The following is a 72,089-nucleotide window of genomic DNA, read 5'->3' as shown; positions in this document are numbered from 1 at the left end:
GTGCACGTGTGTATTGAGAGTGAGTGAGAGAGAGAGAGAGAGAGAGAGAGAGAGAGAGAGAGAGAGAGAGAGAGAGGAAAATTCTACAAAAATGAAGGCGAGGAGAGAGATGAAGCGGTTGAAATTAAATAAAGGATTGTTGGATGATTTTCACCTCACAACACAGTGTCATACATCCAGTAAGTGCATGTATGTAGCTAGGTGATTTTTAATTCGCAAGGCAAATTTGCTGCATTTTCCAATAAAAAAAGTTGCGAGGTGTTTTTCACCCCACAACGTCATTTTCAAAAAATTCAAATCTCCCCCCAAATACTTGAGAGGCAAAATTGTGTTTTTTTAATAGCTACGATGTGAAATTTTCCATGCAAATATCTTTTTTTGCGAGGTGAAATTCTCCTGTCTAGTGACCATCATTGTTATCTCTTCTTCATCATGTTTTGCAAACTTTGCATCACTTTCTTAAGTCTTTTATGTTTTTGGACAATCACTAGAATAGTGATTATACTTTTGACAATTGAAACACTGGATGTGACTTTTGTCAGGTTTTCTATCACCACATCTTCCTCTACCTGCAGCACCACCTCTTTGGTTGCTTTGGTGTGAGGGCTTTCTCTGATTCGACCAACTCCCTTCTTGTTGATTTTAACCAAACAAATTGTTATAGGCTCCTTTACCTTTGTTGCCATTCAAACTTTATTTGACTTTCTTTTCTTTTGCTGACTGAGCCAGCAAATACGCATCGCTCTTCGACTTGCCTACAACTCTTTCAACCATTATTTGTTCATGAGATTCAAGCGTCCTTTGAAACTCTTCCTTTGTCAATGTTGATAAAGCTTTCGATTCTTCTATGGAAAGTACCACGTGGTGGAACTTTAGAGCCAATGACCTTCAGATCTTTGCAACAACTAATCTTGATTTCAATATTTCTCCATATACCTTGATTTGATTCACCAATTTCATAACTCTAATGAAAAAATCAGCTATGCTTTCTTCCATCTGAAAAAATTCATACGTTTTTTATGAGTTTGTAACCTAACCTATTTCACCTTTTCAGCTCCTCCTAACTATTTCTCCATAATTTCGCGTGCTCGTATTTCTAATTCAATGTCACTCAGCTTTTCAAAATTATCTGGATCAACACATTGGTGAACTATAAAGAGAGCTTTATAATCTTTCTTCTTCAATTATTTGTGTGCAGCCTTTTTTTCATTTATATCGTATTCTTCAATGGTGATACCTCTTACTTCACAAAATCCCAAAGATCTTGATAACATAAAACCACATTCATCTACTTACACTAATTTTCATAGTTCTGAATCTTCATAATCAGAAGACTCATTGGAAAATGTTCATTCACATGATTCATTGCCATCGTGTTTTGCTTCCTACAAATAGCTCAACCACTACTCTAGATACCAGATATTGGAATTAACCTAAAATCTATGGAGAATTCCAAATTAATCTCGATGAACAAGATTCAATCACACCTAACAAATTTCCTCTATCTTGTTCTTCACTCTTCACTCGAGTGAATCAACCAGCCTGATTGTAAGATGATTCATGTTGCGTAATGATAATGGAGAAGAAAAGAAAAAGATGAATTAAGGAATAAAGGGAATTAGGGCTTGAACAAAAGGAAGAAGAAAAGTTGTGAATTCTGCAGAGTTAACCCCCTGCCCTTTACTATGCCAACTGCAATATTATTCACATATACAATAGTAAGGGTTACTTTTTATTTATTGATTTGAGTTTGCATGCTCCATAAACAAAGCCCAAAATACATAATTCATCTAACACTACAAAACTATGTCTAAGTCGAAATTCTATGTCGACACTAACTTCTTTTACACAAACAACTAAACAATTTGACACAACCTTGTTTCACTTGAACAACATACTTCGACACCATAAATTACAATCTCAACAGTTAATATATATATATATAGGAATTACCTTATATTTTAAATACATATTACATAAATATCTTGTTCACTTAAATATTAATTAATTATTTTCAAATATGAGATAAATCTGAGCTATTAATTCAAATCCAAGGGTTATTATTAAAAGTTATTAGTTCTCATATAGAGGACGTATCAAATGAGAACTTTAGCTATAATGAGAACTGAGAACTTTTAATAATAACCATACGATTTAAAATCAATGCTAAGATATGCATTTATGTGATATGTATTTAAACCAAAATCTATCTATTTATTATTGTCTCTTAAAATATGAGTGAAATCGGAGACATTGATTTTAAATCGTATGATTATTATTAAAAGTTCTCAGTTCTCATATATATATATATATATATATATATATATATATATATATATATATATATATATATATATATATATATATATATATATATATATATATATATATATATATATATATATATATATATATATATATATATATATATATATATATATATATATATATATATATGAGGAGGGATATATTTACCCCAAGAGTAAATTATTATAACTTACTCCATATCTTGACCATTTATTATTTTCAATCTAATGGTTAAAAATAATAAGTAATTAAATATGGAGAGAGAAAATTATTCCTTATTATTTTTAACCATTAGATTGATAAGAATTAATGGTCAAGATGTAGAGTAAGTTATAATAATTTACTCTTGGAGTAAATATATCCTCTTTTATTTATATATATATATATATATATATATATATATATATATATATATATATATATATATATATATATATATATATATATTCACTCCAAGAGTAAGTGTAGAAGACTTACTCCAAATCTTAACCATTGATTTTCATTAATCTAACGGTTTTAATTGATCATTTAATATAATTATTTTTGAAAATATTTTTCTACATAAGAAATTAATTAAAACCGTTAAATTAATGAAAATCAATGGTTAAGATTTGGAGTAAGTTTTCAACACTTACTCCTCGTATATATATATATATATATATATATATATATATATATATATATATATATATATATATATATATATATATATATATATATATATATATATATATATATATATATATATATATATATATATATATATATATATATATATAGGACGACTCAAGTGAGAACATTTGGTTATTATGAGAAATGAGAACAATGAATCACGACCATTAGATTTTAATTTCTTGATTTTAATGGATTAGATTGATTTCTCTTTCTCATAATAACCAAGTGTTCTCACTTGAGTTGTCCACACACACACACACACACACAGATATATATATATATATATATATATATATATATATATATATATATATATATATATATATATATATATATATATATATATATATATATATATATAAAATGTGTTTGATTTATTTTCATTCTGAAAAACTACAAAATGATTTGTCTCCAATTGTAATTTTCAGGATATTGGGCAAATAAGTACCACAAAATGAGAGGTAAGATTCTCTTTATTAATTTGTTATTTTAAAACTATTTTTTTGATAATTATGAAAATATAAATGTATATACTTTGAATGTTAAAATTAAATGTGTTGATTTTTTTTTTTTTGAGTGGTAAGTTCTATTTTTTTTGGGTTGTCAATCATGTTGGAATTAAACTCCAATCTTGGAGCTAATTCAAATCAATCTTGATGAACAATAATTGTTTTTTTGATTGATTTCACCTCTTGTTTTTTACTTTTCACTCGAATAAATCAATAACACCTTGATTGTAAGATGAATCACGAAGCACATAAATTTTGAGAAGAAAGAATGATGAATTGGGGAAGAAAAGAGAAATTAAGATTTGAGAGAAAAACAAAAGAATAAGATAGATCCTGCATAGTTTCTTTCTACTTTCTAACTGAAATTTTATTCAACTTTACTTCACACTTTACAATGATAGGATATATCCTTATTTACAGTTGAGTTTCTTGTTCACCAAGCAAACTCTGACTAACTAACTCATCTAAAACATACAAAAATGCTAAATTTAATTATGTCGAGGCTAGCTCCTTCGACAACTTTACATTTCCACTACTGCATTCATTTCGATTACTACTTACGGTATTCAATTCTCCATCGATTACAACCAATAAAGACTCTATCAAATTTCTACTATGACACAAAGAATAATAATTTTAACATACCGCCTAATTCATTGTGTCTACGCTATCTACACTCATCATAGTTCTCAATTTCTTGAACAGTTCGATCTGCACAACCTTTGTCATGATGTCTGCAATCTAATTCTCAATTATGCAGTGTTCTAAGTTCAGCTTCTCATTTGCTACTTGCTATTAAAGATAATGGAACCTCATTTTGAGGTGTTTGCTTCTTCCATGTGCTATCGAATTCTTCGCCAAATTGATAGCTGACATGTTGTCTATCTTCATGGTAACAGCTCCATGATTCTTCCCTATAATTTCTTCAATCAAATTCACCATCCATGTTGCTTGATATGAATAGAGAGAAGAAGCTATGTACTCTACTTCACATGACGACAATGCTACTACTAGTTCTTTTCTTGAGCTCCAAGCAACTAGTTCACCACCTTCCATAAACACATAAAATGTTTTGGAGTTTCTAACCTCGGCGCCAATACACCAACTCGAGTCAGTGTAATCCACTAGCTTGCATTATTTTCCTTCATCAGCTTTATGAAACAAATTTCCATAGTTGAGAGTTTCTTTGAGATACCTAGTATCCTCTTCGTAGCTGTAAGATGAGATAGCTCCGGCCTATACATAAAATTTCCTCACCATACCTACACTATATTCTAGATCAGGCCCAGTGTAACAAAGTTATCTTAATGATCCAATAAGTCTTGTGTATTGTGTTGGGTCGACATCATCTTCATATGAGTCTTTTGATAATTGTAGTCTTGGTTCAACAGGTGTCGAAGTTGCATTGTAGTCTTCCGTCTAAAATAGTTTGAGTATTTCACTTGTATATCTTCTTTGATGCATCATCACGCCCCTACTACTCTTATAAAATTCAATACCGAGGAAGTATGAAATGTTTCCCAAATATGAATTTTTGAACTCCTTGCTAAGATCGTCTTTGAAGTCTCTGATCTCCTTTGTACAACTACCTGTTACTAACAAGTCATCAACATAGAGACACAATATAAACAGTTCACCCATGCTTCTTCCAACGTATACTCCATGCTCAGTTGTGCATTTCTCTAATTCCTTCTCTCTTAGGAAACTATCTATCTTCTTCTTCCAATCTTAGTTCACCAAATCTAACATTTATGTCCATAAAGAGCTTTATGCAGCCTGTATACCTTGCTTTATTGGCCTTGTTTCACAAACCTAACTGGTTATGCAACATAAACTTCTTCATCTAAAGGGTCATTTATAAATGCACATTTCACATCCATCTGACACATATACTAGTTGTTCATGTTTTCTATACCAACAATCAACTTTATTGTTTCAATCCTAGCAACTAGAGCAAAAACTTCGTTGAAGTCGATTAGTTATTGATGAAAAAAATCCTTTCGCCACAAGTCTTACCTTGTGTCGAGTTACTTCTCCTTTGGGATTCAACTTCACCTTGCATACTCACTTCACATCAATTATCTTCTTGTATGATGGTAATTTGACTAATGACTAGGTATTATTAAATTTGATGATTTAGTTCTTCGTTCATTGCTTTCATCGACTTCGAGTCCTTCAATGCCTCAGTTACATTTATCGTCTCATGCATAGAAATCCACGTTTACCATCTCACCTTAATTATCGCCTGCATCATCTAATGTTATCACACATTCGTGTAACCTTGCAGGCATGTTTCTTGCTCTTTGAGGTTGCTTGTGCATGATTGACCTCTGACTTCTTATCGAACGTCTCTTTCGACTTCACTAGGCGGTTCTTAACATAAGATTTTTACGGAATCCTTCTTGACACTTCCAATCCAGTCCCATTCCTTAAGATCATCTATGATCACGTCCCTACTGATCAAAACTTGCTTGTTTAATGGGTCGAACAATTTGTATCCACCAGTCAAAAGATATCCTATTAGGATCATTTGATTCGACTTGTCATCTAGCTTTCTTATCAACTGATCAAGAACATGTTTATGTGCTATATATCCAAATATCTTTAGATGACTTAAGCTAGGCTTGACATCAGACCTTCATTATTCTAGTGTGATTTCTTCTAGCTTTTTCGTTTGACATTTGTTTAAGATGTATGTTGCAGTCGACACAGCTTCACCCCATAATTAATAAGGTAAATGCTTGCCTTTTAACATAATTCTCACCATGTCCATGATGGTTCTATTCTTTCTTTCTACAGATCCATTTTGTTATAGAGTGTAGGTTAGCATCGCCTCATGTACGATCCCTTCTTTTTTCACACAATGCATCGAAATATATAGACACATATTTTTCACAAATGTATAATATACATGCTCATTGCAATTCAATTATGGCTTCGCTTCTCCATCCATGCCTTCGGAATTCTCGTAGATTGGACAACTCATATCTAATGACTACTCGCTCATGGATGCACACGGAAGAACCTTTTATATTCAAGTATCGCAACCTAAGTAATTTACAATAACCTAAGTTATATTTCTAATTCATTCACCTAGTCATTAACCTAGGTTCACCTCACTTTTCACCATATTTAATTCAATTATTAAACATTCAAGGCAAATAACAATTCTTAATATAGTTCACAATATAAACATAATAATTCATAATTACTCATTAAACATTATTTAACATACATGCATGATTTTAATTCATTAAAGGATAGAGTGTTGAATTATCTTTCCAACGCATCCAACCACATCTCATTTCGAGTTACAAAACTCAAGATACATTATTTTCAATATTTATAGAATTCCTCATTCCAACGGATCTCGCCAAGTGAAAAATGCAGTCGCTGGGCGAGCCTGACAGGGCAAAATCTCCAAAATCTCACTTCTAAACCCTTATTCTCCAACCTCTAACCATCTGAACCATACCGCCATCATCTTATAACATATTCAAGCATTTCATATCATGAAATTAACATTATACACTCACACATATGCAACCACACACCATTGTCATCAATCCATCAATATATGGAATTCAATTATGGTTTCTCCTTACCAATTGGTATAGTATTTGGCTAACTTCTAATGTATACAACTTTATGTTAATTGAAGCTACAATTCTCGTTTTAAGGTGGAAACAGGGAAACAAAATAACTTTATCAAACATAGTATTCTCGCTTAGTGAGACCCGGCGAGCCTCTCAACAAGCTCTCTCGCCTAGCGATCCTTAAGTGAGCTCCCAACGAGACTGGTCAAAATTTAATCTTTGTCCCTATTTTAGTTGTCTCACCTAGCAAGATCCTTACTCGCCTAGCGAGGCTAGTAGAACAAGTATGCATATGGAATCTGGGGTGCTCGCCTCACAAGCTATTCCTCTTGCCAGCGAGATTAACATGATTCAGACAGTGAGAAAACATAACATGGAAAATGATAAGCCTTCTATTTAAAAATTATGTAGAAATATGTTTTGTGGTGTATGCAGAAATATGTTTTCGTGAAATTTGTGTCATGATCGCAACACATACTTAATAACAATTAGTAGACAACACTAAGGCTAATATTCATCACTATAATATGTCTCAATAGAAACAATGTGATTCTACTATTATCCAATATCAAGTTCTTTGACATATAACATAATCACAAAAAATTAAAAACTGACAGAATCACAAGAAAAAACGTATCTGAGCATAAGATGTCACATATGGGAATCAATCTAGCCCCAACCCTGAGCCTTGTCGAGATCAAGCCACCAACAAATGACTTTATAACACGACCTTCACTAACCCGCGTTGCCGATATATCCCACTTGATGTTGACAACTTGGTGTTGTAGACCTCGTAAGCATGGTTCGATGGTCTACGTCAGCCGTGGTATCGTTAATGTTGTCGTCGATGTCAATTTTGAAAAGAATGTATTTGATATCCTCAAATGAGTATTGCCACAATCTCTCCCAAATGAATTTTGAAGCTGGATCTCGGCTTCTTCTTGGCACTCGTCGTGTCATAACTCGCTGATTCTTCTCAAAAACCTGCTTATATCTCGATTCATCCGCCGAGGTGGTGTGTGTATTGATCTAGTAGTTTTGTGTGTGCGCGCGCGTGTGTGTATTGAGAGAGAGAGAAAGAGAAAGAAAGAGAGAGAGAGAGAGAGAGAGAGAGAGAGAGAGAGAGAGAGAGAGAGAGAGAGAGAGAGAGAGAGAGAGAGAGAGAGAGAGAGAGAGAGAGAGAGAATGTACATAATCCCTCAAACATGATGCTTAATTCATACTTCTCTTTCAAAACCATCTCACTCGTTTGAACCTCATGCTTAAGAAATTGTATATATTCGACTGGTCTTTCTTCCTAAAGCACCCCGCCCTTTAGACCATTTTGTTTTTTCATAATTAAAACACAACCTCCTTCACTTTTTTTTTTTAGTATTTAGACTAAATTACAATGTTCTCGCACACACAACTACAAGTGAGAAATTAAAAATTCTTGATCCAATGTCAATTAAGATAGGCCTTATAAAACAAAAGATAAGTCCTCTCATGTATATAAATGATCTTATTTCATAAAATTTATGAAAATATTCCTTATTAACAAGTACATATTTGTATGCATTTATAAAAATTGTACTTATTATTATATGTAATTTGTATTTTATTTCAAGAATTTTACATATTCTTATTATAAAAAAATTAAAATGAATTTTTGAAAATATATATATATATATATATATATATATATATATATATATATATATATATATATATAAGGGATATTTTTACTCCAAGAGTAAGTTATCAAGACTTACTCCCCATGACCATTCATTCTTCTCAATCCAATGGTTAAAGTTAATGTGTATTATTTTTCTCTCTCCATATTTAATTACTTATTAATTTTAGGGTCATGCTAACATGTGCCCTAAGGGCACATGTTAAGGATATTATAATTAGAAAAAGTTAAATATAATGAAATGCAATAAAGTCATATTTAAAGTTTCAATACATTGAATGCACGCGTTTCAAGAAAATATTTCTATAAATATTTCTTTATCTTGTGCCCTTGGGGCACATGTTAGCTTTTCCCTTAATTTTAACCATTAGATTGAAAAGAATCAATGATCATGATGAAGAATAAGTCTTGATAACTTCCATTCGAATCGATTTTCAAAATTGAATTCGATTGATATTTATCAAATCCAATATGAATTAATTCTTTTTTCGCTATACCCGTAAATCCAATTTTTTGTTCGTTGTTCGTTAATGAGTTACAATGTAGAAAAAATAGATCTATGCACATATATCAAGTACGTATAGAAATAAGATTTATATAGATTTCGTATAGAAATAAGATTTATATAGATTTCGTATAGATAAAATAAGTATATGCAGTAACAAATAGATGTACTAAAATTATATTGATATTGTCTTATCCCGTATTCAGTAATATATATCTATGACTTATTAAACAAGGACTATTTCTATTACCAAGATAACTTATCCACTATAATTTTTTTTTTTTTTGCAGATTATTTCTATGGCATTTACAAAGGTATGATTTCCATTTCATCCATTCATTGAATATATAATACTACAAGTTGCATTATGATTACTTCTTTTTTCCTTCTTGCAATCCACATTAGCCATCAATTTAATTCCAATGCAATAAAAAAATTAATATAATCTCTATTTTTTTAAAATGACAAATATTTGTTGTCATTTTATTAGTAGATGAATTGAATTTAGGACCACTTTATCACTCAAACTCCTATATTCTGCCACCAAGCAAAAAGTGTACAAATTTGTAACACTTCTTTTAACAAAAATGAGAGTTAAGGGGTAAAAAAAGATTGCCAAGACTACATTTACTACATTTTAAAGTAAAAATATATCCTTTAATTGGATTGAAAAAAACTAAATCCGATTAGACATTAGTAAATGAGATTGTAGATCAAAACAAGAGAAATTAAAGAGTGTGTTATGTTGAAATTAGATTTTGAAAAAGCTTACAAATGTGTCAGTTAGAACTTTATGTGTATAGAGTGGGGTTTCGAAGACTATGGATGAGTTGGGTGAAGGCTTGCACATTTAATAGTCACGTGTCAATTTTGGTAAATGGTAGTCCAACTCTAAATTTCAAGGTGGGCAAAGGATTAACACAGGGAGATCCCCTCTCTCGCTTCTTTTTATGATAATAGTTGAAGGTTTATAAGGTCTTGTTAGGAATACTTCAGAAAGGGGAGATTTCAAAGGTTTTAGTGAGAAATAGGGGGTTTTGGTTGACATAATTCAATTTGTGGACGATACTCTTCTTATTGGAGGTGGAGGTAGGAAGAATGTATGGGACATTAAAGCAATCTTGAGAGGGTTTGAACTTGTTTCAGGTTCGGTTGATATAATTTGTACTTGATTTGAAGAGATATTTGATTTCTCTTGGTGAATTCGACAAGAAAGGATATGTTTTCAAGGAGAGAAAAGTATCCTAAGAGTTATGAAGGGTCGAAGGAAGTCTTGAGAGGCGTGAAGAAACAAGGCTTGTATACCCTTGAGGCGGAAGTTGTAAATGGTTCTGCAGATTTTGCTTCCACAAAATCTTTGTTGAAGATAGAAATTTGGCACATGAGATTAGGTCATGTCACTAAAAGGGGTATGGTCGAATTAAGGAAACAAAATCTGTTTGGTGGAGACAAATTCGAAAAGCTGAAGTTTTGTGAACCCTGTGTACTTGGAAAAACTTGCAGAGTGAAGTTCAACAAAGGCCAACAAAGAACTCATGGATCCCTTGATTACATCCATGTTTATATTTGGGGGCCTGCAAGGTGTCCATCATATTCAGGAGCAAGGTATTTTCTATCCATAGTTGATGATTATTCCAGAAAGCTATGGGTATTCATCCAGAAGATTAAGAATGGAATTTTTGCAAAAGGTTGAGAACTGACAATGGCCTTGAATTTTGCAATGAGGTGTTCAAAAAATTTTGTGCAACCTCTGGTATTGCAAAGCACATAACTACTGCAGGTAATCCCTAACAAAAGGTGTTAGATGCATGTTGGCTAGTGTTGGGTTAAAAAATGTGTTTTGGGCAGAGACTGTTGCGACAATTATATATCTGATAAAGAGATGTCCTTCGACTATGTTAGATATAAAGATACCTGAAGAAGTTTGGTCAGGACCTCCACCATATCTCGACAAACTTAGAGTATTTGGTTGTGTAGTGTGTGTTCACACTAGGCAAGACAAGGTCGATTCTAGAGCTCTGAGATGTATGTTCATGGGATAAACTGAAGGAGTCAAAGCTTATAGGCTATGGTTCCTAGATCCAGGTCATAGGAGGTGTATCACATGTCGAGATGTAGTTTTCAAAGAAGCTGAAATGGCTTTCAAGAAAACTGATGACGTTGGTCGAAGCACAACAATTTCTGAAGAGATGTAATTGGGAGGGATTCCTGTTGAGTTGGAGCATGTCAATGTTGAAGTGCGTATCCTAGATGAAGTCGAAGAAGAAGCACAAAATGCTGAAGATACTGAAGAAGTGGAGGAAATTTTCGATGACTACATGTTGGCAAGAGAAAGATCAAGAAGAGTTATCAAGCCACCTTAGAGACTTAGGTATGCAGATCTTATATCTTATGCCTTAATATATACAAATGATGTTCTAGATGAAGAGCTAGATGAAGAAATTTATGAGGAGTCGAAATAAGACTAAATGGTTGAAAGCCATGAATGATGAGATGATATATCTTCATTATAATAATACTTGGGAGCTGATCGAGAAATCTAAAAGGGCCAAGTTAGTTAGTTGTAAGTGCATTTTCAAGGTTAAAGAAAGAATCAAATGAGTGATGTCAAAAAGATACAAGGCAAGATTGGCCCCAAGGACGTTCACTCATAAAGAAGGTGTCGACTTTAATGATGTGTTATCACCTGTTGTAAAACATATATCCATCAGAATGTTGGTAGCTATGGTGGCGAAGTTTGACCTAAAACTTGAACAGATGGATGTGAAGACTGCTTTCTTGTATGGTGATCTAGATGAAACAATCCTGATGAGGTAACTTGAAGGGTATACATAAAAGGGAAAGGAATATTTTGTGTGCAATATGAATAGATCTTTATATGAATTGAAACAATCTCCTCGACAATGGAATATGAGATTCGACAAGTTAATGGCACGCATATATGGTTCATTAGGAGTCAGTTCGACCACTGTGTGTTACTTCAGATTTTGACCAGGAAATTCATTTGTTATTTTGTTTCTTTATGGGGATGATATTCTCATAGGAAGAAACAATGTTGAGGATGCATTTAAGGTGAAGGCTAAACTCAATAAGGAGTTTGACATGAAGGATATGGCAGTTGCATCCAAGATTCTTGGGATTGACATCCAAAGAGATAGAAAGTAGTCCAGATTATGCTTATCTCAAGAGAAATACCTGAAGAAGATTCTCGACAAATTTGGTATGTCGAAACCAAAGCCTAATGTGACACCAACAAATCCTCAATTCAAGCTAAGTATAAATTAATTTCCCAGTACTGAGGTCGAAAGAGCTTATATGAATAACATCCCATATGCTAACATAATAGGTCCTTTGATGTATTATATGGTTTGTACTAGACCCGATATAGCATATGCAGTAACTCTTGTGAGCATGTACATGGCGAATCCTAGAAAGACTCAATGGTAAGCATTGAAGTGGATTCTAAGGTACATAAATGGGTCTCTGAACAGAGTCCTAATTTATGGTGGATCCTGTGGAGAAGATAATAAAGCAGTAATCGAAGGGTATGTCGACTCTAATTATGCAGTTTATATGGATTCCAGAAAATCTATTTCTAGTATGTGTTCACTATGTTTGGCACAATAATCAGTTGGAAAACAACACTTTGGAAGGTTGTTTCCTTATCAACCATTAAAGTAGAATATACTGCCCTAACTGAAGCTGAGAAAGAAGCATTGTGGCTTGAAGGTTTTGCTAAGGAGCTAAAACTTCAAGGTCGAGTTATCACTGTTAAAGAATTCAACTTATCATGAGCGAACCAAGAACATCAATGTGAGGCTGCATTTCATCAGAGGGGTAATCGAGTATGGAGAAGTTCAAGTGCTGAAAGTTTCGACAGATCACAATGTTGCTGATATGATCACCAAGACCGTGCCAAGTTGCAAGTTTTTCCACTGTATACAGTTGATAAAGCTGCAGAAAAAAAAGCTTGTTTGTTCCTTTAATGTTATAGAGTTTGTTCCAAGGTTGATATTTGTGAGATATTGGATCGAACTCTAGTATGGTCAAAGTCTATTCACATGTTTTAGTCGAAGCTCTACAATAATGTAGTTGAAGTATGCTTAAGTATGCAGTAGTCAAAATGTTAGGATTGTTAGCATATCGAATTGAGCCTGTTTGTTAAGCCCAATTGTTCAAGATAGTTTGTTCCCTAAGTTAGTTTGTGTAATGGATCTGTGTGTAAAAGCACATTAGTTTAGCGTGTTTGTTTTCTTATAAATAGCATGATAGTCTCTCATCATTGCATATGAAAATCTTAATTAGGGTGAGAGAGCCTATTTTTTATTCTGTAACACTTGTAAGCTTATTTCAAAGAGAAAGTAAAGAATATTTTATAACCAATTTCATTCTCTTCTTTCCCTCTGCAAAGTTTCTTAGTATTCAAGAATATGTTTATACTTTGCTTTAGGCATCATTTTTCACAACACTGTTATTATTAATAATAATATCTCATTTTTAGAATTTTAAAATTAATATTTTCTAAAGATAATATCTTATTATGTATTGCAGGACTACGAGAGTTAACCGGCTTTGAAAATATAGGTTTATACGATTCAAGTATTCACTCGTACCAAACGGGAATATTTACTGGAAAGTATGTTGTTCCAGGCATTGTAGCTAGATTTATGTTCGGCTTGATATGTTTCTTAGTGTTATTGATTTATACGTATAGAAGAAGACATTCATCACTATATGAAAATATTGAAGATTTTCTACAAGGTAATACTCTCATGCCAATAAGGTATTCATATAAAGAGATAAAGCAGATGACAAAAGGTTTCAAGGTAAAATTGGGTGAAGGAGGCTATGGAGATGTGTATAGGGGTAAGCTAAGAAGTGGACCATTTGTAGCTATAAAGATGTTGAAGATAAAATCAAAAACTAATGGACAAGAATTCATAAGTGAAGTTGCAACAATAGGAAGAATATACCATTCAAATGTGGTAAGACTCATTGGATTTTGTGTTGAAGGATTAAAACGTGCTCTTGTCTATGAGTACATGCCCAATGGCTCTCTTGATAAATATATTTTCAACAAAGAGGATGTTATATCTTTAACTTACAATCAAATACATGAGATATCTCTTGGAATAGCTCGTGGAATTTCATATTTACATCAAGGTTGTGATATGCAAATTTTGCATTTTGATATTAAGCCTCATAACATTCTTCTCGATGAAAATTTTATCCCTAAAGTTTCAGACTTTGGTCTTGCAAAGCTTTACCCTATTGACAATAGTATTGTCACTTTGACGGCTGCAAGAGGAACAATTGGATACATGGCCCCTGAATTATTCTACCAAAATATTGGAAGAATATCTTATAAAGCTGGTGTGTATAGCTTTGGAATGCTTTTGATTGAAATGTCTAGTAGGAGAAGAAATTTGAATTCACATGCAGAGCATTCAAGTCAACTCTACTTCCCCTTTTGGATTTATGAACAATTGGTTAAAAATAGAGAGAAAGAAATAGAAGATTCTATCATGGAAGAATTGAATGATGTTTTGAAGAAAATGTTCATGGTTGCTCTTTGGTGTATACAATTAAAACCTATTGATCGTCCTTCAATGAACAAAGTAGTGGAGATGCTTGAAGGAGATATTTCAAATATTGAAATGCCTCCTGTACTATATCCGCATGAAACAATTCAAGAGAATCTTGATACGGGGTCAAATGACACTGATACAGATATTGGTTCTACCAGTTATGTGGAGGAAATTGAAAGCAATTCTTTATTAAAGTATTCTGCTTGATAATTACAAGTAATTAGTTTTGTTTTGATGTCTTATAGCCTAATAAATAAATGTATTGTTTTTGTTTTTATTTGTCTATAAAATATGAAATAAGAATTTGTGACTTGCATTACTAATATGTAAAAATCATACATATTTTTCCCATATTAAATCCAATCATCATGTATAATATTTATACTTGTCATTTAGATACATTTTCTAGTCAGACCTTTTAGAATTGGGTGCTTTTAATGAAAACAAAGAGAAGATAACTAGAATTGTTTCATCTTAGAAATATTGTTGGTGGTTGTTAAATGTAACATGGAAAATAAAAGTTGAACCTGTAATGCCCCATTTTTCTTGCACTACGTGCTAAGGTTGAAGCGTAACTAGGAGTCTAGGACTTGTGTTATAGTTGTGTATGACTTGGGCCACTTGGCAGAATTTTGTATTAGTTAGAAAGAAATTCTTACCTTGAAAGTTACGTGTTTCCATTGATTTCATCAAGTAAATTTAGAGAAATAAATGAATCATAGGAATCGAGCATATGTCATCCACACTTTTCAAGTGCTGCACTTTAAGGCGCGCATGTCAGGTGTTGAAGATCCATGATTTGTGATCGATGTAAACAATAGAAATCCTTCCGGTAATAACAAAGATTGTTAGGTGAGCGTAGTTTTTCTAAGTGAAATTGGCTCCACCATCATCTATAAATATATGGTCATTTCACAACTTAGAGAAGCAATTTCACAATGTTCTCTCAGCCAAATTTTGTCAATTTTTTTATCACTACTACTCCTAAGTCATATTGATCATCCTTAAAACTTCTTTTTCTACCCCATTACTAATTACACTTATCTCTTTGACAGAGTTGACAAGTATACTTAACAACACAATAAAAATGTTGGCCTAAAATAAAGAAAGTTCGACATGATTTTCAAAAGTCATGGACAATTGGATCATACAACAAATGATATTTTGACAAAGTAAATTTTGAATAACATTATTTGAGTTTGGCATTTTCAGGAGGAACCAAATTCATTTCTAAAAGTCAAAGTTTAAAATCAAAGTCAACCTGATTTAAGATGCATGTTCGTCGTTCGATTTGGTTTTCTTTGGTTACTTAGCCATATTGATTTTTTTTATTGAATTTCAATGTTCAATTTAAGTTAAATTGGCAAAATGTTGTATAAGCCATGTGCCAAAGTTTTTCAAGCCACATTTGATATTTTTCAAGCCAAAATTCAATTGCAATTGTTAGGCCATTTTGAGCCATATTTTTAGCCAAATTCAAGTTAAATAGTCATAGGCCATTTTCAACCAAATGTCAAAATGAAATCAAGTAAGCTTTCAAGCCAAATTTCAATCCAAGCCAACCATTTCAGATTGCATTTGATAGTAGTAAAACAATGCTAAATTCAAATTAACAAACTCAATTTGGATTTCATGAGAATTTGAATTTATATTACAACAAGCACACATTTTAAATTACACAATCTGAGTTACATTTGATGAATTACAATCCAATGACTCAAACAAAAATCTTCACAAGGATTGCCACACTGTCACACGATTCACTCCTAATTTCCCCCCAATCCTAATAGATTTTTCCATTCTAATTATTCCTAAAACTCCCTCTCAATCTCACTCATATTTTACTGAGAGTGTTAATTAGCCCTCCATCAATTTCGTGAAACCACTGTTAGTTGCCATTTAATTTTGCTTTGTTGTGTTAGGGTTCGTACAATCAATTCGAAAATAAATGATGATTTTGTGAATTTGGGATTTGGATTTGGAATTAGGACAGGAGAAAGAAAACGGTAGTATTGTTTTTTGATTTTCGAGAACCCTCGCCGGAATATGGAGATTCACGGCGGAGGTGGTGGTGTATGGTGGAGAAAAGAAAACAAAGGAGAAAGAAGAGAGACATAACGAAAGAGAGATGAGAGAGTCGGATGGGAATGATGGAAGAGAAATACTTGCATGAATACCAACTTAAATCCATATTTTTAGGAACAACCAATGAGAAGAGGGAGGTTTTAAATTTATTTAAACTTTAATTTCGTTTTTAATTAACATCATGGGGTGGTTGAGATAATAGAGGAGAGAGTCAATTTTATTTTTATTTTTTAATTAATAAAAAAATTATGATTGGTTGTGTGTAAGTACAGGTGTTATGGAAATATGCGTATGACTCATTGTTGAAAATTTTACCCTTACAATTATACTCATACCCTTACACGAAATTTTTTTAGACCAAAATACCCTTCTATAAATTATTTATATTTTGAAATTATTTATTTTTTTCTCTCATTTCAAAAAACCTCTCGAAACACTCAAAAAATATATAAATCAAAACACATTTTCAAAGGAATCCGGTTTATAACAATAAGGAACACTTTTTGAAAGTGTTACGGTAAAGAAATTCGTACCGGAAAAATTTTAAAAAGTGATCCGGTTTTCAAAACCGTGGCAAAAAGTAAAAAGACAACACTTTAAAACCGTTGCAGTAAACCATTTAGCTAGTTCTTTAACCAGAACACTTTCATAAATTGTTCCGGTATGTTAATAATACACTCTACCGAAACACTTTTCAAAAGTGTTTCGATAATGATAATTTTTTCTAAATTAATTAGACAATACTTTTAAACCGTTACAGAAACTCATTTAGCAATTTTTTTAACTTGAACACTTTCAAAAAGTGTTTCGATTTCTTAATAATACACTATATCGGAACACTTTTTAAAAGTGTTCCGGTATGATAATTGTTTTTAAAGGAATACTTTAGGCAATGATTTTGAATTGTTGCTGAAACTCATTTAACAATTTTTTGGTGTAGTTAAAATTGAAATGGTAAATTGATTAAAAACATTGAAGGATAAAATTGACCCTTTTGAAAAATTGTAGGGGTACAAGTCTAATTGTAGGGGCACGATTAGGATTTGGTTGATTTTTGGTTAAGGCCTTTGGGCCCAACCTGTTTTTTAGCATACCACCTCCGTTTTTTTTACTCTGCACCTCCAAATTTTTATTTTTTCATGTTGTGTTTTGTCTTTATTTTGCCCTATTTTTGTTTTTATCTCCCTTTTTTTTCTTTTGTTGATCTAATTTTGGTCTTGGTTTATTATTATCTTGACTTTATTTGGTCTTTTTTTTTCATTATGATTATTTTTAATTAGAAATTTGTGATTAACATAATATTTAGATTAAAGTTTAAAATTAAAATCAACATTTAAAAAAAGAATAACAAACTCTTGATCTCATTCCAAGTTATTTTTTCGAATAAATTTAATTGACCATGATTCAATTACTTGGTCAACACCAAGTATCATTTCTCCCGAATCTAAATCACAAGTGCTCATTTTTTTAATAATAAACCAGATGAAAAAGGAAGATATGGACGTATGTACTACCTTTTCCACAAATATTTGAATGCAGGTTGTATAGCTTGTGGCTTAGTTGTTCATCTCCGCTCAAAATGCAAAATATTTTCATAATCAAATTGGATTAAAAAGAATGAGATGGATATATATTGAAACACCCTTCTAACCCCACATAGAATTTTACAAATAAGTTGATTTAAAATCACCGCACAAGGGTGTCACGCATTATAAAAACAACGTCAATCAATCCTGCTCCATAACACGAGTTACAACAATAATAATAACTCTTCATAACATTCACATTCATAGTATTTAGACAACTTCAAAACTTATTTAAAATATTGTTTTTCTTATCATTCCCTCAAAGGTTGAGATCAACATGCTAATCTTAGTCTTGCTCCTTTGACTCCTCAATGAACGTGGCCTCTTTGGACGGGTCTTACCCCTCGCTAGGATTTAGAATCTCTTTTTCCTTTTGAGGATTTCACTAATGTTTCATCAATCCCCTCCATGAGCTGCTTTGGCGCAAAAACTAAGCCATTCTAGACCAAGAGGCTATAAAAAAAGGGCTATGAGAATTTGGTGTACCAGCTACACAAAACATTATATGAATTAAAACAAGCTCCAAGAGCCTGGTTTAGTCACATCAAAGTTCATTTTATCAAAGAAGGTTTCCAAGGCTGTGACTAAGAACAACTCTCTTCACAAAGAGAAACAAAGAAGGTAAAATCATTATTGTTAGTGTCTATGTTGATGACTTAATATTCACCGGTGATGAAGAGAATCTAATGTTGGAATTTAAGGCTTCCATGATGAGGGAGTTTGATATGTCAGAATTGGGATGTATGAGCTTCTTCTTAGGAATTGAAGTTTTGCAAAGGAAAGAAGGAATTTTCATATGTTAGAGATGTTATGCAGAAGAGGTTTTAAGAAGATTTGGGATGCTAGAGACCAATTCTGTCAACAATCATATTGTACCAGGCATGAAAATTGATAGTGATGCAGAGGGTGTGCTAGTAGATGAAACTTACTACAAGCAAATTGTAGGAAGTCTCATGTACCTTACATCCACCAGGTCTGATCTAATGTATGCTACTAGTTTGTTGAGCAGATATATGACAAGGCCTACAAAACTTCACTTACAAGTTGCCAAAAGAGTTATAAGATATTTGAAAGGAACTATGAATCTGGGAATATTTTACAAAATGAACAATCAAGAGAAGGACTTGAAGCCCTACACGGACAATGATTCTGCTAGTGATGCAGAAGACAGAAAGCGTACAAGTGGATACACTTTTCTACTCAGTTCAAGAGTTGTTGCATGGAGCTCAAAAAAACAGCCTATAATCACACTCTCTATTACAGAAGCATAATTTGTGGCAGCAGTTGTGTGTGCTTGTCAAGCTGTTTGGATGAAGAAGGTACTTAAGGTTCTCGGTTATGAAGAAAGGGAATGCACAAGCATAAATTGTGATAATAGTTCCACCACCAAGTTGTCCAAAAACCTAGTTATGCATGGACGCAGAAAACATATTGATGTTCGGTTTCACTTCTTAAGAAACTTGTCAGAAGACGAAGTCATCTCTTTAGTCCATTGTGCAAGTGCCGATCAAGTTGCAGATATTATGACTAAACCATTAAAAGCAGATGCATTTCAAAAGCTTAGAATTCACTGGGAATGTGTGACGTTGCAGTAGGAAGCTAAAGTATTTCATAATATTAGCTTAAGGGAGAATATGAAAAGATTTGTTTGTTTGTTTTGCTTATTTAGGGCTAGCTATGCTACGTTGGAATAAGATCCTAATTTATAGGTTAGGTAGCTTATTTTGAATAAGTTTTTTGTTTATGTTAGTAGTGGCTATTTTTTTAGCTTTGATTGTTTTCTGTAAGAGACTTTGGCTATATAACAGCCTAGTATTTATTGAATAAGAAGTAAGCTTTTTTTATACCTAACAAAATTGAAGTGCTACAATCCAGAACTTAACAATGCGGCTTCTCAAGATTTATACCAAATTCTTTTGATATCTTTTATGCAAAACTTTAGATTATCCACAAAGATGTCTCGCTAGACAAAGATATGAGCATTATTGACTCGAGAGACTACATGCACTTATCCATCACCATCAATTTCATTGAGAATGCATCATACCTCTTTAAAAAAGTATCATAACTCTGCAATGTTAATACAAAGTATTAAAGACATCTTCAAATCTACACCTACTGAAAAAAAAACATCAAATCTACTTAAAAATGGTTAATAACTTTTAAAATTGTATTTAACTGTGATGAAATACGATACTTTTTTATTTATTAATCTCTTACACAAAATTGAAATAAATACAAATTTAAGCTACATTAACAATCTAATTTGTTGTCAAAATTGGACCAAAAACTTGTCGGTAAAATGTGCCCTTTCTATTTCATATACCCATACTTTTCTATTTTTGACTTGTTATTAATATTTTTATACTTTTTCTGTGAAGTTAAAACACCATAAACATAAACAAGAAGAGAGTTTTTCTGATTTGGGACATTCTCCAACCTATGTTGTTTGGCCTAGTCAACAAACTATGAGCTGAATAAGCATTTTACAGTCCTGACTATTTTTTCTGTTTGGTATTCTAACATGAGTATTTCATATAAATAAATTTACAAACCATAATTAAGTACTCTGCTAAAAAGTGAAAAACCAATTAACAATATAAATTTATTCATACAATCAAAACATTTCTTCAATCACTTCAAGATCCAAATTCCTATATCCTGCTGCAACATTATTTGTAGTTATATCTGCTGAACTTGTAGGTCCAAAAGGGTTGGATGGAACTTTCAACTTGTCTCCATCTCCTTGCAGCATTTGCATCACAGTTTTCATACTCGGACGGTGCATAGGTTGCCACTGAATGCACCAAAGTCCAACAATTGCCAATTTTTTCGCAATTCCAAAATCTCCTTCTTCATCTATAGGGATTTGTATATCTCCGCCTTCAAGCAAACCGTGGATCCAATCGGGATATAGAACTTGAAAATCGTCTTCATTTGTAGTTGTTTTTATATTCTTTCTTCCTCCAACTATCTCTAACAACAACATACCATAGCTATATATATCAGACTTATAAGATACATTTCCGAAATTTCTAGAAAAAACTTCAGGTGCCATGTATCCTAATGTTCCTCTAGCGGCCGTCATAGATACAACACTTTGATTTTTCGAGTACATCTTAGCCAAACCAAAGTCTGTAATTTTTGGGTTGAAATTGTCATCAATTAGTACATTATGTGGATTAATGTCAAAGTGAAGAATTCTTTGATCACAACCCTGATGAAGATATTCAATCCCGTTCGCTATACCTAAAGCAATTTGTTGTAACTTATTCCATCCAAGGAAACTGTCTTTGTTGTTAGGGGGAGAAATGAATTTCTGCAATGATCCATTTGGAAAAAAGTCATATACTAGAGCGCGATGAAATCCATCTGCACAAAAGCCAAGCAAACGAACGACATTGAGATGGTGGATTTTTCCCATGGTTCCGACTTCATTTATGAACTCGCTTCCATCTCCCTCGGCGTTATTGAGCATCTTAACCGCAACCAAAATTTGGTTTGATAATTTACCTTTGTAAACAGCCCCATGAGCTCCTTCGCCTAATTTCTCCTTAAACTTATCCGTGATTCTCTTTATGTCAGCATAGGAGAATCTTGTTGGATTTAATGCCTTGTAATCCTTCAAAAACTTTTCGATTCTTGTATGATCTTCGCCTTTCATCTTGAAATGGCGATGAATTCGAACAATAGCAGCGAGTACAAGGACTAGCAAAGTGGAGCCGATTATTACACCTACAAATTTAACATTCAATATTCTTAAAAATCGCGCTGCTAATAATAAAAGGAAATTAAATGACACCAACAAAGATTGACTGACTGACTGACTCTTACCTATAGAGATTAAAACAATGAATATTAACTTCTTGTTTGATTTATGTTGACATTTCAAGCATCCTATGTCAAAATTTGTTCCAGACCATGTCCATGAGAGCATGTTGGATCCAATACTATATGCATCATATAAAAAAACACGATCAAACATTTTGGTGCAGTATACTAAGTCAGATTGAACTATACCATCGAAATTTGAATCAGCTACATAAATTGGACAAGATTTCAAATCTAGTGGCCTACGGTTCATTAGATATAGATAGTCTTGTCTGAGTTGTAATACTGAAGAACAATTAAAGAAACTAATGTTGTAAGGTTCAGGTAATTCGGGGAAATGAGAGATATTAAAAGGGAAAACTGATGAAAAATTGTGGTCAAGTAAGAGTTGTGATAGACAGTTTCCAGGATCAGATAGATATGCCTGTCGGAATCTATAATTAATGTCAGTGATGATGAGTTTCAAAGGGGTTGGATGAGTAGGAAATTCAAGAATCTTCCTGTTATGTGTACAGTTGAGCTTGAAGGGACATTGATTTGGTGCATCAGCCAAGCTTATTCCAAGTCGCATTAGCAACAACAACAGTAGTGCGAGAATTGTCATAAGTGACATGTTAAAAGGAAATCACACTTAGAAATGTTGCATAATTTTTTATATAGCAATATAAGATATCAAAACTTCTGAGAGAAAAAATGTAGGCAGAAAATAATGCGGGAATAATTCAAAGTCCAAGACTATACAAAACTACGTCACAACGTCATTTAAGGGGAAAGAAATATAGTTTTGTCATTAAAAATTGTATTAATTGATGTATTTCAAGTCAAGAAGGATGGCTCAAAGGCTTTGACACAGAGAGTGACAGTTTTGTCTTTACAACTAGTGCGAAGACAAATCTTTCTCCGGGACATTCATTCATTCATGACTTTGACGAATAGAATCACTGTTTTGTCCTTCTAGTTAGTCTTTGATAATGGTGTACATTTTCCATTCCAGCATCCGTTATGAATGGAATCATTCTTAAGCTTCCTCTAAAGGACTTGTATAATTTTGTTGGGCCTATAAAGGGTCGCGAACGGCCCGGAAAGAAGGAGCCTAAGGCATGAAAAGAGTTGGGCGGGTGTTAATTCGGGTCGCTCAATTATAATTTAACCCATCTTACTCATGCATGATAAACGAGATGCTAAGAAAAACATGGATTTATTTTCTTGAACACCTATTGACGTGTTAGGAATAGATGCCAAGTGGTGTGCCACCACCTTGTCATTGATTCTATAGTGAAACCAATGGTGCAAAGGAAGCACAAAGTTGACAAGGAGAAATGAGCGACCATCAATAAGGAAATGTGAAAGTTAAAGGAAACAACCTTCATAGTTGAAGTTAAATATCCAACCTGATTAACAAAAGTAGTTCTAGTATGAAAGTTATCAAATAAGTCGTGAATATGAATAAATTTTATCGATCTGAACTTTTTGTTCCCTAAATATCTTCACCCATTTTGAAAAATTAATAGGTTGATCAATGAGTCTCGAGGTATAGAACTATGAGTTTCATGTACGCTAACTTTAGCCATAACCTAAGTATGGATCCATTGGACGCGGCCAAGACGACGTTCATGTCCAATCATTATAAATACTATGTCATTTTACGTCGTTTGGACATTGTGTTCCCGTATCAAATAGGGCATAATATGGATGTTTAAATCGAGGACATGGTCATAAAGAGCCATGAATAAGGAAGCCATTGTAGTGACTTAAAAGATATGCTAGAGTCAGGTAGAAGATACAAAATGCGCTTGAACACCATCAAATGTTCCTTTGGGGCTCAAGACGGGAAATTCTTGGGATTTATGTTGACTAAAAGAGAGATTAAGGCGAATCTTGATAAATGGCAAGCTATCATCGACATGAGATGCCCCACCACCATCAAGGAAGTTCAATAACTAATAAGGCGTTTGATCGCCCTATCCTCATTTATTTCTTATGCAAGTGACAGGGAGTTTCACTTCTTCGCCACTCTAGAAAAGAAGGAGAAGTTCGAGTGGAAAAATGAATGTGAAAAGGCATTCGCGACATTGAAGACTTTTCTAGCGACATTTCCTATTTTAACACAACCAGATAAAGGCATGCCTTGTATCTATACTTATTAGTTACATATAGGACATGAGTTATGTGCTTATTCAAGAGAAAAACTAAATCAAAAATTTGATTTACTTTGTAAATAAGGTATTCAAGGTCACCGAGATGAGATATCAGAAAATAGCTAGATTGGTGCTGGTAGTCGTAATTATTGCTAGGAAGTTAAGACCATACTTCCATGGGAATTGCGTTATGATAAAGATAAACTATTCAATTTCTAAATCTTAAAGAAGCCGCTTTGGAAGATAAAATGGTATCTTGGCTGAAACAGTTATCTTAGTACAACATCCATCTTGCGAGTTTCTTTTCCACTTTACCAGTGGGCAAGGAAATTTTCCACATCGGGACATTATCAGCGGATGGCGACTCGAAAATAAAAGGAAGTGACGACAATACATCATCATTGAGTTTTAACACTAATTTTAGTGATTTTAGTAGTATTTAGAGGAGAATGCCACGGTTTAAAGATGGTTTTCCCCAATATTTGAGAACAAGGAGAAAGCTTCGAAATTTCAAAATATTTTACTTCTTGACATTTGTGCAATATTTTGATCATATCTAGATATTTGTGATTTGGATTAAGGTCGGACTGGAGGCAAATGAAGGCTAACATCCAATGAAGGTTAACACCCAAATTCTATCCGAAAGTATCATGCGAGAAATCAGAGTATTTTAAAAACTATCAACAAGCATTTGGGATATCACATTTACTTCATATAAACAACTCATAAACAGATACATAGCACTTTAATCTCAGAGAAGCACACAACAACTTATAACAGCTCTTAGACAAACCAACTTCTATTTAATATGCATCAGAATCATAACATTCAGCTTTATAAACAAATCATCTTGTTTAATCGGAAACAACTTCAAACATCATAGTACTTCTCATTATCTAATTTGGAACTCAACAACTAAAACATGAACAACATAGAAACAACAATATAGACAACCCCAAGTGCTACGTATCAAAGCGACACAATCGGACATGATGAAGCTACAAACTTCTACGACTATACTTGAGTACCTGTCCATTTCCCATGGTAGGGGAAACATCAGCAGAAGGGGTGAGATATCAAACATTATAAAGGAAAGTGTGATAATACATATAGCAAAGGTAAGATCATACACAATTCACCACCTCTCAATATAAGCAATTTGCATCACAACAATAATGCTAACTATCAACTATTACAATGTATTCAAGTTTACAAGTATGTTATTCAAACACATATATACATATATCATTAATACATATATATTTTCATTCTCATCATATATGTTTCATTTACATATATCACATTTACACACATCAACAATTCACATCAAATAAATTCAACTTCACAAACTATGCATTCACATATCATAGCATTCACTTCATAAACACAACAATTCAAAATGCGACTCAATATGCGACTCAAACTATGCATATGCATGTGGTACCATTGGAGTTAAACTCCCAACGCTATCAATTGCCAGTAATTCCAAGGAATAAGGCAAAGCCTTCAACACGAACACATATCAACATCACATCGTTCAACTTTATGTTATGCTATGAGGCAACATACAACAACCCCGACTCGACAATGAAGCAACGACATAACAACAACAACAGCAATAACGGTCACATACCAACATCACACCGTTCAACTTTATCCATAGGCTCAAAACACAACTTAACAACAATACAACAACGGTCACATATCAACATCACACAGTTCAACTTTAACCAAAGGCTCACAACACAACTTATCAATTCATAGCAATATATACACAATATAAAAATTTGTTAAAATTCACACCATAAGGCTATTCACATAACAATGCACAATAATAATCATATTGGCAATCACAATATTAATCGCAACAAAAGCATCCAAACCTAAACTACCATTTTCGGTCAATTCACAAAATAATCACAATATGTTAAGATATCAAGTAAACCAATTCAAATTCCAATTATTCTTTAACTAAATTAGATATCATGTTAATTATCAAAACGACATCCTTGCCATAGCGATATATTATTCTCAACATAAATATTCAACCAAAACACAATTACGGTCAAGTTCTCAAGATACCGTAATTTACCAATAAATCGAATAATTTATCCAAGTCTAAGTATTTTCCAATCAAATAGACTTATTGAAATTAATTCAACTATTAATTAAATCAACCAATTAATAATCATATTATATTAATTCAATTCACTTCTATTTCCATTCCTTTTCTAATTCTACAACAAAACTCATTATTTAACTATCAATGGTTTATCCACAACAAACACAACAATCTAATACATGAAGATCAACAATTGCACACAGCTTATCACATTTATATCATCACATTCCAACAAACCACCAAATACCCAAAATTGCAACATAGAAGAACATGGATATCAAGTATAAAATCTACCCACCATAACTCACTATCATACACCCCTTTATCATGAAAGAACCTCACCCTTACCTTGGTAAATATGGACTCTTTCACCATAGCCCTAAGCTTTTCTCTAAAAGAAATCCTTTCTAACATCATTTGGAGACACACCTAAAAACCAGTTCGGGAATAAGCTTATCAGACAAACTTAAAACCCTCAAAATCAAAATCGCTCCGGTCAGAACTTACCTCTATCAGTCAGGAACGTTGTGACCAAGTACCGCAATGATCCAATGGTTGGATTGAGAGATACGCCAATTTTGCCAAGGTGACTCTATGCTGAAACTTGTTGCGAAAGTTGAGGCTTCCTACATAATTTTTCTTCTTTTCTCAAGTGCTCATCCCTTCTTTCTCCCCCAAAATGAGTTATGAGATTCAAATTCTAAAACCCTAACTTTCTACTCTTACTATCTCTTTTATGTCAATTGGGCTTAATCCATCAATCCATCCATTATGTTTCTATCAATTAGGGCCATTTAGTTATATCTCTCTAATAACTCAATTAAGTCAAACAACACAAACACTCACATAATTAAATACTTAAATAATTATATATCACATAATAACTAAATAAATAAGTAATTATTAAAAACACCAAATAGTATAATTACTAATATAATTAATAAAAATATTAATAAAAATCGGGATGTTACAAAAAGTGATACTTTTTAATTTGTAAATGAAAGTATTCGTCGCCTAGTTAATAACAAATGTTTATCTCTAAAGAAAATCCTAACACATCATAAACTTATTCTTAGTGACCACTACCCCTAAATAGAAAACTCTTAACACTAGTGCAGAAACTACTTTTTACATCGGGCAAAAACTACTTTTTACATCGGGTCTGGACCCGATGTAAAGCTAGGCAATGTAATAAGTCTGAGACATTTTACATCGGGTCAAGGTCCGATGTAAAAAGTAGCATACCACATCGGTTGAATTCAGATGTCTGATGTGAAAGATAATGCCATTTTTTTATAAAAAAAATATGCGCAATATTTTACATCGGATATTCATTTTGCCCGATGTAATAGACGACCTTTTACATCGGTTGTTAGAAAGGCCCGATGTGACAAATCATGCCTTTTTTTGCGCCATATTTTACATCTGGGTATGCATTTTACCCGATGTAATAGACTACATTTTACATCGGTTTTTAATACGGCCCGATGTAATATCTTTTCTGGTTTTTAACATAAATTGACTGTTATTCCAATTTTCCCTATTTTAACCTGTAATTTTTTGTACCTAATTTTCAATATAATATACAAATATCACACAGACCAATATAAGGTCGCTACTTTGCACATTTTTCCCACAACACACATACCACATTTAACTGCACCAAATAGCTAAGATGCATATATATTCGTCAAAATATACAAAAGTATTAATTTAGGATACACAAGTGTACAAAATGATAAGAAAGGTTTACACACATTTTTCTACTACAAAATAACAACACTAAACATAAAGTTATTCTTTATATAACTCAAAGAAACATTTTGCCCAACGGAGTCGCAAATCATACAAATCTTCTTCTGTTAATTCTGTAGGATCATCAAATACCTACAATACGTAAATGCAAAAATATAGTTATTCTTTGAAAATTCTCATTAAGTTGCAATACGCAAAGTAAATAACAAATTAAATTTATTTTATTACCTGCATCCAAGATCCAATTATATTTGCAGAGACAATGTCCAACATATTTTTCATCACATAGTATACCCAATCATTAGAGTTATGTTGTTTCCTTGTCTACAAATGAAAAACATAATTATTGAATAATTATCATAAAATTAAATATAGAATTATAATTTACATCACACTTACATTGGGCCTATGCCATGTAGCCTTTTTTCTATTGCCATAACTTGCAAATTGATGAACCTCAAAAGCACTAATTAAAAAAAAACCATTTAAAGCCATATAAAATATGAAATTACTTATCAATATCAATATAAAAGATAAAGTTTCTTTGAAAGATAAACTTACGTCGAAACAATTTTCTTCGTGGCTTTATCAATACCCATATGAAGTGAACAAAAGACGACCACAATATTGTCTCTTGGACACATGACTATTAATTGCCAATGTTTTTTGTACATGTGTATGGAAATACAAAAGTCACATAAAATATCTATATTATATATCAAAATTAAAAAATAGGAAACGAAATTTCACAAAAACTTACCCATGAATAAGTGGTAGGAGGTGGAAAAATCTATCTTCCTTCATTAACTTATCTTGTATGTAATTTCTAACCTTTGTTGCAGAACTCGGCACATCATCATAATGTATACACATAGCAGGGTCCATAAATCCATACACTTCTGATAATGAATTATCAATACATAATCGATGAATATACCTAAATAATTTTAAAATAAACATTAGATTCGTAGTGATGAGATATATATCCTATTAATAAATATTGAAAGTAATAAAAAAAGAAAATGTACTTACGTGCACCAAACTTGCAGAATAGACACGTCAAGCCAATGAAAACCCACCAACAACTCTTTGATACACTTAGCTGATATATAAAAATTAATGGCAGATTTACAATGACTTAATTCGATTTCCAAGTGTCTGTCAGCCATTTTCACAACCATGAGTAGCAATCTCTGAACATCGTCAACTTCCACACCTTTTGTGCTTCCTTTTGCAGCTGAACAACTTCCTTTTCCGATTCCTTCGACAACTTCCATTTTTTTCAATGCATTTATAATCATATGTGCTTTGCGATAAACCCATAGACTTAAGTGTCTCCATTAAAGATTGTTGCATTGCAATACGCTCTTCAGCCAACTTTTGATCAAAATCAGCTCTAAGTTGTTCAATTTGTTGAGTTGCATCTATATGTTGTCCTTGACGTGAAGAAGACCTTCCAAAGTAAGTGCTTTTTTTATGGTGCTTTCCAACACCACGAACACGATCGCCTTTCTCAGATGTTCCAATGGCCGCTGTTAAGATATCGATACGTCCATGTGGAACAAAGACACCTTTTTCAGCTTCTTCAACTAGAGAGTTCTACAAAATTCAAAAACCACAACTAATTTCAATAGTTTTTACTAATCACAAATATAATGATACTTGAAATAATTTTCAAGTTTTACTTACAATTTTCTCTACAACAGATTGTGTACACATTGATGTGTATTCTCCCCCTTTTTTTGTCGTGCTCTCTTCCATAACTCATGGCGTGACGGTGGAGATGGACTACCATTATCATCTAATGTAGAATCATCTCTCGATGATTTATTTTCATTTTTAATTGTCTCCTCAAGCATGCGATACCCTCCACGAGATAATACATGTGGGTATACATTCTTAGCCACATTTTCCCTACCCTTTCGACTTTTTTCCTATTAATTATAAAATCATAAAGTTATCACTAAACATAATAAAAATGTTTAAAAAAAAAAACAAATATAACTCCTACTAATCTTAAATTTGGGGGTATCTCGAGACTTCATAAACTCTTCCCATACTTCTTTTTTAATATAAGGATACCTGACATGTGCAGGAGCGAGATCTTCTTTGGGATTATTAACATATTCGTCTGTGAGTTGTGTCTTAAAACCTCTCCATCTCTCTCCCGCATATTTAATCCATTCCTTCTTCAACAGATCCTTCATTTTACCATCCTTGTCTTTAACACACCAATCTGGAATAGCGAAATGAGCCTCCACATGCAATATATGGCATATGTTGTTAGTATATATGTGATTATAAAATATAATAAAGTGTTGAATTTAAAATACCTGAACATCAACCCATATAGCGTCTTTTATCCCATTATCTATGTCTTTCCACTCATCTTTCAAAATACAACATCTCTGCCGAGCAAGAGATGCTATATAACTCTTAAAATTTGCAGCATTTTTACCAACACCAGTACATTCATAGGTTCTTTGATCAAACTCGACCTTTATCTTTTCACCCGTTTGATGAACTTTGTCAATTTTTTTCATCAAAGTTGGACCTCTAACACTTTTTTAATTAGGATTACCAGATGAAGAGGACTTGTCGGTTGAATCATCCATGTATCTGTTTAAACAAAATAAAAATGATTAGAAATCAAATTAAACACAAGATAAAAAAAATCGACATAAAATTAAGCAACAGGTAAAAACGATTACACATAAAATTAGGCATAAAATAACTTATAAAAACACCTTACTAGTTCTCCCATATTCCTTCTTCATGATCTATGCGAATAGCATGCACATCATCCTCTACATTTTCTTCAATGAAGGTAGGGACATTTGTTGAGAAAGGAGGAGTTTCTGAAATATCAAGATTCGCATCTTGATTTTCATCACTATCATGCACCTTTCCTTGTAGAACAACTGACCACCTTTTATTAGAAGGATCTGTGACATAAAAAACTTGTTTTGCTTGAGATGCCATGATGAAAGGTTCGTCCGCATAAGCTAACTTGCTAAGATCAACTAGTGTAACTCCAAATTCATCAATTCTTACACCACTATTGATATCAACCCATTTGTGTTTAAATACAGGAACTTTAAACACAACATAATTAACTTCCCAAATCTCTTCAATCACCCCAAAGTAGGGTGTAGATGCCATAACCGGGTTTTTATCTTTAGCACTAGAGAAGTGCATGGACTCGGCCACAATCATAACCCCACTATTTTGCGTGGTACTACGGTCATCCTTTGACTTTGTATAAAAGGAAGTTTTATTAATATCATATCCACTCCAAGTTATTATGTTACATTTAGGCTCATAGGACAACCACTTGATTGTTTTTGAAGCACTATCATCACCAGCAATTTTTTCTTTAAACCACTCAGAGAAACTCTTATTGTGCTCTTTTAACAACCCTCTTTCATTCATCTCGGGGTACTTCTTCTTTATGATGCTTTTATGAGCAGATAAGTAAGGTTGAACTTCATCTGAGTTATTCAATATATACAAATGCACTTGAACAACCACATCAATACTTAAGCTCTTGATCTTTAAACCTTGTGTACCCAAACGTGCAATCCACCAAGTTTCCCTTACTGTTCATCACCACTAACCTCCGCACCTGTGGATTTTCATTCGTCTTCCCTTATGCATTTACCTGCGGAATTAAAACGTTTTCGAAGGAAAAAATTACACATACGTAATTCGCGAAATCGGTCCAGATAAGTAACACTAAGGGCCCAGATCTATGTAAGAGCATGCTCTGAGTTTGAATATGCCATTATATTTGCCTGAATCCTCCTGCATCTATGAAAACGAAACTGAACATACTCTTTTCCCTAATAATGGTGCCCTTCGTTTTAGGTACCAAAGCTTGCGAACGATGGTTCTATTCTCCTCTAAAACCTTCTACAAACTCAAACAAATCAATAAATTACATGAAATTGCAATGGTTTATGAGATACGAATTATTCAAAAGATACATGAATATGGAAGTTATGAAACCTGAATCTCAAGTGCTACCACCTACTATCAGTTATATGGACTTACTCTATAATATCTTCTGAGTGTAATGGAATGCTTGCTTAACTTTGAGAGTGCTTGGAATCGTGGATACGAAAAGTTCACCAATCCTTGGATTTTTCACTCCTTAAAACCCTAGCTCTTGGGTGCAAAAACCAACCCCCCTCGTGGCTGATCGCGACTTTACGTGTCTATAAATCTGATAACTGCAAGTGCACAGTCGTGTCGTGTAGTTTTAAAAGATATCGAATCCACAGGGACTATGAATCGATCTACCGTTATCTAAGGTTACTATGTAAAGCTAGGAGTACTAAAATTTCGATTGTTCCTAAGGGAAAGTGATTGTGAGAGAATAAAGAATAATAATAAAAGACAGGTATCAGTATGTATTTCGTTTAACTAAAGGTAATCCGAAGGTCCATTGGCTTTTGCATAATTAAATTAAAAATCTTTACTAATTGCAATTGGTTAAAAATCCTCGTCTCAAACTTTCGCTCTGTTGAGTCAGACTACTATCCTAATCCTAATGTACGCTTTCGCCATCCCATTAGATTTTAGAAGAGCTTTTTGGAAACAATGTAATTAATAAAATGCCTATTTTACGAGGTCGTTATCTATTTAAATCTCCTAATCTCAAACTTTCGCTCTGTTGACTCGGAACATGCTAATATCCCTAACGTACGCTTTCGCCATCCCGCTCGAGTGTAAAAACAATTTTTGAAAATAAATAAGTTCCAATTAGTTTTAATACGCTTTCGCCATCCTTAAAACTAATGTCCTATGTCTACTATCCAGTTAAAGATCTCAAACTTTCGCTCTATTGATTTTAACCTTTGACCGTCCTAATCCCTCAAACTTTCGCTCTATTGGGTTTAAGACTTACTAATCAAACTAGACATATAAACCAAAAATAAGTGATAATTAATAAAACATAATTTAAGCCAATTTACTTCGGATCCCTACGGTTAACTTACTTTACATACCGACACCTTTAGTATTTTAGCCAGACATATTAATACGATTAAACATGCATAAATCGGTTCGGTTCATAATAATAAGCATATTAAATGGCATATAATATATCATGCAAATAAATAATATAAATAAGGCGGTAAATAAAAAACCTGAATTAAAATAAATCTGGATTGAATTGAATCTTGAAGTACTCGAACTTCCACCACAGGTTGGCTGGATCGTTCTTCGGAATTTAAATGGCAGAAAATAAAAACAAGGAAAATAAAGCGATAAACCTAACGTAAGGCTAGATCTATGAAAAGTTCACAACAATTTCCAGTGTAGAAATCGTTGTGAGAAAATAGACGGTTAAATGAAAGCAGAATAAGGAAAAGCAGTTCGCGGTACAATTTCGGCAGCACTTCGTTGGCAGGAAATCGGACCCTTTGGAAGTGGGATAGCAGGTCCTATTTATAGGAGGAGGTTTGCAGTTGGAATCCGTGAATGGAGGAACTTTCTGCAGACTGGGCGTGGAGACGTGGGTCTCCGTTTCTTCAGGAAGACTTGAGACGTGCGTCTCAAGTGGAGAAAATCTTGGGCAGTTGGAGACGGGCGTCTCCTCTTGGTGACGTGGCTGAAGAGAACGTGGAGACGTGCGTCTCCACTTGCTTGCAGGTCTGGGCCACGCGCCTTTTGATTCATGGTGGGCTGAATATCTCTTTTGGGCCTTTTGGGTCCTAATTGCACCCTTCTTTCACTTCAGCACTCCCTTTTCATCTTTTAGGCATAAATATTGGTCATTTAAGCTCAATTTTCTTTCCTTTTCGCAAATAGTCGTAATTGAAGTGTAAAACCTGAAATAAAGCAAATACACGCGTAATATCATAATAAATTAACATAATAAACGGAAAATGCTATAAATATCTATGGATTTTAGGCTAAATATACGATATAAAATCGTGTTATCAAATTCCCCCAGACTTGAACCTTTGCTTGTCCTCAAGCAAAATAAGAAGATAAAGATAAATGAAACACACTTCCACCACGTCGTTCAGTCATACTTAGCTACATAGTGTTCTTATTCGGAAATAACGAATCTTAGCAATAAACCTATAGTAACAACACTAAACAACTCCCAGTATGCATACCAATCCGAATCATGCCATTATAGCTCGACCTATTTGACTTGTCATCATGTTTCACCCTTTTCATTCGCGCGCAATCACATTAAGCCCATTATCTTGACACGCACATAGCAGAGTAGTCGGTTAGTGACTATGATCCTTCTCATGGAGTTCTGGCACAATATGTGGTATACTCCTTAGCATTCACTTATAGATTGTGGGGAATCGGACAATAGTCCTTCCTACCAAGTTCATTACCAGATGACTTCTGAACCAATCGACAGTGAGTTTTTAGATTCTTTGTATATGAGATTTGCGACCGTTAGGTTAAATGATCTTGTGAGGATCACCTTACTTAGTAGGCACATTTCTTCTTATAGCTGAACACATAATTATTATGAGGATCATACACTTATATTCATCGACTCTCTGCGTAGTTTGTATCTAAGACGGTGCCGACTGCTAGAATAAACTACTAAGGGTTATTTCAAAACTTAAAGTCGATGGTTTTGGTATAACGGGTATTCAAATCGGTTATGTATACTCGGGGGTTTTAGAGTGTTGCGATAATAAGGATATTGACTAATTCAGTTTCGGTTCGTTGAGTGATTGAGTAGCTTCGTATTTCTTGAACGTGTGGGGTTTGCGTTTTATCGTTTAGGAGCAAAAATTTTTGTTATGGCTCAAGAAAATGGAAGAAATTGAAATAACTACGGAATTATACATATAAGACTTAAATTCCATAAATATTCTTTATTGAATTAGAAAAACATTACAAGGAAGGGAAATAAACTGAAGGGAAATAAAACTAAAGGAAATATAAATAATACGACTCCCCCAGACTTAGATGATGCAATGTCCTCAGTGCATAAGAACTACTCCTCATTGTTGCGGTTTCGAGAACTGCTCGCGCCTCTTGTACGAACACGGCGACGTCTATCAGGAGAGTCATTAACACGAATGTCAAGATCATGCAAATATGTGGCAATTTCAGCGTATTGACTTTCGTTCCTAATAGCATAGTCACGGTGCTCCTGTTGCATCTCTCGGATGAGCCTAATTGTTTCAGTTTGGTTTGTCTGCATAGCTTGAACGAGTCGATCTTGGCGTTGAATAGCAGCATACATGGCTTCAAGAGTGATAGGCGGAGGGTTGTTTGGAGGAGGTTGGTTGACATCAGCTTGTCTTTGGTTGAGCTCTTCTTCATTTGCATCCATAGGTTCATTAGGATGATCAGGTTGGTTATCTTGAGGATTGTCTTCAATAAGCCTCCAACGCTGAACATAACGGATGTTGATTCTTTCAGGACATGGAAGGATGACATAAGGAATCAGAACTTTGTTGACGACCAAGGTGTATCGGCCATCATGGCGTGGCGAAACCAAGTGGGAGTCACGGCAATAGGTGAGGTCAAGTGATTGAGCAGGCATCATGAGATGAGAGAGTGAAAGGAGCTCGTCACCAAGACCTAAAGCACAGGCCAAGGAAGTAATAATTCCGCCAAACAAAAAGGGATTTGTAGCGGGGGCGTTGACACAGCCTTGGATGTGTTGGAGCATAAACGGTGCGGCATTAAAACGGATGTTGTTTAGCGCACAGTAAAGGAAGAATAGTTCATGTTGATTTACCTTGTGGTTGTTGGATCGCGCAAAAATAGTATGCCCCAAAACACGTTGAAAATAACGTATAGCGGGGTTTTGAATGTGAGAAGCATGTAGGGCCCTCCAACCAGTTTGAACTTCGCCAGTGAGGTGAAACCATAGGTCGAAGGCATGTTGTTCCCATGAACGACCATTGAGTTCTTGAAAGATATTGCGGAGAGCATTCGGTGATGTATTGAAATTCAAGTACGTAGCCACAACTTCTTGATCCAGTGTATATTCACGGTTGAACATCCTAAATTGGATGCTACCGGTTGAGAGTGGTTGATCAGAAGGAGTGTCGTAACTGAAAGAACTCAAGAATTCTAAGACGAGCGGCTCATAAGTGGGTACGAGTTCGGTACAGAGATGGTGTAGGCTAGATTTAGTGAGTAAACGGGTAACACCATCAATGAGGCCTAGAGTTTCTAGACATTCGGTGTTCACAAATTTTATGGGAACAACCGAACGTTCGTAGAAAGCGAGGTATTTGGTTCTTTGAGCATCATTGTCGTCTTCGCGGAATATAATATTGTTAAGGTTAGGGGGTGGTCTCTCAGGACGCACACTACGGATGATTGAACGTGGAGGCATGATGAGTTTGAAGATGAAAAATAAAGATGGTATTAGAATGGTAGAAAAGAAATGGTATGAAGGTTGTGAAGAATAAGAGTGGTGGTGGTGTGGTTTTATAGTGAGGTTTGAAAATGGTGTGGTAAATGGAGAATTAAATATGGATTAATGGTGGTGTTTGAATTTTGAATAGAATAGAGAAATGGGAAATGAATGGAGTTTAAGAGGTGAATGATGGAGGATGAATGAGGTTAATGGAGTTTAAATGGAATAAATAGGGGAAGAATGAGGAGAATGAATTTTGAAATTCAAATTCAAAATTCAAGAGGGAGAGAGGAATGGTCTGCGTGGTCAAATGCAGACTGCTAGCCTTGGGAGACGTGCGTCTCAGGCAGTCAGTCTGCTGAGGCAGAGCATGGAGACGTGCGTCTCCTGTCCTTGCATGCTGAGGTCTGGTCCCACAGAGGTGGAGACGGGCGTCTCCTGTGACATGCAAGTGGGTCACGCATGCAGGTGACCAGACAGTGCTGACTGATACCATTAATAGCAAAAAGGTGTCCATCAGTTCAGAACAGTGTCGAATTTCAATACCATTAACAGCAAAAAGTGATAGCCAGGCAAATATATATAGCAGTTAATAGCAGTGTGATATAACACAACAGCAGTAGTGAATAAAATATTGCATTTTAAAATTAAATCAGTACTGAGTGTTAACAATAGCAGAATGGAAAAGTGCAGAAAAAATGAAAATCTAAACTAGAAATAGAAATTACTAAAACTAGAAATAAAAATCTAATAATCTAATACGGTAACATCTAGCCACGTCTATTGTTGTTCTGATTAGACTGAATGTGTTTGAAAACTTCGTCGAACTGAGCATTGACGGTGTCGATGAAATCGAAGAAATGCATTTGCAAAGTGTGAAGCTCGTTGCGCACATGTTGTACATCTTGTTGTAGCGCATTGATTGCTTGTTCGTGCGTATTCAGATTAGGCATTCTTTGATTCACCGATGCGGTGGATGTAGCGGGTTGTTGTTGCTCGACCTCGACATCAGTCATATCAACAGTGTGATCTTCAACGGAATCTTCAGAACGAGTTTCAGGCTCATACTCAGATACAGGCTCGTCAATAGGAAGAGGTTCATAATCAGGAATGGGTTCATCAACAGGAAGAGGTTCATAATAACCAGGAGGTGTTTCAGGTTCAGATTCAGATGCAGGCATTTCCTCATCAAAATGTTCATAAGCTTGAGGAGTCTCAGGTGATGGCTCTCTCTCAGGAATCTGACCATAGTAAAGCCAGTTGGTAGGGTTGTGCACACTTGTCCTAGGATTCGGTAAGGTGAACTGATACCAAACTTTGTTATCAATGAGCAATTCAAAACGATCAGGTCCAAGATTACCGATGATACCTCGATTAAAGCAGAAATTGATGTCCATAGAGGTATGGGTACCAAAAGGTGTCAATCTAAGCAAAGGCACTCTCATTCCTATGGCATTAGCGATCATAGTGACAAATCCGCCAATCCTAATGGGTGAAACTTCGTCTTGCGTGATGCGCTCGAAGTTTGTTAGCATGAATGCGATGGCATTGACCGGACGATTCTGAGATGTACAAAACATGATGAACAACTCTTCTCTAGTTACTTCAGTGACATTATCTGGTTTGCCAAAAATATAGTGAGCAAGGATCTTGTGAAAGTAGCGGAAAGCAGGATTGTGGATATTCTCAGATTGAAATTCATTCTCTTCAGGGTTGTCGTTTCCAGTGATCTTGCCCCAGTATTTTTCCAACTCCCAGTATGGAAGATTTTCTTCAGCTACTTGGGCGTATGCATCAGGTCCATGAGGTAGTTCTAACATTTCAGCAAAATCTCGGATGCAGAAATTAAACTCCATACCAAAGAGTCTAAAGAGAATAACTCCTTTTTTCAGCCCTTGTCCACAGTTTGGAAGATAGGTCAGGGAGCTCAGGAATTCCAGAGTGAGCTTCCGATAAGTGCTAAACTTGCGGAACAAGTGAGAACCAGTCCAACCGATTTGGTTAAGCAGGTGTAGGATGCTTTCTTCGATACCAAGCTTCACCATAGTTGGTTGGTGAGGATAGCAAGTCAATTCCATGTGTCTTTCAGCCAGCTTGTTAAATCTTGCTTCTTGTCCTCTACCACGGAACACAACTTCCATATTGTCAACTTCTTGCATCGTAGTTAGTAATTAAATGAAAAACCTAGAAGTTGAAAATATTGAGATTAAGTTAGAACTAGGCTAGTGTTAATTTAAAATAAAAAAAAAAAATTAAAATTAAGCTTAGGTAACAAGTTATAATAATAGATATAATTATAACGGAAATATTTTCTCAAATCAAGATAGTAGTTATAATTATAATAATTATTATAAGATGTATGAAAAATCAAAAATGATTAAAATTAAGATTAAAAATAGAATAAAGTTTTAAAAATGAAAAATAAAAATAAAATAAAAAATATAGAAAAATTAAAGTTCTAATAAAATAAAATAGAAGAATAAATAAATGTGGGTTGTCTCCCACCAAGCGCTTTGTTTAATGTCGTAAGCTCGACGATTTAAAAATAGAAAACTATTTTTTCGAAAAAACGGGCAGTTCGTCAAGTTTAAAAACTTCGATGTTTTCATCGTATTCGAGATGATGGTAATACTTAAGACGTTGCCCATTTACGACAAAAGGTTTGACGGTTTCGCCTTTGATTTCTATCGCTCCACTCGGAAATATGTTAGTTACTTCGAAAGGGCCAGACCATCTAGATCGTAACTTACCAGAAAATAATTTTAGCCTAGAATTAAATAAGAGCACTTTATCGCCTATGCTAAAATTTTTCCTAGATATACGCTTGTCGTGCCATTTTTTCGTTCGCTCTTTATAGATTTTGGCGTTTTCGTAAGCGTCTTGTCTAAGTTCTTCTAATTCGTTTATGTCTAGAAGTCGTTTCTCACCAGCGGCAGTGTAGTTTAGGTTTAAGTTCTTAATGGCCCAATAGGCTTTATGTTCTAGCTCTACTGGTAGGTGGCATGATTTTCCATAAACGAGTTTGAATGGGGTAGTTCCTATTGGAGTTTTGAAAGCTGTTCTATAAGCCCATAAAGCTTCATTTAGCTTGGTTGACCAATCTTTCCTCGATATAGCAACAGTTTTCTCTAATATTTGTTTTATTTCACGGTTAGATACTTCTACTTGACCGCTTGTTTGTGGATGATATGGTGTGGCTATTCGATGATTTACTCCATATTTTCGAAGGAGTTTCTCAAGTATTCTTGAAATGAAATGGGAACCACCATCGCTAATTACCAATCTTGGCACACCGAACCTAGGAAAGATGACGTTTTTGAAAAGTTTAATAACTACTCGTGTATCGTTTGTAGGAGAGGCGATAGCTTCTATCCATTTTGAAACATAGTCGACGGCTACGAGTATATATTGATTTCCAAACGATGACGGAAACGGTCCCATGAAGTCTATTCCCCAGACGTCAAATATTTCTACTTCTAGAATGCCTTTTTGAGGCATTTCATCGCGTCTTGAAATGTTTCCAGTTCGTTGGCATCTATCACAGCTTAGTACAGCAAAATAGACGTCTTTCCACAGGTTGGGCCAGAAAAGTCCAGATTGAAGGATTTTGGCGCAGGTTCTAGATGTGCTATGGTGTCCTCCACACGGTGCAGAATGACAGTGTGTTATTATGCTTCTTATCTCTTCCTCGGGTACACAACGTCTAAAGATTCCATCGGGGCCTCTTTTGAAAAGGAGTGGGTCGTCCCAATAGTAATGTTTTAGGTCATGGAAGAATTTCTTTTTCTGTTGGTAGCTTAGATCAGGAGGAAGCACACCAGCAGCTAGGTAATTTACGAAATCTGCATACCAAGGTGCGTCAGATCGGGCTAAAGCTATTTCAGCTAATTTCTCGGTTTCAGAGTTTGGATGGTATGGTTCGAATTCATCTGCTTCTAATTGGGCGATGAGTCTTTCATAAGGGAAATCATCGTCAATTGGTACTTGTTCGGGTTTCAGATTTTCCAATCGAGAGAGGTGATCTGCTACGACATTTTCAGTGCCTTTCTTATCTTTAATTTCCAGGTCGAATTCTTGTAGTAACAAGATCCATCTCAAAAGTCTTGGTTTAGCGTCCTTTTTGGTTAGGAGGTACCTAATGGCGGCGTGGTCAGTGTATATGATTATTTTGGCTCCTACCAGGTAAGAACGGAATTTGTCTAATGCGAATACGACAGCTAATAGTTCTTTTTCTGTCGTGGCATAATTCATCTGAGCTTCGTCTAGGGTTCTACTCGCATAATATATGACATGTAGTTTCTTATCCTTTCTTTGTCCTAGAACGGCTCCTACAGCATAATCACTTGCGTCACACATTATTTCGAAAGGCTCATTCCAGTCGGGAGGTTGCATAATTGGCGCAGAGATCAATGCTTGTTTAAGCGTTTGAAATGCTTCAGTGCATTTATCGGTGAAAACAAATTCGGCGTCTTTCATGAGTAGTTCAGTTAAGGGTTTGGTTATTTTAGAGAAATCCTTAATGAAGCGTCGGTAAAAACCAGCATGTCCCAGAAAACTTCTTATTTCTCTAACGGTTTTGGGAGGTTGAAGGTTTTCGATAATTTCGATTTTTGCTTTATCAACTTCGATTCCTCTATCGGATACGATGTGTCCGAGTACAATTCCTTGTCGAACCATGAAATGGCATTTTTCCCAATTAAGGACTAGGTTTACGCTTACGCATCGTTTAAGCACCATTTCAAGGTTTTCTAAACATGTTTCAAAACTTCCTCCACAGACAGAGAAGTCGTCCATAAAGACCTCCATTATTCCATCTAGGAAGTCGGCAAATATTGCCATCATGCATCTTTGGAAGGTCGCGGGTGCATTGCAGAGTCCAAAAGGCATTCGTCTATAGGCGAATGTACCATAAGGACAGGTGAATGTGGTCTTCTCTTGGTCGTCAGGGTGGATAGGAATTTGGAAAAATCCGGAGTATCCATCCAGATAACAAAAATGTGAGTGTTTAGCTAGGCGTTCGAGCATTTGATCTATGAAAGGTAAAGGGAAATGGTCTTTTCGGGTAGCTTTATTTAGCTTCCTATAGTCAATGCACATCCTCCATCCAGTTTGGGTACGTTGTGCTACAGATTCTCCTTTTGCGTTAGTGATTACAGTGACTCCTCCTTTCTTTGGTACGACGTGAACAGGGCTAACCCATTTACTATCAGATATAGGATATATTATTCCAGCTTCTAGCAGTTTTTGGATTTCCTTTTTAACCACATCGCTCATAATAGGATTTATTCGCCTTTGATGTTCCCTAGAGGTTTTACTATCGTCTTCGAGCATAATGCGGTGCATACACAGAGAAGGGCTTATACCTTTCAGATCTGATATGTTGTATCCTAAAGCGGTAGGGTATTTTCTTAGGACATTAAGTAATTTTTCAGTCTCGGTTCGTCCCAAGTTGGCGTTCACTATAACTGGTCGGTTTAGTTCTTCGTCTAGAAATTCGTATCTAAGATCGGTAGGAAGTGTCTTCAGCTCTATAGCAGGTTTCTTTGGTCCAGGTATAGGATCAGGGGTTAAAGCTAAGCATTCACTCAGGTGGTTATCTTGATATTCCTCACGCCAGTTGTCATCTTCAAAAATTGGCGGCATAGGAATTCTTAGGGTTTCGGTTTCCTTATTTGGTTCGGATTTTATTTCCTTGACACACTCGTCGATTATGTCAGCAGAACAGCATGTGTCAATTATAGAAGGTGCTTTTAGGAATTGGGAAAGGATAAATTCTATTTTCTCTTCTCCTACTTCGAAAGTAAGCTTTCCTCGCTTTACATCTATAATTGCACCAGCGGTCGCTAAAAATGGTCTTCCTAAAATGATCGGGATGTTAGAATCTTCTTGGATATCCATAATGATGAAGTCAGTCGGGATGTAGAATTGACCTACACGAACAGGGATATTCTCTAACATTCCTACAGGATATTTGACTGAACGGTCTGCTAGTTGAAGAGACATTCTTGTTGCTTTAAGCTCACCTAGATTGAGTTTCTTACAGGTCGAAAGAGGCATCAAACTAACACTAGCTCCTAAATCGCACAAGGCTTTCTCTATGATGGTTTTTCCAATTACGCAGGGTATAGAGAAACTACCAGGGTCTTTCAGTTTTGGAGGCATGTTGTTTTCGATGATAGCGCTACATTCAGCGGTAAGCGTTATAGTTTCGTTATCCTCGAGTTTCTTTTTGTTTGATAAGATTTCTTTTAAGAACTTAGCGTACGAAGGCATCTCAGTTATGGCTTCTGTGAATGGTATGGTTATGTTTAATTGCTTCAGAAGTTCTACAAATCTTTTAAATTGCGCTTCGGTTTTTGATTTGGCTAATCTTTGAGGGTAAGGAATTGGTGGCTTGTAAGGTGGTGGTGGAACATAAGGTTTCTCTTTTTCGGGTTCCACTTCGTTATTGTTCTCGTCAGTCTTAGCAGTTTGTTCGTCGGTTGTTTTCTTTTGGGTTTCCTTTGGCTCTTGTTGTGACATGGGTACGTTTTGGGTTCTAGGATCTATGGGTCCATCGTAATTAGTTCCACTTCGTAGTGTTATCGCGTTCGCATGTCCTTTAGGATTAGGTTGTGGTTGAGCAGGAAACGTGCCAGCAGGGGCAGCAGTAGGTGCTTGTTGTTGAGCTACTTGTGAGATTTGAGTTTCTAACATTTTGTTATGCGTAGCTAAAGCATCTACTTTGTTCGATAGTTGTTTTAGTTGCTCGCTATTGTGGATGTTTTGATTCAGGAAGTCTTTATTGGTTTGTTGTTGGGAAGCTATGAAGTTCTCCATCATGATTTCTAGGTTTGACTTCCTAGGGGTGTTTTGAGCAGCTACAGGCGCTTTTTGGTAGCCAGGTGGTACAGCAGGTGCTTGTCCAGGCGCGTACAACGCATTGTTGTTCTTATAAGAAAAGTTCGGGTGGTTTTTCCATCCAGGGTTGTACGTGTTAGAATAAGGGTTTCCTTGAGCGTAATTTACTTGATCAGATGGGACTCCAGTCAAGAGTTGGCATTCAGCAACTACATGCCCAGTCAATCCACAAATCTCGCAGTTAGGTGCTACAGCGGCAGCGGTGGCTGAAGGAGTGATGGTCAAATTCTCGATCTTTTGAGTTAAAGCGTCTACTTTAGCGTTAACGCGGTCTATACCACTAATTTCGTACATTCCTCCTTTGGTTTGGGCTTTCTCTAGAGCGGCGCGTTCTCCTCCCCATTGGTAATGGTTTTGTGCCATGTTCTCTATGAGTTTGTATGCTTCATCATGGGGTTTGTCCATTAATGCTCCGCCAGCAGCGGCATCTATAGTCATTTTAGTGTTATATAAGAGACCACCATAAAAGGTATGGATGATCAGCCATGGTTCGAGTCCATGATGAGGGCATATTCTAAGCATGTCCTTGTAACGTTCCCAAGCTTCGAAAAGCGATTCGTTATCTTTCTGGGTAAATCCGTTGATTTGACCTCTAAGCATAGCAGTTTTGCTAGGCGGAAAGTATCTTGCTAAGAATACTCTCTTCAATTCGTCCCACGTAGTTATGGAATTGGAAGGCAGGGATTGAAGCCACGCTCTCGCTCTATCTCTCAAGGAGAAAGGGAAAAGGCGTAATCGAATAGCTTCGGAACTAACGTTGTTGGCTTTGATAGTGTCGGCGTATTGCACGAACACAGATAAATGGAGATTGGGGTCGTCTACAGGGCTTCCAGAGAATTGATTCTGTTGAACAGCTTGGACCAGTGAAGGTTTCAGCTCGAAATTGTTCGCTTCAATCGCAGGTGGTGCGATACTTGAATGCGGTTCAGCGCGCGAAGGAGCGGCATAGTCTCTAAGAGGACGAATAGCAACCATCTCTAACTTCGGGGTGATTTGATTGATTTGATCAGTAAAAATCAATTCCTGATTAATCGGAATTTCTGCTACTTCGGGAAGGTTGCGAGCTCGACGTTTAACGTTAATGAAACGTTCGATCTCGTTAATTCGTTGTATTAAGTCTCCTCCTTGTGAACGAGTATTTGGCATACAATCGTTCAAAAAGAAAGGGAAGAATTTTCCTAGTCTCTACGGTGTAACAGTGAGTTACGATATCGACTTAAATAGTTCCCCGGCAACGGCGCCAAAAACTTGATCGCGACTTTACGTGTCTATAAATCTGATAACTGCAAGTGCACAGTCGTGTCGTGTAGTTTTAAAAGATATCGAATCCACAGGGACTATGAATCGATCTACCGTTATCTAAGGTTACTATGTAAAGCTAGGAGTACTAAAATTTCGATTGTTCCTAAGGGAAAGTGATTGTGAGAGAATAAAGAATAATAATAAAAGACAGGTATCAGTATGTATTTCGTTTAACTAAAGGTAATCCGAAGGTCCATTGGCTTTTGCATAATTAAATTAAAAATCTTTACTAATTGCAATTGGTTAAAAATCCTCGTCTCAAACTTTCGCTCTGTTGAGTCAGACTACTATCCTAATCCTAATGTACGCTTTCGCCATCCCATTAGATTTTAGAAGAGCTTTTTGGAAACAATGTAATTAATAAAATGCCTATTTTACGAGGTCGTTATCTATTTAAATCTCCTAATCTCAAACTTTCGCTCTGTTGACTCGGAACATGCTAATATCCCTAACGTACGCTTTCGCCATCCCGCTCGAGTGTAAAAACAATTTTTGAAAATAAATAAGTTCCAATTAGTTTTAATACGCTTTCGCCATCCTTAAAACTAATGTCCTATGTCTACTATCCAGTTAAAGATCTCAAACTTTCGCTCTATTGATTTTAACCTTTGACCGTCCTAATCCCTCAAACTTTCGCTCTATTGGGTTTAAGACTTACTAATCAAACTAGACATATAAACCAAAAATAAGTGATAATTAATAAAACATAATTTAAGCCAATTTACTTCGGATCCCTACGGTTAACTTACTTTACATACCGACACCTTTAGTATTTTAGCCAGACATATTAATACGATTAAACATGCATAAATCGGTTCGGTTCATAATAATAAGCATATTAAATGGCATATAATATATCATGCAAATAAATAATATAAATAAGGCGGTAAATAAAAAACCTGAATTAAAATAAATCTGGATTGAATTGAATCTTGAAGTACTCGAACTTCCACCACAGGTTGGCTGGATCGTTCTTCGGAATTTAAATGGCAGAAAATAAAAACAAGGAAAATAAAGCGATAAACCTAACGTAAGGCTAGATCTATGAAAAGTTCACAACAATTTCCAGTGTAGAAATCGTTGTGAGAAAATAGACGGTTAAATGAAAGCAGAATAAGGAAAAGCAGTTCGCGGTACAATTTCGGCAGCACTTCGTTGGCAGGAAATCGGACCCTTTGGAAGTGGGATAGCAGGTCCTATTTATAGGAGGAGGTTTGCAGTTGGAATCCGTGAATGGAGGAACTTTCTGCAGACTGGGCGTGGAGACGTGGGTCTCCGTTTCTTCAGGAAGACTTGAGACGTGCGTCTCAAGTGGAGAAAATCTTGGGCAGTTGGAGACGGGCGTCTCCTCTTGGTGACGTGGCTGAAGAGAACGTGGAGACGTGCGTCTCCACTTGCTTGCAGGTCTGGGCCACGCGCCTTTTGATTCATGGTGGGCTGAATATCTCTTTTGGGCCTTTTGGGTCCTAATTGCACCCTTCTTTCACTTCAGCACTCCCTTTTCATCTTTTAGGCATAAATATTGGTCATTTAAGCTCAATTTTCTTTCCTTTTCGCAAATAGTCGTAATTGAAGTGTAAAACCTGAAATAAAGCAAATACACGCGTAATATCATAATAAATTAACATAATAAACGGAAAATGCTATAAATATCTATGGATTTTAGGCTAAATATACGATATAAAATCGTGTTATCAGTGGCTGCATCTCTTCACTATATATATGAGGTAATTTAGGTCTAATAACATGGGAAAGAATCAAATGATTTGATTATAAAATTTGATTTGAAAATTTGCTTCAAAACTTTCTATTTTTGAACTTGATCTATTTCATGCACTTTTCAATTCTTTTTTGCCCCTTAGATCAAGCTAGGATCTAATTAGATCAAAGGAAAAATTAGAACATCAATCATATAATTATTCCATGATTTTATTTGATTTTTATTTGAAATTAAATGATTAAAATCTCATATAAATAAAATGAAGAGGGAATCATTGAAGATGAAATGAAGAGGGAAAATTTGGGGGTATGACAATATGTAGTCCTTGAGACATTGAATCATTATCAATCAATGAAATCAAAAGTTATGTTTTATCTTTATTTTCTTAGCTTAGTTTTATTTATCTTTTGGTGTATGGAGATGATGTTTTTATTGATAATATGATCAAAGAAGCGTTTTAACCTAAAACAATATTTATTCATCCATTTTCGTACCGAATATTTATGTCAAGTGAATTATTTTATTGGGATTGTTGTAGATACTCACATGCAAATATTTATATCTGTTAGCAATAATATTCATTACTAGAAGTACACAGTTTACTTGTGGAATTTTTCATGGAAGTTAATCCGCTGGTACATTTAAAATTTTCCTGCGACTTCATTAAATAAAATAAATTTTCCTACAGTATAAACTTTTGCAAAAAATTCCGCACCAAGACCAGCAGATTTTGCTGCAGAAAATATATTTTGAATAAAATACCAAATTATATTACAATAACCACAATATCCAAAAGATTATATAGTTACAGTGATTCAAGTAACTTATTTGAGTCACAAGTAAACAATTAACTAATAAACTTTAATTGCAGAAGTAATCTTTATTAGCAAAGGAAATATTACAGAGTTTCAATACAGATTTGATTTGAGTGAAGCAATATTTGTGTGACCTAGCCTACTGTGCCAAAGATAGAACTTATTGGAGATATTACTTGGATTTTCAGTAGTTTGAGCTTTGGAAGACACATTGCCAGTGTTTGCAGCAGGATGAAATGTGGACTCCATTGGCAGAGTTGAAAAACAATACAGCCCACTAGTATCCAGGAATCCTTCTAAAAGAACCTCCTTAGATACCTGAGATTTGACAAAACACTTGTTAGAGTGAAATTCAAAAAAGACATTGTTATCTTTGGCAAACTTAGACACAGACATGAGATTTCTAGTAACTCTAGGTACATGAAGAAGATGGTTCAAGGACAAAGTAGTTTTAGGTGATATAGAGGATTTAATATTAGCTGAACCTATTGACTGAATTCTAAGACCTTGGCCATTGCCTATAAGAATTGTATTGGAACCTGTGTAGTTTTGTGTATGTTGAACATAAGATTTATTATGAGTAAGGTGATGAGATGCACCTGAATCAATAAAACATGCTTGGGATTCTAGGTTTGAAGGAATTTGAAGATCTTCCTGATGAGCCAAGAGAGCTGAGGCTTGTGTAGAGTTGAAGTCTTGTTTCTTCTGCTCTTCTTTAGGTTGAGTAGCTTATTTGGTCATTTGATTCTTTGATGAGGTTGGTTCAAAGTTCTCATCAAATCGATGCCAACACTCCATGACTGAGTGGCCATATTTGCCACAGAGTTGGCAAGTTGGTCTATTCCCTATGGTGTAGTTTCCTTGTGTTCTACCTCTGCCACAACCTCTTCCCCTGAAGTTTCTTCTTCCTCTCTGAGGTTGATAGCCACCTCTGGTGGTTTTGCCATTGTTGCAATCTTCAAACTAGGCCAGATTCGCTGTGGCATTGACTAAAGATAGCTCTTGAAGATATTTGTCAAGTTGAGCTTCTTGAACATACAATAAGGCTTCAATTTCATACAGAGTGGGAGGTTCGATTTTACCATAGACCATCATAATGAATGGGTTGTATTCCTCTGGAAGTCCTTGCAAGATGGCATCAATTTGATCTCTTTCAGAGATTGGTTCTCCCACTGCAAGAAGAGCATCTGCAATTGCACGGATTCGAAGCACAAATTCAGATATTGAGCGATTCACTTTCTTTGTTACCTTTAACTCAGCTCTGAGTTGATGAACCCTAGCACGCATCACCGCTGTGAAGTATTTGTGAATTTGATCCCAGATTTGGTAAGAATGCTTGCAAGAAAGGACTCTGGGAAGCACTGATTCAGAGATGGTGGAAAGAAGCCACGAGAACAATGCTTGAACTTAGACAATCCAAGATTCGTATTCCTCTGACCGAACATTGGCTAAGCGATCTTCTTCAGTCTTGAACATAGGAGGAATTTGCGGATTCACAACGAATCGATGGAGCTGGTGTGCAATGATGATACCTTTTACTTGTTGGTTCCATAGGAGAAAGTTCTTCTCATGTAGCTTGATTGATAGCTTGGGTCCAAACACTGTGTGATTGAAAGCATTTGCAAACATTGACGTTTGCGAACCCGTGAAGTGGCGCGATGATTCTGAATTTTCTGGTGACGCAGCCATTGAAGGTGCTTTTTTGAAGCAGGTGCAGGGTTTATGAAACAGAAAACGGAACAACAGAGATGAGCCACAGAACAAAGCGTAGAGTGGCGAAAGGATGATATGCAAAAGGTGGATTGGATCTTTAGGCGATTGATACCATACTAGATGTAAACCAGTGCTCTGCACTTTTCATTATCCATTCATAAAGATGAGAATCGTTTTTTTGTTACAAGAAAACTAACAACATAACACTAGATAACACTATATATACTCTACTTGCTATCCACACCATACAGTAATGAAACACAACAATGTAAAGCTATAGCTAAGGCCCATAGTATTTTGTAAGCCCAACATGATATAGCCCAGTATACACTAATAGTTTTAAACTCTCATTTAAAATCTACTTAATATAAATCCAAGGTTGTCATGATGACAACCTTGGACACAACCCTAAACCTAAATCATACGTGGCACCATATTAGAAACTTCAATCCAATGTGGCATCATATTAAAAATCTATTAAAATTTTGAATTTTATCTTTTTTTTTTCACACCAAATCATTACATTTATCCAATCTAATATCCTAATTTGATTATAATAATAAAATAATAATTAATTCTTCAAAATAAAGGATATTAATTTCCACATATTATTTTAATTTAATTATATATTATAACTTAATAACATATTAGTTTAATTTAATTATATATTATAACTTAATAAAAAGAATTGATTTGTTTATTACGTTTTTTAAAATAACTTTTATAATATTATATATTTTATGGTTAAATTTTTTTATTTTTAAAATTCACAATATATTATTTCCACGTATCATTTTAATTTAATTATATAACATATAAATATATTAAATTATTATAATAAAATAGTGAAAAATTAAAACTATTCAAAAATGTAAATACAATTAATTCTTCAAAGTAAAGGATATTAATTTCCATATATCATTTTAATTTAATTATAAAATATTAATATATTATAATTAATATATTTTTCCTAAATATTTTATGGCTAGATTTATGATTTGTTTGTTACGTTTTTTAAAATAACTTTTATAATGTTATATATTTTATTGATAAATTATTTTATTTTTAAAATTAAAAGTAGAGTCAATGTTTATATTTTATTATTAATTATAAACGATTATATTTTATTAATAACTATTTCTATGGTTAAATTTATGATTTGTTTGTTATGTTTTTTAAAATGACTTTTATAATGTTATATATTTTACGTTAAATTTTTTTATTTTTAAAATTAAAAATAAATTCAATGATTATATTTTCTTAATACCTATTTATTAATACATTATTATTTATTATAAATTAAAAAATTTCATAAATAATAATTACACTTTAATAAATAGTTATATTATAGAAAGTTATATATTATAATAATTATTATTCTGATTACAGTTACTAAATATTAAATATTAAATTAGTAATAATTATTATTATTATTATATTTCATAATGATTATTTTATTTCCATATATCATTTTAATTTAATTATAAAATATTAATATATTATAATTAATATATTTTTCCTAAATATTTTATGGTTAGATTTATGATTTGTTTGTTACGTTTTTTAAAATGACTTTTATAATGTTATATATTTTATTGATAAATTTTTTTATTTTTAAAATTAAGAGTAGAGTCAATGTTTATATTTTATTATTAATTATAAACAATTATATTTTATTAATAACTATTTCTATGGTTAAATTTATGATTTGTTTGTTATTTTTAACATTAAAAATAGATTCAATGATTATATTTTCTTAATACCTATTTCTTAATACATTATAATTTATTATAAATTAAAAAATTTCATAAATAATAATTGCACTTTAATAAATAGTTATATTATAGAAAATTATATATTATAATAATTATTATTCTGATTGCAGTTACTAAATATTAAATTAATAATAATTATTATTATATTTCATAATGAATATTTTATATTAAATATAATTATTAATTATTAATATATTTTGGTTACTATTATAATAATAATTACTCTTATTGTAGTTATTGAACATTAAATTAGTACAAATTACTAACTAAAAAATAAACGGTAGAGTTTAATATCTTAGTCTATTAGTAAATTTCGGTTACCATAATAAGCATAATTACTATTATTATAATTAATATTATTATTTTTTATAGGAATTATTATTATTATTATTATTATTATTATTATTATTATTATTGTTATTATTATTATTATTATATAAATATAACATTAACTATACTATTATTTTTTAATTATCAGTATTTAAAACTGATGTTAATAATCATTAATATCCTTTATTACACAGTTTATTTTTTTAATATTCCTTAACTATTTATCATTCAATATAAATAATACAAATTAATAACCGTTTATAATCATCAAAATTATGAGTTACAATTTTTAATATGAGTTATTGTCTTATTAATAATTATGATCATATATAAATATATACTTTGGGTGTACAGATTTTATACTTTGGATGTACAGATTTTACGTAGAAGTAATATACAAGGTGGTTATAGATCTCCATCTATGGCTTGACTCCTAACACCTCTTATATGATAGTATATACTTTTTTTATTTTATATACCTCTTATATGATAGTATATACTTTTTTATTTTATATTAACTGTTGTATGATACATACTTTTGATTTTGTATTGTAATTTTAATTTTATCGTATATATTTGAAATGATATTTGACATATATCATTGTATCCACTAAGGTGATTAATGTATTGTAATTTTTATTTTATCACCTATATTTGAAATGATATTTGACATATATCACTGTATCCTCTAAGGTGATTAAATCCAGCCATCAAAGATTAGGTGTGGGTTAGGTCTTCTTCAACCATCAAAGATTTGATTAATAAGAATTGGAAAGTCTGAATTGAGTTTGAGTCACGGTCGGGGATTGAATAATTATGAAGAGTGTCCAACTGATCTTTCGTTATGTCCCTTTCAAAAAAATATATATAATTGATATTGATTTTTATATTGTAACTTCTTTAAATTTGTAAAATTCTACAGAAAAAATTATAATTTTAGTTTTTTTTTTAATTGCAATACATATAACTAAGTCCTTTACGCAACACCTTATAATGTCATTATATTTTTATTTAATTTTATATATATATATATATATATATATATATATATATATATATATATATATAATTTCAAAATTCATTTCTATTTTTTTGGAATTATTATTTTATTATCATACTAAAAATTGTCTTTTTGGTAGAAAAAAATATAATACATATATCAATTGTATCTATTAAACATTACCACTCAATATATTTTTTGCCCTGAATAAATTTATAATATTTATTATCATCAATATTATTATTATTTTATGATATATATATATATATATATATATATATATATATATATATATAATAATAATAAAACAACTTTTACGATTGCAATTATGTTTGTTTTAATGCAATAAAAAATACTATAAATATTTGTTTATTCTCATTGTTTTAATTATTATGTATGACAATATCAATTTACAATTAATGATTAAATATCTCATAGTAAAATATGACACTCTTTTATTGACTATTGATTTTATTATAATCTTTAAAAAAAATTCATAGTCTTTTAATACCTAAAATATATTATTAGAGATTTTCATATTTTTAAAATTATTTATATTTTATATAATTTTAAAGCACGTTTAAGCCTATGTTATAATTTATATGTATAAATTATTAAAATAAAAAATCTAATTAAACCCGTGCAACGCACGGGCCATAGATCTAGTTATTAAAATACCAAGGATACTTAGAGATATACAAAGAAAAATTCTGCTAACAGAAAAGACCAATTTTAACTGAAATAAGGTGGACTCACACTCAAATTTATAATCCTTTTATCAATAACTGATTAAAAAACAGTAATGCATGTTGTGTTGAATTTGAAAAAAATTGTGATGTTGTAATTAACATATCATTTATACTCCGATCCCTTTTTATGACTTCATCTCTATGATTGCTCGTCACTTACTCATACTTTCTCTACTCTCTATTTTTATGAGGTAAGAAGTTTTCTAACTCTACTATTAAAACGCACTTTTACGGGTTCAACCTCATGTTATAGTTTCTCATTTTCTATAAACCTTATTGAAAGTGGACATCTCCCAATCATATTCGTCATTTTAGATGAGTTGAAACTCCAAACAGGTTTCAAAGTCAGCCATTTTTATTTTGGCAACAAAAAATTTGAATCTTCCTTTGCATTTTCCTATGTTTTCCAACTTATTACTTACGTTCAAATTTGTTTCCTACTTATTGTTTTTCAAAGATGCCCACTAAATAAGCTCGACATGCATTGAAATTGGTTTCAATTATGACTACAACATCATATATGCAATGGGTCCACATTTTACATCAAATAAAAAAAACCAATGTAAAAAGTCAACTTTGAATGACCTTAAAAGTGAAATGTCTATTTTTTGCGACAGAATTCAAGAATTTAATTAATATGTAAAATTTAATATCCTAATTAAGAACACAGTTATGCTAACCAATACATAGATGAATAAAATTGATATGCATAACAACACTGATAGCCACATAAGTTTTTACTTTAGAAGATATTATTATGAAACATGCAACCGAAGAGGGAAACATAAATATAACATTGAAAGCAAACTTCTAACAGTTGTCGAGTAGAGTACATTATATAAAGGCTATATGCTTGTTCCATATAGAAACTAACAAAGTCAGTAACAACACCTGACTCAATCAGTAGCAGCATCTGAGTCAAATTCCTCAGAGGTTACTTCGAGATCTTCCTGAATAATTTCATTCGGATATAGAGAAGGTTTTGGAGGAATTTCGATGTTGTCAATACTCCCTTCTAGCATCTCTATTACTTTGTCCATTGGAGGCCGATCACTTGGTTTTAATTGTATACACCATAATGAAGTTATGAACATCTTTTTCACATTAATCATTTCTTCATTGGTAATTTCATCCATTTCTATGTCCTTTTCTTCAACCAATTGATTGTAGATCCAAAAAGGAAAGAAAAGTTGGCTTGAACGATCTGCATGTGGATTTAAATTTCTTCTCTTACTTGCCATTTCCATCAAAAGCATTCCAAAGCTATATACATCAGCCTTATAAGAAACTCCTCCAATATTTTGATAGAATAATTCAGGAGCCATATAACCAATTGTACCTCTTGCTGCAGTCAAAGTGACAATGCTAATGTCATTAGGATAAAGCTTTGCAAGACCAAAGTCTGAAACTTTGGGGATAAAGCTTTGCAAGACCAAAGTCTGAAACTTTGGGGATAAAGCTCTCATCAAGAAGTATGTTATGTGGCTTAATGTCAAAATGCAAAATTTGCATGTCACATCCTTGATGCAAATAAGCAATCCCACGAGCCACTCCAAGAGATATGTCAAACATTTGTTTATAAGTTAGAGTAATAACATTCTCTCTAGAAGAAATGTATTTATCAAGAGAACCATTGGGCATGAATTCATAAACAAGAGCTCGGTTTGATCTTTCCACACAAAATCCAATAAGTCGAACCACGTTGGCGTGATGTATTCTTCCTATAGTTGCGACTTCATTGATAAAATCTTCTCCATTACCCTTTGATTTTCCCAACATCTTTATGGCTACAAATGATCCACTACGAAGCTTTCCTTTATAAACAGCTCCAAATCCTCCTTCACCCAGCTTGTTTTTGAAACATCTTGTCATATTCTTTATTTCTTTGTGTGAATACCTAATTGGCATTAAGGTACTTCTTTGAAGAAAACCTTCAATATTTGCATAAATTGATATATGTCTTCTCCCATACATATATATCAATAGCATAAAGAAAATCAAAAGACCCAGTATAAATCTCGGAACAAAATATGGTAAAATATATCTTCCCGTCACTCTTCCTATCTCGATAGCAATTAGAGAGTCTGACCCTTTCTCTATTGTTTGAGTGGCTGTTATCCTAAATATTTGGGCAATTCCTGTAATCATATCAAGGAAAAATAATTAATACATAAAAAACATTGCATGCTTTGTAAAACAAGATAATAACTAATGAAAAAGTGAACATAAATATATATATATATATATATATATATATATATATATATATATATATATATATATATATATATATATATATATATATATATATGAGGAGGAGGGATATATTTACTCCAAGAGTAAGTGTAAGTCTCTCCCAATTTTAACCATCGATTTTCATTAATCTAACGGTTTTAATTGATCATTTAATCTAATTATTTTTGGAAATATTTTTATGTATAAATTATTAATTAAAACCGTTATATTAATGATAATCAATGGTTAAGATTTGGAGTAAATATATCCCTCCTCTCTATATAAATTTTTAATGTATATGATCGTTTCACCAATTATTATAACAATTGAGATTTAGTGTAAAAGATCCGTTACACCAGGTGTAATTTTAAAAGATTTACACTAAATCTCAATTGTTATAATAATTGGTCAAACAATCATATTAAATATATATATATATATATATATATATATATATATATATATATATATATATATATATATATATATATATATATATATATATATATATATATATATATATATGTGACATATTCTTTCTCATAAAAACTAGACTATTTATAAAAGCGTTTGATCGAATGTATATATACACACAGACACACATATTGATCAACAAGTACACTTGTGCATGTTATATCTCCAAGGGCATGGAGACCCAGAGGCCTTAGTAGGTTTATAACATATTTTGGTGGTGAGAACTTGTCCATGGCGGCGAAAAGCCTTGTACGGTAATGTTTTAAGGTTATTTGGGAGAGTTGTTCACATGAGGTGAGATGCCCTACCGATAATCAGTGATGTTTGGTAGTAAGCGTACAATCATCAGTGGTCGTGTGTTAAGACGTTAGTGAGCATTGCGCTCTTTAGAATATTAAGAATGTGTATTACTTAAGGTCTGTCTTTCTTTTTAAGATGAGATGTATTTATAAAGGCCTCTAGGACCTAGGGTTTCCTCGAAATGAGATACCGCCCACTAAGTCAGTAGTGGACACTTGAATTCCTATTTTCAAGGGAGTCATGAGTCACTTGATGACCTTGACTTCCTCGGAAAGGTCTTATCTCACTGTTTCAACATTAGAGAACGAGAAGCTATAGGGCGAGGCAATACCTCCTTTTGCACGATCTTTCATCGCCACCACTTTTAGGACGGTCTAATGGAAATCGCCCTAGACGAGGCCTTTTACGAATGTAAAATAATTTTACACAATCATCGAATGAACGGTGTGCTTTCTACCAAATCATACTGATATTTTAAACGATTTAGATGATTTGGTAGATTGGTGGTTACTATTTTGACGGCCGTGTAAAATTTCTTTATACTGTCAATAATGCATGCATATTAAACTCTATATATGGAATTGTTGAACGGAGTTGGAATATTTATGACTAGTAGTGTACGAATCTATTAAAAAAATTATTTTATGTACCATTTTGAATCATTAATGAATTTATCATTTTTCCATCTTGAATGCTTGAAGGTTCCTCTAACCCTATAACTCATATATCACAAAACTCCTCATTTGGTGCTCTGATTAAGAGAAAATTTTGTCCTGGAATATCCAAATGGTGGGTGGCACACGTAAAAATAACGACAAACTGGATGATGTAGTATTTATGTTGACTCAATTCCAAGAGACCTTTAAGTCAAAGATGGATGCAGACCCTTACCGTGTTGAATTTTTGGAGCAAATTCATGTGTGAGTCAGACCTTCATCATCGTCACATATGTTGTTGTTGTTTTTTAACATAGATATCAACATTGTCGAATTCTTTATCTACTAGCGAAGAAACTCATACAAATGATACTTGTATAAATGATACTCAAATGAAAAAATCACAAAGAGGTGCCACAATGATGCCCCAATTCATAATAGTTTGAGACTCAAGTGACAAAATTTTGATCGTGTTTGATTCGTTCTATAGAGTAGTTGATTGTGAATATTACTCTACTTTTCATAGTTATGTTGCGTTCTTTGGACCTAACAAAGTTAGTATATTGATAGATGATTGGAAACAAGTTACAAATGATTTCAAAGATAGCATATGGACATATGTCTACTATCAAGCTATTAAAAAATTCCACATTCTACTTAAATTACCCTTTTTTTTTAAAAAATTTACAAAGCAAAAAGGACTAAATTGTCTTTTCATAATCCAACAATTTTATTCAACTTCCAAACAAACCAAAATGCAACACGTGTCCCCGAATATTTCACTTTTCAAATTATCATTTTCCTTTTCTCTCTCCAATATTTTCACTTTCATTTTAATTTTCTCTCTCTCAATTTTCTCTTTTCTTTTTTATTTTTTAAACATAAATAAATTAATAAATTGAATTAACATAATTATTAAAAATATTATTTTCAAATGTCAAAATTATTAAAAAAAATACTTTCAAATGTCAATATTTCTATTTTCTCACTGAAAACTATCAGTAAAATACATATTTTATTTTAATTACCAATTATTTTTATTTGAGACACAAAATTCTTATTTTCAAATGTCAAATTTTTTTTCACGGGGCACTATCAATAAAATATCTACATGTTTATTTAAATAAAATCTACATCATATTAAATAAATTTGTAATGGGACACAATTAGTTAAATTCACACAATTTTTTTTATAAATATTGCTTTCGGTATGCATTTGAGTATAAACCACCATATAAAATTATTCTAGCCTATGCAAATGCATGAATATCATTATTCTTTATACTATTATATTTATCATATAATATTATAAATATCTAAACAAATTATATATATAATATCAAATAAATGTACCCGTGCGGCAACACGGGTGATTTACTAGTTGATATCACTTTTTATAATTTCTAATACATACTTATTGATTTAAATGTAGCTGAGTTTTGAGTTTATCGATGAAAAAATTTTAAAAAAAATAAGTGGATCACTTACACCGGTACTATTTTGAGGGGATTTAAGTCACGGATCAAGTTTGACTATATCAGGAAGCCTAAGCTCGGTCTTTCCCATCCATTGATAAGATATAGTTTATTTCGAAGAAGCAATGAAAAACGTTTGTGAGGGACCAACGTTCTAAGAAATTCAAAGTTAGTACTAGTCTTATTTATCCGATAATTTTATGCTAATGAGTTATAGATACTAATCATATATATATTTTTCAGTATGTAAATAATAGGTTAAAAGCGAAATAGGAATACAAAATAAGGCAAAAAAACATGTACCCCCAAAGATTGTTTCATGGGGGTTACAGGAAACTTGAGAAAACAATCATGCTTGAAAAAATAACGCATAGATGATCGCTTTCCATCTACACCATCAAGACATGAGAAGTGGAAGAGGGCTCGATTAAGACCAAATGGAGAGTACACCTCAGATACGTTAAGAGTAGTTGCTGAAAAATTATAAGTAGGACTTTTTATTTGTTACTTAAATGCTTTGGTAACAATATATATATTATCCAACTGTATAACACTTCTTTTATTATCCTAAATATGTAAGGGATTTTCCCATTGGACATATGTGGCTGGATGTAGGGATATTATAAGTTTGGCGCACGTAAGTATATAATTGAATATGCATGTCACTATAGTACATTATCATTTTTGTATTTTCTCCCTTGATTTTTTAATTTTGTTTAATCATTTAGGTACATTCATTGTGTTTGTATAGAGGATTATATATGGAATCTTGGATTAATATAGTATTTGATGAACAAAATAATGATCCAAAATAAATTGAAGATTACTTGACAAAACGGTTAAAGGAGGTGGGAAAAGAATGTTACTTAGCACCATTTATCAATGAGTAACTAATTTTGTAGTTGTTGTTTATCTATTATATATTCAGTTTTGTTTTAGCAAATACTAATTATATATATGCTTGTGTTTATTCAGTGGTCATTGACAATTGATCATCATACCACTTGGGACAAATACGATAATTACATTGTGTTCCTTACATATGAAACTCGAAAACAAAATAAAAGATTTTATTAATCGGTAAGTGTATGTTGATATGAAACTTTAAAGTGATATTTTCTTTAATATTGTAATTAGTTTAACGTGTAATATGTTTAATTTATTTTCAATGTATAATGTTGTGCAGCGACAAAATATCATGCACAATATTAGAAGAAGGCCCTCATGGCTCTTGCCTAAGGTAAGTGGCCCGATTACTTGTAACATTCATTTATATATATTGTTACATGCACGTGTGGTTATATTCGTGAAATTAATATTTAAATTTATAGAAGAGGAAACATTAAGGGGTTTATGAGTGTGGGTGGATATTATGTCATGAAACACATGTTAAACATTGTCCTTGCCGACATTGTTCAGGGGTGGCTCTGAGCACGGGCTCGCGGGGCGGGAGCCCAGGGCCCCATAATTTTAGGGGCACCAATTTTTTTATCCCTATATATAATAAAAGAGAATTTTCTATTATAAAAATATTTGCTAAAATTTATTTTTTTTGAAAAATTCTGGCTAACAAATATATAGGGACACTACAAAGTCAAAATTAATAAAAGAATGTAGAGAATATGGATTTGTAAATGCTAAGGGCAGTGGTGAAAATTATTGGGAATTAAATGGAGATTGAATGTGTGTTTATTCAAAAACGTTAAATTTGTAGAAAACAACACTATGATGAAAATCCATCTCAACCCACACAACTGAATCTTGAGTCTGCTGAAGAGTCTTTTTGAAATCACTATTTCTTTTATATTGTAGATCAAACAATTGGTTCACTTGATAGAAGATTAGAGCATTATTACACGTATGAAAATATTTTTGGATTCTTGTTTAGTATTGAAAGCATGTTGAAAACATCTTGAAACTTGTTTAAAACATGACGATTCTCTTGATCTTGATGGTGAAATTTTGTTTGAAGAGTTGAAAGTTATAAGAGAAGTTTTAACAGTTGAATCAAAATCAAGCTATATGATATTGAGTTTTTTAAAGACTTTTAATTGTTTTCCTGATGCATGCATAACTTATAGAATAATATTGACTATTCCTATCAGTGTTGCATCATCTGCTGAGAGACGTTTTTCTAAATTAAAATTATTAAAATTTTATTTGAGATCTACTATGTCACAAGATACATTAAATAATATTGCGTTGATTTCAATTGAAAATAATTTTTTAAGAACCTTGATTATAAACAAATTATTAATGATTTTGCAATAAAAAATGCTAAGAGGATGATATTTAAATAAGAAGAAGAATAAGTTTCTTTATAGTGGTTTATGTTTTGATATGTAGTATAAGTATTGATTTAAAGATTCATACTTGTATTCTTTTTGCATAATGTCAAATGAAAATATGTTTTTTATCCAATTATTTCTTTTATCCTTATGTATTTATTGTTAAAAAAATTAAAGGGGCACCACTCTTTTAATTCGCCCAAGGCACCCAAATTCAAACGACCGACCATAACATTGTTGACTCAATGGATATGGTAGATATTATATGTCATAAAATATTTACATTTATATTATACATAAGTTGGTTATTCAATTATTATCTTCCATGATATTTACTTCTTTACTATTTTTTACGTAGATGTTTAACGACGAAACACCATTTCCCCTTGGGGACTTTAAAGAACTTTGTAAACATTGGACGTTTATCCGTAATGTACTTAAAGGTCATGTTGTTTGATTTAAAATATATTTTTGAGATTGAAGATGTAAGTAACATATTTTACTTTTGATGTAAATATTACTTTTGGCTTTTGATGTAAAATGTAGGTTATTTTTTATGCTCTTTATGCATGGTTAACAAAAATACATTTTAATCTGATATGGTTAAAATAGATACAGGTTAAAATATGGGAAAAAATTTAAAAGCATATAATTCTTTTTTTTGAAAACAACATATATTTTGACAACAGTTATGACAACTAATAGTGGTTGTATATTGAACGCTGGCGAGAATAATATAAATTTAAAAATGTCGTTGTTGAGAATCAAACCTGGGACATTTAGGTCTATCACAATGGTTGAGTTAACTAACCATTGTGATCGCGCGCATTTTTTAGTATACTACAACGCTCCCAGGACCGTGATTGTAAGTAACACATTTACAACAACACTCTACATAACAACTCCATGACCTGCGTGATTATATATATTTTCCAACTGTAGTTAAATGCCCTTTTCGTAGTAGTGATATAGACAACCCAAACCTTCAAGATACTGGGTCAAGTGGGCCAACACTATGTACACATGTTGGTTGATAGGGAATACAATTAATTTTATGGCAAAATATCATTTTTGATCTCGTATGTTAACCTCGGGTTCATTTTGGTCTCTTAACTTCAAAAAGTTCTATATCGGTCCCTTATAACATTGTCCATAAATTCTTAACTTCAAAATAAGTCTCTTAACTTCAACTTAGTTTCATAAGTTCTTCAAGATAACTAAGTTTTATTTTAGTATTTTGATTTAAAATGCAAAATATAATAAAAATAAATAGACTAACCTAATAAATTTAAAAGGTTGTTTTCATAGTCTGTGTGGCCTAATTTTTTAATTAAATCGATTTATAAAAAAATATAAGTCTTTTCTAAACCCTAAACCCTATTATATATATATATATATATATATATATATATATATATATATATATATATATATATATATATATATATATATATTCTATCTTAAATATGTGTGGACTATGTCATAGATCCTACTTAATTTATCTCATAGATCTTTGTTAATTTATCTCAGACCTGTGTTACTTGAGTTAACATATTTTCACCCTACTCCCACTTCAAGTTTTATGTACTATAATATTTTTACCAATTTTTTTAATTGTTAATCTTAATATTTGGAAAAAAAAATCCATTTAATTTCAATTAAAATTATGTATTAAATATTTTTACCTACTTATTATTAGACTCTTAATCTATAGCATTTAGTAAAAGATACTAATTTATGAAAAATTTATATATATATATATATATATATATATATATATATATATATATATATATATATATATATATATATATATATATATATATATATATATATATATATATATATATATATATATATATATATATATATATATATATATATGGGTAAAAGTAAAATATTACCTTTAACAATACCAATTGCTAGATCTGCAATAAATTATAGTCCTTATGTCAACAAACAGGATAGATAATTAAGTAAAAAGAGAGATAATTGAGTAAAAGAAAAGGGATAGATAATTGACAAGCCTATAATTTAATAAAGATGTTTATTGGTTCCGGAAAATTCGAAGTAAACCAAAATTCAAATTAAATTATAGAGTTTGGGTTGAACATTTTTTTAGTTCGGATAGAAATCGAAACAAACTAATAAAACTCTTTGTTAATTGATTTAGACAATAGATTTTTAAAATCTACCCCCGCAAACCCGTTTATTAAAACCAACCATATTATTCATATGAATTATATGATCATTATCATAAGAAAACATGTATGAAGAAATGAAAAAATTAATAATTTTATATTATTATAAAAAATTAATTGATATAAATTAAATATTTTAAAAATATTTTTGCATATTTATTTTCAATATATTCGATCAATTCAACCCAAATCAATCTATTATTTTTTAGTTTGCTTCACTTTGGACTATATCATATAGTTAGAGATAACTTGTTACCTTCAACATATCTGCGCGGCTTCCACAGTTGGTCTACAAAAAAAAAAAAATCGGTTTTAAACTTTTTAAATATAATAGAGTAACAATTCTTCTGCATTCAATTTATCATACAAATATTTTTTCTATTATATTTCAACCTAAGATATTTGGAGTCTGATAGGTATGACAGATTTTTAAGTTTATAATTTATAATTTATATGTTTAAATGATAATTTATATGTTTAAAAGATAATTTAAATCATTTGATAACGGTCTTTTTATCATGAACTTATAATTTATTTTTCAGATGTTAATTTAAATAGTGTTTTAACTTATAGTTTATATTTTTTCATTATTTCTTACTTTTTTTTATCCTTATTTCTTACTTTTTTTATCTTTATTATTTTAACAAAAATTCACTTTTAATCTTTATAATTTATTTTAATTTAAAATGAAATAATTATTTATTAAATATATGTTATTTTACATTTATAAGTAAGTTGAACCGTTCGTTTTATCAAACACTTCAATTAAATTATCAGCTATCAGTTTAAACATCAGCTACATGGGTAAGGTCAACCTGCGTACCCACTCACCCAACCACGGGCAAATGTCATATATCAAATTATTGTGTCAAAAAATATTAAAAGAAAAGATACATAATTCTTACCGCATGTTTTGTGGACATGTTTTTCCAATGGATATTTGCAATAACCAGGCATGTCGCCTAGGTAGGAACATTCAATATTTCTGGTGGTTCCATTGAAGTTGCAGATTTGGTCATCGTCGCAAGTATCTCTACAAGGACTAGCTATCCACGATAGCTGAAAGCCATAGAGTAGCATTCCATGAATTTGCTCGTTTGAAAGGGATCCATTTGGTACATCATCTCTGACTCTGTTACTATGAAACGCTGATATTGATATCATACCAACAACCTTCACGTTACAGTAATCTTTTAATCTCCCAACCGAAAAGTCGCTAAAAACAAGACCATCCGAATAGTACGGAGCCGCCGCAGCAAAAGCATAAAGATAGCTTTTGGAGTCCCTGTTGATGCAGTGACCTATATCAACATACTCAGGATCATCCTTCACTGGTTTACTACAGTTCAAGTATATTATGTGCCCAGAACCATAATCCATTTCATATGGATCCACGTAGTCGTTATAATTATTCATGAGAGGAACTGAGAAATTTGACGCCGCTAAGGAATACTCCCTCCGTCTCATAATAAGTGTCCCATTTGAACTTTTCACGGTTCTTAAGAAAATGATTAGATGTATTGATTTTAGTGATAAATTTAATATCATTTACTAAAGTACCCTTATTTATTATAGGTAGTGGAGTAGTTGGAAAACGTGAAAGTTAATATATAGGGGTATACTAGTGGAAAAAATTAATAAATATTGCATTGATTGACTAAAGGGACATTTATTTTGAGACACAAGAAAAGTGCAAATAGGACACTTATTATGAGACGGAGGGAGTACTTAGGAATGGATGAGCAATCAGTCTCTTGGATTCCAGAATCAACTAACCGAATTGTGTAGCGTATATAGTTGATTTCCTGCACATAGTATTTACCCGAAAACAGAGCCAACACTGTCATGTTGTTTTCACATGACAACTCATACCTCGGATTACCACAGGTGACTGGGTCATCTTTAAGTCGAAACGGATACTTGATGTTGGTGATTTCGCCGCATGAAGAAGGGGTACAATATGTTTGGCTATTCATAATTGCATCACATGTTTGATTATCATGATGCAGCAGCACTGCTATCATAACAATTTTGAAAAAGCTTAAAAAAAGTGATATTGTTTCCGCAGAATAACATAGGAAGAATTTCCATATGCTCATAATGTTTAAAATTAATTTTCACTTATTGACTATCCTAATGGTTAACTTATATATAGGATTCACACATAATTTCCACTATTTATTTTAAAATCTAATGGTTCAGATTCATTCTCACATTCTCATATAAAAAATATATTCTCATATGATATGCCATATATATATATATATATATATATATATATATATATATATATATATATATATATATATATATATATATATATATATATATATATATATATATATATATATATGTTAATTTATTATGTATTTAATATAAATATTTATTTATTTCATAACTCAATAATATCATCTTTGAATTTTTTTTTTAATGTTGTTAAACTTAAAATAATATAATAAAATATCATTGATATATTATTTTTAAATAAAAATGCGAGTAAACATATATGTGTATGGATAATTAGATATCCATAACTACAAATACAAACGTTTATCCTCACGCGCGTATGGATCAGGTCTGAATTTTTTTTCAAACCGCGCATATGATAACAATACTATAATATTCTACTCAAATTCTATTCATTGACATCTCGAATTTTGGAGATGGTAGAGAAGTAGTTATCTATAAATATTTTTATTTTTATTTGTGTTATATCATTAAAAATTGAGTTAAATATGTTACATGATACTTATAAATAACTAAAATTTAGTTTCAATTAATGATACTTATAAATAACTAAAATTTAGTTTCAATTATTATCAAAATTTCTTTTAAAAGATACTCTTTTTAAAAAATTTGTTATTAACGTGATATGCATGTCACCTAAAGTCAACATCAAAATAAAACATATTAGATTACGGGTTATAGATATCTCTAAAATAACCAAAAAGTAAGACCTATGAAATTCAATTTGGAACCTGTTTGGAATCAATTTGGAATCGGTTTGGGTATCTTTCAATTTTAGCAGTCTTGTCGCAAATGTAACAAGTCAATATACATTTCAACAAATGATTTGTCATAAGTACTCATTTTTCAAACTTTAGAACAAATGATTTGTCATAATACTAATTTTTCAAACTTTAGAACATTGAATTTGACTAATACTACTAATTTAATTTGCATGACATCTTTAATAGTTGTACTAATTTTTTTCAAACTTGAGAATGTTGATGTACACTAATTGATATGACATTTCATAGTACTCCCTCCGTTTTTTATTATAAATCGTATTGGAAAAAAAATTGTTTTTAAACTTTGGAACACTAATCTTTTCAAACTTTGGAACACTGACTAAATCACATCTTAATTTTTTTCAAACTTTGGAATATTGACGTATACTAATTGATATGACATCTTATAAGTACTAATCTTTTTAATTTTTTTCCTGTCATGTCAAAAATTTGATATTAAACTTCCAAAAAGGGATTTTTGACCAATATGCCACCTCCATATAAATTAAATCTTAAAATACCACTCTTTGAAAATTATTTCTTAAATTGCCACTTTTTAAAATAATTAAAATTGCCACTTTTTTAATAATTTAAATAATTAAATTATAATTTTAAAATAATTACATAAAACAAAAAATAATTTAAAATCATTAAAATATTTGTTTAATATAAAAACTATGTTATTTGGAAGTATTATTTATTTAAAATCATTAAAATCATTAAAGTATTATTTATTTAAATACAACATACAATGTTATTTATAAAAACTATTAAAATAATAAGAAAAATATATTATAATATTCACCTCAAAAATACAAGCATACGGTCGCCCAATGAAGACGAAAAACATATTTAACCATAAGATAAGATTGACCTGACTTAATAATAACCCTCAGAATATAAAATGATATATAATACTCAAAGACTACGCCTCCCTAACTCAAACATACATTAAAAGTATGAAATGATTTGCAATCACATTTCTTCTTTCATGTTGACAATATTAGCAATAACTTTGCTAATATCGCTGCTTGCAAATAGCGAGGATGTCCCATTCCCATCCATGGCATGTCCTTTCAAAACTATGTTATTTGGAAGTATTATTTATTTAAAATCATTAAAATCATTAAAGTATTATTTATTTAAATACAACATACAATGTTATTTACGGTCGCCCAATGGAGTCGAGCAAGTTGTGGCATTTTGAAAAAAAATAAATTAATGTGTGATATGGCTAGTGTGTCACACTTGGTGTCTAATGCAAATGAGTTAGTGTGGCCAATTTCCACTATTAAGTTGTTGGAAGTTATTTGGAAGTTAAATATACTGGCTAAGATCAAGATCTTTTCTTGGAGACTTTTTATTAATAGACTACTGCTAAAAGTTCTTCTAGCCAATCGAGGTGTGTCTAATTTCTCATCTCTTGATTGCCCTTTTTGCTTTAAGCACCCGGAATCTTTGAAACATCTTTTCTTCCAATGTCATGTTTCACTTGCGGTTTGGAATATAATTTTTTTTTGTTGGGAAATGATGTAGATCTTGCTTTTGAAGAATTTAAGAACTTTGGGTGCATACAAGACAAGGTGAAAAACACTAATATTAAAGCTAAATTAAACACAATTTGGTTGGCTTTAATTTGGTGCATTTGGATTATGAGGAATGTCATTATCTTCGATAATGTTTCTTTTAGCTTCGATGTGGTGATATCAAACAGTGGCGGAGCCAGAAATTTTAAACAGCCTGGACAAAAAGTTTACCCCACTGATTATTCATCTGTTTTAATTTTTACACCCTATTTTTATTAATTTTGCCCATAGTTTTGTCTAAAAGTCGGCTATTAACTTAGAGGAGTACAAAGAAAATAGGGGTTGAGTCCGGAATTGAGCCCGGGCGCGTGCCCGGGCTAGCTGGGCTCTAGAACCGCCCCTGATATCAAATATCTTGTTTTATTCTTGGAGATGGGTTTGTAATATTGAAACAAATTTTAGGAGTAACTTTTACACTTGGTATAAACTACCATTACTTTGTTCTAATACTAATTAGTGTTCTATTGATGTAAGGGTTGCATCCCTAGTGCGATTCATATATTCATTGCTTATTTAAATAAAAAAATATTTTTAATATGTGGCCTGCCAGTAAAAATAATTTTTTTTCAAACTTTGGAACATTGACATACATATATATGTTACTTGTTTCTTTAAATCATGGCAATCTTGTATTGTCAATTTTTCCAATGAAGTCAAGCTTTTAGCAGTGGATGTTGTGAACAACAAACCCAGTGCGTATGGTATTCATCTGATACGCACTGAAACTGTGTCAATTTTTTTAATTTTATTTTTTAATTGGTGCATCAATCAACGGGTATTATATTTGGTACCACGTACTCAATTTTTTAAATATTTTTTTCATGATATAATTTGGACTTTTTTTTACTGGGTCAAAATTAGCTTATTAATTCTATTTATAATTATAAAAAGTGAAAGAAAAATCAATCTATTTCATTGAAACTTCTTTCACTCCCAAGTTCTTCATCTATTTGATGGAGCTGACATTCTTAAAATTGTTAATCTTTCTTTCGATGAACCTGAACTAAAAGTCGCTCTTTTTAATGATATTAGAGAGAAAAGTATAATATTTAGTTATTATTTGATGATTTATTGATACTTTTTAAATGTGATTTATTCAAGTTATTGGAATTTTGGAATGGGAGGTTTGTTATTTCTAGATCACTCATAGATGTATAGATGTATATGTATGAATCAAATTTAGGAAAGTTTTGTAACCTCCGCAATTTAACTCATTTTTTATTCAACTATTATTTTGATTGAAAAAATAGGTGAGACACTGACAATGTAAAATAATTTTACATTTTGTTACCTCCGCAATTTAACTCGTTTTTTTATTCAACTATGATTTTGATTTGAGAAAATGTGTGATATATTGATAGTGTAAAATCACAACCATGTTTTCAATTAAATCACTATTTTATTTTAAATAAATTTTAATGATATCATAGATTGATGATTTTTTATTGAATGACACTGTACGACTATTTTATATTTTAAATTATTTATAAAGACGAAAAACATATTTAACCATAAGATAAGAATGACCTGACTTAATAATAACCCTCTGAATGTAAAATGATATATAATACTCAAAGACTACACCTCCCTAACTCAAACATACATTAAAAGTATGAAATGATTTGCAATCACATTTCTTCTTTCATGTTGACAATATTAGCAATAACTTTGCTAATATCGCTGCTTGCAAATAGCGAGGATGTCCCATTCCCATCCATGGCATGTCCTTTCAATCTAACCTGCACACATGATAACAGCATGATTCTTGAACTACCAGCATACCCAGTACCTATAAGACTCCTCGTCAAAGAAATTAACTACACATCGCATACATTAGAAGCATGTGATGCTGAAAATTGTCTTCCACGCCTCTTTCTTCACCACAATTTCTCTTCATCAATTTTTCCTTTTCGGATTCATTCTTGGTTGGATTCGGGATACCAGGATCTTACCAATACTAGCTTATTCGATTGTTCTTCATTAGGACGGCGTTATCTGAGGAAAGACATCGCTTACCAGCAGGACATGGTTTCTTGTCCAATTTATATGGCAGGATTTAACGAGAATATGGTTGAATCATGCCTTGTTTTCTGCAACAAACTGTCTCGACCAGTTTCGCCCCTTATTCTTTCGGAAGATACCGTAAATGGGATACAACAAAACTCAATCTCACTGTCATGGTCGGAAACAATTTTTCACAGAAGATGCTTAGAATGTAAGCACAAATCAAAGAAGATTATTTTAACCTCTACAGGTATAATTTTGAATTTGGTTCGGATTCACACAATATTTTAGGGGTTAATACTATTTGAGAAAAAGGGATATGCACTGTTTTTACACTGTCAATCAATCACAATCATGTATCCAATTAAAACATAATTTAATTTAAAAAAAACTAATATGACAGGACAAGTGTAAATATTTTAATTGGATGTATGTGTAAAGTTTGTTTACACTGTCAGTGCACTACCTTTAAACTCATACTATTTTACCTGATTTTCACTTTTCGTATATATAATTTTTTTTTTTCACTTTTTAATTTTCGTTTATCTACTACAATATATTATAAGAAATAATTTGTGCATTTAAGAGATCAAAGACTTTAATTTTAATATTTTAAAATAATCAAAATTTCTTTTATAGAATAAAATAAATTTAGTCTATATTACTAGAAAAGTATTGTATATTAAACTTATTTTATAAGAGATAGCGAATAACATATAAAGTTTTGGAGTTTAGAGTAAATAATCGATCTAACATTTTTTATAAAAAAAACTAGAAAATGAGAATTATTATTAGTAACAATAAAACTAATAGCATCTTTTAACGTGAGATTTCAATCATATATCTTCAGATTGTGAAATCATTTTTTTTACCATTAAACAAACATCTCTTAAACAATAAATAACATGTAAGTTTATTGATAACATACACTTATATATAACAAATAAGCTAGTTGAGTTAATTTAAAGTATTTGGTAAAACTAAATCATGTAACCGCCCCGCCAAAGCCCGCCGCTCGCCAAAACCCGCTCCTCCTCCAAAACTCACTTTTTTTTAGTTAATTCTAGTAATTGCAATTCTTGATGGTTTATTTTATACATTTATTTATAAATACATGTAATACTTTTTAGAGTAAATTTGTTAAAAAATTACATTTATAAAAAATTGTTTTAAAAAATAAGTGAAAATTTTAATTAAAAGGTAAAAAAAGCATATTAATCTATTTAGAAAATATAAATAAAAATAGACGGGTAAGCCCGCCGCCCGTCAACCCGCCATTTTGGCGGGGCAAACATGATTTTGATGCCCATTTTATTTAGCGGGCATAAGACGGGGCGGGCGGCGGACGGGGCGGGCGGGCCGTTTTGCCACCCCTAGTTTAAATACTACTTCAAGTAGCATCTCAAAAACTCTTTTAAACTCAGTGAAAAAATACTATAAATTTGTGAATGGATATCAAATAGTGATATGAATTTATAAACTATAAGACCATCTCCAATGGTGGTTTCTTCTATTGAGTTCTCCACATGTACCATTAATTTAATAATTAAATATTTAAAAAAATTGTCATGTCATAATAGAGTTGCATTGCAATGCAACAACTAAGAGATTGTAGTACCCAATCAAATGAAGTTATGAGGTAAAGTTGTGGGACCCATATCAAATTTTTATTAAAGTTAAAATAAAATAAATTCTTTTAATATGATGTGGTTTAGTGGGTCCCATAAAGAACTCAAATGTAAGTTGCACCATTGGAGATGCTCTAAGTTATTTATTACTCCCTCCGTCTCATAATAAGTGTCCTATTTGAGTTTTGTGCGGTTCTTAAGAAAATGATTGAATGTGTTGATTTTAATGATAAAGTTAATATCATTTACTAAAATACCCTTATTTCTTATAGATAGTAGAATAGTTGAAAAACATGAAAGTTAATAAATAGGGGTATAGTAGTGGAAAAAATTAATAAATGTTGCATTGGTTTTCTAAAGAGACATTTATTTTGAGACATGAAAAAAGTGCAAATGAGACACTTATTATGAGACGGAGGGAGTATATATTAATATGTCGGTGGTAGTTAATTAATAATATTAAATAATTAATTTGCAGGTGTAATTATTGGCTCAACTGTACTTGTTCTTTTATTTGGTGGAGTTTTTCAAATATACCGCTATTTTAAAATGAAAGACGAAGATCATGCAAGAATTGAAAACTTTTTAAAGGACTACAAGGCTTTAAAGCCAACTAGATTCTCTTATGCTGATATAAAGAGAATCACACATAAATTTAGAGATAGGTTAGGTGAAGGGGCTCATGGAACTGTTTATAAAGGTAAGTTGTCAAATGAGATTCAAGTTGCCGTGAAGATACTTAATAATGTAGAAGGAGATGGAAAGGATTTCATAAATGAAGTGGGAACCATGGGCAAAATCCACCACATCAATGTAGTTCGTTTGATTGGCTTTTGCGCGGATGGATTTCATCGTGCTTTAGTCTATGACTATTTTTCAAATGGTTCGTTGGATAAATTCATTTCTCCACCAAATAACAAAGATAATTTTCTTGGATGGGATAAGCTGCAACAAATTGCTCTAGGCATAGCAAATGGCATTGAGTATCTTCACCAAGGTTGTGATCAAACAATTCTACACTTTGACATCAATCCTTATAATGTCATGCTAGATGACAATTTCACTGCAAAGATTACAGATTTTGGTTTGGCTAAGATGTGTTCAAAAAATCAAAGTGTTGTATCAATGACTTCGGCTAAAGGAACATTAGGCTACATGGCACCTGAAGTTTTTTCTAGAAACTTTGGAAATGTCTC

The 72,089-nt window shown here is 32.4% G+C and overlaps 5 protein-coding genes and 1 non-coding gene across 6 annotated transcripts in view; 3 read left to right on the top strand and 3 right to left on the bottom strand.

The window, feature by feature from the left end:
• LOC131596069 (rust resistance kinase Lr10-like) overlaps positions 1-15,602 on the top strand; it is a 19,274-nt gene extending 3,672 nt beyond the window's left edge. The window contains exons 3-5 of the mRNA XM_058868629.1: positions 3,411-3,443; positions 9,555-9,578; positions 13,816-15,602. Of these exons, the coding sequence (XP_058724612.1) occupies positions 3,437-3,443; positions 9,555-9,578; positions 13,816-15,059 (1,275 nt within the window). The 5' untranslated portion in view covers positions 3,411-3,436 and the 3' untranslated portion in view covers positions 15,060-15,602. The remainder of the gene's footprint in view (positions 1-3,410; positions 3,444-9,554; positions 9,579-13,815) is intronic.
• A 5,359-nt stretch (positions 15,603-20,961) lies between these two features.
• LOC131600387 (rust resistance kinase Lr10-like) lies at positions 20,962-23,095 on the bottom strand. The gene is made up of 2 exons (XM_058872553.1): positions 22,358-23,095; positions 20,962-22,258 (listed from the first exon to the last, which is right to left on the bottom strand). Exons 1-2 carry the CDS (start codon positions 22,965-22,967, stop codon positions 21,141-21,143), a joined length of 1,728 nt encoding a protein of 575 aa, XP_058728536.1. The 5' UTR covers positions 22,968-23,095; the 3' UTR covers positions 20,962-21,140.
• Positions 23,096-44,124: 21,029 nt separating this feature from the next.
• On the top strand, positions 44,125-44,231 carry LOC131600797 (small nucleolar RNA R71). Its single transcript, XR_009283405.1, has one exon. It is a non-coding gene; the product is annotated as a small nucleolar RNA R71 (small nucleolar RNA).
• Positions 44,232-53,860: 9,629 nt separating this feature from the next.
• LOC131600386 (rust resistance kinase Lr10-like) lies at positions 53,861-55,142 on the bottom strand. The gene is made up of 2 exons (XM_058872552.1): positions 54,469-55,142; positions 53,861-54,437 (listed from the first exon to the last, which is right to left on the bottom strand). The coding sequence occupies exons 1-2, from the start codon at positions 55,022-55,024 to the stop codon at positions 53,932-53,934; spliced, it is 1,062 nt and encodes a 353-aa protein (XP_058728535.1). The 5' UTR covers positions 55,025-55,142; the 3' UTR covers positions 53,861-53,931.
• A 7,752-nt stretch (positions 55,143-62,894) lies between these two features.
• On the bottom strand, positions 62,895-64,272 carry LOC131598367 (uncharacterized). Its single transcript, XM_058870979.1, has 2 exons — positions 63,570-64,272; positions 62,895-62,953 (listed from the first exon to the last, which is right to left on the bottom strand). Exons 1-2 carry the CDS (start codon positions 64,210-64,212, stop codon positions 62,895-62,897), a joined length of 702 nt encoding a protein of 233 aa, XP_058726962.1. The 5' UTR covers positions 64,213-64,272.
• A 4,578-nt stretch (positions 64,273-68,850) lies between these two features.
• LOC131600385 (rust resistance kinase Lr10-like) overlaps positions 68,851-72,089 on the top strand; it is a 3,776-nt gene continuing 537 nt past the window's right edge. Inside the window, exons 1-2 of the mRNA XM_058872551.1 lie at positions 68,851-69,515; positions 71,372-72,089. The exon at positions 71,372-72,089 is cut by the window's right edge and continues 537 nt beyond it. Of these exons, the coding sequence (XP_058728534.1) occupies positions 68,879-69,515; positions 71,372-72,089 (1,355 nt within the window). The 5' untranslated portion in view covers positions 68,851-68,878. The remainder of the gene's footprint in view (positions 69,516-71,371) is intronic.

Source organism: Vicia villosa, linkage group LG4, assembly GCF_029867415.1.
Source record: "Vicia villosa cultivar HV-30 ecotype Madison, WI linkage group LG4, Vvil1.0, whole genome shotgun sequence".
Lineage (NCBI taxonomy): Eukaryota > Viridiplantae > Streptophyta > Magnoliopsida > Fabales > Fabaceae > Vicia > Vicia villosa.
The sequence above is the reverse complement of the archived record's forward strand: the minus strand, read 5'-3'. Positions and strand labels throughout refer to the sequence as shown.

What these genes read in the sequence shown, in the direction of transcription:
- LOC131600387 (XM_058872553.1), bottom strand. Translation starts at nt 22,967, where the DNA reads ATGTCACTTATGACAATTCTCGCACTACTGTTGTTGTTGCTAATGCGA. An exon ending in CATTGTTTTAATCTCTATAG is followed by an intron (nt 22,259 to 22,357) that starts GTAAGAGTCAGT and finishes TTAAATTTGTAG; the next exon opens with GTGTAATAATCGGCTCCACT.
- LOC131600386 (XM_058872552.1), bottom strand. Translation starts at nt 55,024, where the DNA reads ATGCTATTGATATATATGTATGGGAGAAGACATATATCAATTTATGCA. An exon ending in CCCCAAAGTTTCAGACTTTG is followed by an intron (nt 54,438 to 54,468) that starts GTCTTGCAAAGC and finishes CCAAAGTTTCAG; the next exon opens with ACTTTGGTCTTGCAAAGCTT.
- LOC131598367 (XM_058870979.1), bottom strand. Translation starts at nt 64,212, where the DNA reads ATGATATTAAATTTATCACTAAAATCAATACATCTAATCATTTTCTTA. An exon ending in ACATGTCCACAAAACATGCG is followed by an intron (nt 62,954 to 63,569) that starts GTAAGAATTATG and finishes TTTTTTTTGTAG; the next exon opens with ACCAACTGTGGAAGCCGCGC.